This window comes from Schistocerca serialis, chromosome 3, assembly GCF_023864345.2.
Source record: "Schistocerca serialis cubense isolate TAMUIC-IGC-003099 chromosome 3, iqSchSeri2.2, whole genome shotgun sequence".
Taxonomy (NCBI): Eukaryota; Metazoa; Arthropoda; class Insecta; order Orthoptera; family Acrididae; genus Schistocerca; species Schistocerca serialis.
The window spans coordinates 930,324,012-930,396,100 of record NC_064640.1 but is presented as its reverse complement, the minus strand read 5'-3'; positions in this window follow the sequence as shown (position 1 = coordinate 930,396,100).

The window sequence follows — 72,089 nt, the reverse complement described above, 5'->3', positions numbered from 1 at the left end:
CACCGTTACGTTTCGTGGTTGACATTAGGGCTTACGACATTTCCGGTTTGCCTTGGACCGCATCTTGCACAAACGCGTAATTTTATAAGCGTAAGTGTTCCATTTTCAAAGTACACCAAATCACTGCGACAGATCATTCGTTTCGTTTCAGAATCTATTATTTCGTCACACAATATAGTTTGGTTTGTCAAATATAGTGATCATTCTTCTCCTTGGAGTGTACCCTGATGTTGTGACATGTTTAACAGAAAACGAACACATCAGTAGCAGCGGACGAGCAGTCTTCTTGCGCCCAGCTATAACATCGAAACAGAGCTGACGCGCAGCCTCATGACCATTAAAAATTGAACATTTTGCTTTGTACACAAATTTAGGTCATACCTATCATCCCGTGTACCGTGTAGCAGAACAGCAACAGCAACATGTCTGTAGTCAACTGCTCGTCCAATTACCACTGTGATTCTGTCGAAACATTTCTCAGTCGAAGGAAACTGTTCGAGACTGATAACAGTCATGTTATGATAAGTAGCTGCTTAACGATGTAAATAGTCTTCTTACTTATGTGACGACGTAGTATGGACAGAACTTCAAACGACTGCAGAAGGCAGATGGCCACATGGTGGACATGAAGGTACAAGGTCCGTATTTGTGAGGAATGAGGTTCAAATCCCGATCAGTCCTTCTTCACATATGTTTCTAATAGTTTCCCTCAATCGCACCATGGAAATACCGGGGAATCTCCATGTAAAGTTGGGGAAACTGCACTTCACTTTTTGTGTTGTTGATATTTATTTCTCGGTTCTATATCGCATTACAGAACCCAGCAGATACATATATTCATTACACAGTCCAATGGTTTACCTCAACAAATCAGGGAGTACTACCGTATGGTTAATTACAACAGATAAATCCAGTTCAGGTTCACGTAACACTGCTTAACACGTTCGCGGTTTTAACCAGCCTTAGTCAATGAGTCACATTCTGCCTTAAGCCAAAAGCAAATAAATATTCGCTACGCCAAAATCCACGAGCATACCTCTGAAGTGCTCGATATAGCGTGACAGTAGTCATTGCTTTCGATCCAACGATGACAAAATTGCTGCTCAGCTATAACTCAGGCAAAGACGGCAATCTATCGGTCTTACAAAGCAGAATGAGTATCGTCTATCAGTCCAAGATTTCCGTATTTCTGACGCGATGAAAATTGCGTGAACTCCTCATGTATGTCTAAAGTCAAGACATTCATTACGTTCATTAATGCAAATAGAAGACACACTTGACCGATTTACTAACGAATGCATTCGTGAAGATAGTGTTCATCCTTTTATGATGATTATATTCTCTTTGGAGTATTGACCTTTCAACATGATAATGTGCGTTGAAACATGATTGAAAGGTGCAGCAAACGAGTGAAATTATACGATCACGACTTGAACAACACTATGTGATAAAAAAATGAGGCATCCAGAGGACATGGTTGGATGATAGTATAATTTCGTACACGCCACGACATAGGCGTGTAAGTAACTGAGTAGAGGTGTGGTTCGTGTCTAGGGTTGTTACCAAATGTAGTAGGGGGTATAAGGAGGGTGAATAACGTCAAATTGTGACTGATCACTGTGAAGGACACGGAGGTGTCCCGTACACTTGTGAGACAGCGTTATCAGCAAAGTTGGAAATGGGCGTGATTGTGAGTCTCTATTTCGCCGCCTGGTCGAACCGTGCAATATACACATCTCTGGCATACGTACGTCACAGTGGCCTGATGTTGAAGAGCAAGGAAACATGAAGTCAGGCCCACTCTGCGTCAAGATTCCAATCGACAACGTCTGACCACCATACGGTAGGATTGTCGTATTGTGCACCAAGCACATCATAACCCTTCCACATCCGCGCCTCTCATCCGAGTACGAATAATGGACTCCCTGCAACATTCTGTCATCGCGAACCAATGTTCGGAGATTAGCAGCAGCAAGACTAGCGAATTACTGTTGGGTTGGGTTGTTTGGGGGAAGAGACCAAATGGCGAGGTCATCGGTCTCATCGGATTAGGGAAGGACGGGGAAGGAAGGCGGCCGTGCCCTTTCAAAGGAACCATCCAGGCATTTGCCTGGAGCGATTTAGGGAAATCACGAAAACCTAAATCAGGATGGCCCGACGCGGAATTGAACCGTCGTCCGCCCAAATGCGAGTCCAGTGTGCTAACCATTGCGCCACCTCGCTCGGTACGAATTACTGTCCCGTGCGCAGTAGCCGTTAACACCAAAACACTAACGGCAGTGTTCGGATGATACAGTGTCCGGGAAGAATGGACTGTTGATGAATGTCGTCACCTTGTTTTCAGCGATGAGCCGTAGTTCTGTACTACTACGGATAACTGTCCTCTGCGAGTATGGCGGCGAGCTGGAGAGGGGTCCAATTCCGCCTATGTTTTGGAGAGGCACAACAGTGACCACGGTGTTGCGAGCCAACGGATATGACTTCAGCTCAAAGCTGGTAGTAATTGAGGGATGTCTGACGGTACAATGGTACGTCACGGACATCCTGCGTCCTCCCATGCGACAGTACAGCGTCAATAAGAAAACGCTCGTCCTTACGTGACACGTGTTTTTATGACCTGTCTGAATGATGTTGAGGTACTGCTGTGGCCAGCAAGATCTTCTGTCCCCAATACAACATGTGTGGGACCAGCTTCGACGTCAACTTCACTCCAGTGCCAGTATCCTGGATATTAAGTACCAATTACTACACTAGTGGGCCAACTTGCCTCAGAAGAGGATAAAACAGTTTAATGACAGGGTGCAACGTCATAGTGACAAGTGGGGTCATAATGTCAAGTTCTTCGTAAATGTGTCTCTGTTTTGTAATCACTGAAATCACATTATATACCCTCTCAATCCGTGAAATTTCATTTACGAGGGTGAGTGAAATGAAAACGTTAAATATTTTTTAAATATTATTTATTGTGCAGAAGTGGTACAAAGCTGTATCACTTTTCAACATAATCTCCCCCACGCTCAATGCAAGTCCTCTAGCGCTTATAAAGTGCATAAATTCCTGTAGAAAAGAGTTCTTTTGGTAGTCTGCGCAACCACTCATGCACCGCGTGGCGTACCTCCTCATCAGAATGGAACTTCTTTCCTCCTATTGCGTCTCTGAGTGGTCCAAACATATGGAAATCACTTGGGGCAAGGTCTGGCGAGTATGTTGAATGCGGAAGACACTCAAAATGCAGGTCTGTGATTGTTGAACTGTTGTACGGGCAGTGTGGGCCTTGCATTGTCATGTTGCAAAAGTACACCTGCTGACAGCAATTCACGTCGCTTTGATTTGATTTGCAGACAGCAGATGATTTTTTAGATCTGTGTATGATGCACTGGTGACAGTGTCCCTCTAGGCATGCACTGCTCCAAAATGACTCCTTTTTCGTCCCAAAAGAGTGTCAGCATAACTTTCCCTGTTGATGGTTCTCTTCGAAACTTCTTTGGTTTTGGTGATGAGGAATGGGGCCATTCCTTGCTCGCTCTCTTCGTTTCCGGTTGGTGGCGGCGAACCCAGGTTTCGTACCCAGTAACTATTCTTGCAAGGAAGCCATCACCTTCTCGTTCAAAGCGCCGAAGAAGTTCTTCACAAGCGTCAACACGTCATTCTCTCATTTCAGGAGACAGCTGCCGTGGCACCTGTCTTGCAGACACTTTATGAAACAGGAGCACATCATGCACAATGTGATACAAATGGCTCTGAGCACTATGGGACTTAACAGCTGAGGTCATCAGTCCCCTAGAATTTAGAACTACTTAAACCTAACTAACCTAAGGACATCACACACATCCATGCCCGAGGCAGGATTCGAACCTGCAACCGTAGTCCAGACTGAAGCGCCTAGAACCGCTCGGCCACTCCGGCCGGCCCATAATATGGTGTGCTGACCCATGACTAATCTGTAAACATGCTGCAATGTCATTCAGTGTCACTCGGCGGTTTTCCTTCACTATGGCTTCAACTGCTGCAATGTTCTGTGGTGTCACAACTTGTTGTGCCTGACCTGGACGATGAGCATCTTCCACTGAAGTTACACCATTTGCAAACTTCCTACTCCATTCGTAGACTTGCTGCTGTGACAAACATGCATCACCGTACTGAACCTTCATTCGTCGATGAATTTAAATAGGTTTCACACCTTCACTACGTAAAAACCGAATAACAGAACGCTGTTCTTCCCTGATGCAAGTCGCAAGTGAGGTGGCCATCTTTATACTGATACTGCGACGGTATGTGTGCATCTGCACTATGCTGCCACCTACAGACCATTCTGCACGCTGTTTGTAGCACGCTTACCAGCTTACAGGATAACGGCGCGAAATTTTAATTTGTTATTACAAATTTAAGATTTTCGTTTGACTCACCATCGTAATTTCCTCCTGCCTTTCTGGGTGTTCAGTTTTTTGCCAGGAAGTGTACGACGATGGACCTCAAAATTCTCATGTTGATAACCCAAAAGAGCATCCGTATTTTGACTTCTCGTTACGTCTCCGCTATATGAGTTCTGCTTCAACAGTTGCATGAAGTAATAGAGACGACATAGTGTGAGATATCTGTGAAGATTTCTGAGCACCTGAATCAGTCACTTCTGTCGAGCCTGGGCGATGTTCGTGTGGCAGACGGTGTCCGGTAAATTGCACCCAGTGAAATTTGCACCCAGCGAAATATGTTCGCAGAAAAGTTCGAGGAAGGGTCCATTAATCCCCCGATCCCAACTCCGCGACTTCCCTGGCAGGTAGAGGAGCCGAGGGCCCGCCTCGGCCCGCACTAATCCGTCAGTGGAGCAGGTAGGGGCCCCGGTAAGGCGCCGGCGACCACATATCACACACTAGACGTGTCGCCGGGCCAGTCGGGCTCTGAATGGACGCCCTTACGTGGTGTGCTGATGAAGAGCATCGGAGATGCTCGAACAAGAACTGTGATTTCAAACTTTTTACAATCGGAAGTGATTATTTTTTTATTATTACTTTCAATCTGATCGAACAGAATTTCTTTTTTTTACTTGCGGCAAGATTTTGAGAAAACACAATGGAAAACATTGAAACCGAAATACAAATACGGATTTTAAAAATCGTGTCTCTTCTACTCGACAAAGCATACTTTAAAATACAATATGCTATTTACTCGTGGGCCAACATACGGCATATGTGCCGTGTCTAAGATGCGTTGTCACTCTAACGGAAAGGTCAATTTGCATGTATAAGGATGAATCAGAACCTCACCAACAAAGTTTCGAAGGTTGTCCAAGGATATTTTCCGAGAATTTTGGTATAGGGGACCCGTGGTCTCCTGTGTTTTCCAGAAGTGTTAGTTATATGTTAACAGTGCTACAGAACAGTATGGTAAGATTTATTGATAAAAAATTGGTCAATATGCATTTCGTCTATGGGTTCACTCAATGCAATAGAAAAACAACACGAACTAGGTATAATGAGCTCTTCCCGCAGCTACGGCAACCCCATAACAGTAGGTTTGTATCTATACGTAGACGCCCACTAATAGTCGGCCGGAGTGGCCGAGCGGTTCTAGGCGCTACAGTCTGGAACCGCGCCACCGCTTGGTCGCAGATTCGAATCCTGCCTCGGGCATGGATGTGTGTGATGTTCTTAGGTTAGTTAGGTTTAAGTAGTTCTAAGTTCTAGGGGACTGATGACCTCAGAAATTAAGTCCCATAGTGCTCAGAGTCATTTGATTTTTTGAACCAAGGCCCACTAATAGCCGCATCTTTTGATGTTATTAAGTTTTGGTGATTGCATATTACAGGTTCTTTTCATTATTGTAAAACTATTTTAACAGAAACAGACATAATTTTGGTAGCAATGTCAATTAAGTCATAATTACATTATTACTTTGTAACGAACCATGGGTGGGTCTAACAAAATACTCAGAAAACATCTCTGAACAAAAATTGAAATGTTGTCGGTGAAGTCCTGGTTCAACCTATACAGGTGACACGAGTTGCACGTGCCTCTTCTCCCATTCATAGCGCTAGGAGTGTCCGACCTCTAAATGTAACTTAAAGACATGAAAACAATAATAATAACTGTACAACTACGTCCACACTGTGCAAACAACTAAAAGCCCATGGCATAGGGGACTTCCCATCGTACCACTTATTAAGGTTCAAATGGTTCAAAGCACTATGGGACTTAACATCTGAGGTCATCAGTCCCCTAGACGTACTACTACTTAAACCTAACTAACCTAAGGACATCACACACATCCATGCCGGAGGCAGGATTCGAACCTGCGACCGTAGACTGAAGCGCCTAGAACCGCTCAGCCCCAGCGGCCGGCACTTATTAAGGTTTCTTATCGTCCCATTCACGTATGGCGCATGGAATGAACGGTTGCTTAAACGCCTCAGTGTGCTCTGTAATAAGTCTCAACCGTCCTCGATATCCATACGGGACTGATACGTCGGGGGCTGTAGTATTCCTAGATCCATCACTTACAACTTGTTCTTGAAACTTATTAACTAGGCTTTCTCAGGATAAATTGCATCTCGTTGAATATGCTTTGGTTGTCCTATTTGGTTCAAATGGCTCTGAGCACTATGGGACTCAACTGCTGAGGTCATTAGTCCCCTAGAACTTAGAACTAGTTAAACCTAACTAACCTAAGGACATCACAAACATCCATGCCCGAGGCAGGATTCGAACCTGCGACCGTAGCGGTCTTGCGGTTCCAGACTGCAGCGCCTTTAACCGCACGGCCACTTCGGCCGGCTGTCCTATTTGGTACCAGCCCCAGACGCTTCAGCAGAATTCTAGGACGCGTCACATGAATGCTTTGTATGCAATCTCATTTGCATACTGATTGCATTTCCCTAGTATCCTACCATTGTATCGAAGTCTGTCCCTGTTTTACCGACGTCGGAGTCTATGTGATCGTTCCATTTCATATTCCTCCGAAGCGTTTCATCCAGCTATTCTTATGAGCTGACCGATTCTAATTGTGATTCGTTCTTATAGTAGCCACAGGACGACACGTTGTTTTCGTCCTGCGAAGTGAACAATTTTACAGTTTTGAACATTTAAAGCAAGTTGTCAATACTTTCACCAGTTTTAAGTCTTATCAAGACCCAACCGAATCTTTGTGCAGTTTCTTTTCAGATAGTATCTCATTATAGATAACAACATCATCTGTGAAAAGTCTCAGGTACTAAAATTTTGGCCGAAAGATCGTCGTCGTCGTCGTCGGCTGATACTCGTATCCGAGTTTTCATTTCTCTCCTGAGATTTCCTTTGTCACGGTTCAGGCGTGGAAGTGTCGTTGATGGCTTAGCAATCCAATCCTAGCGTGGAACAGGCGGCCACAGACATTACAGCCGATGGAAGGTGGAGGACGTGGCTGAGCCTGGAGGAGTTTACGTCTCTGGCGTTTGTCATTCTCCATTCTTCGACGCTCCAGCTCAAAGTTTTGAAGAGCATTTGAGGTAACTGAGCGCCAGCGACTTCGGTCTTCTGCTATTGTGGACCAGTTACTCGGATCGATGTTCAAATTTTTCAGATTTTTCTTGTACTGATCCTTATAACGTTTGAGAGGGGCACCTCGTGGCCTTTTACCTGTGCTCACTTCGCTGTACAGCATTTGGTGTGCAAGTCTGTCATTTTTCATCCGCTAGACATTTCCGACCCATCTGAGATGATGCCCAATGATAAGAGCTTCCATGCTATGCATTTTTGCTTTCTCTAGAACAGCCGTGTTGGATATGAAGTCATCCCATTTCAGGTTCATTATATATCTTAGCTTCTGTTGGTTGAAGCGTTCTAGTTTCTTCAGATCGCAGCGATATAACGTCCAGGTTTCGCAACCATATAGCAGGGTGGAAATGACTACAGCTTTGTACACCATCATTACTGTAACAAATTAACAATAGGGGCCCCAGCACATTTGCATGGAGCATATTCGAAATTATTTCTACGTCTGTAGGTGACTCTCCACTCTTCATCCAAGATAATTCGCTTCATCCTAAAAAAATCTCAAAACTCATCCCCGTCACAAATTTCACTTGATAAGCTATACGATCGTACTCTTGATAGTAACCGTAGATGTGGTACGGAGTCAAATGTTTTTCAGAAGTGGGGAAATAATCCATGTACCCGACAACCTTGATACATGGTTTTCAGAAGGACATATAAAAAAGCTATGTGTTCGGTGTCACGATTTCGATGTTTTCGGAATCCATGCTGTTTGGCATGGAGGAGATCCACATTATGTTTGAAGTCAGAACACACTCTTAGTGAGGAAAAAGTAACGACACATCACAAAGAAATTATCCGAATGGGATGGAAATCAGTTGATGTGACGTAGATGTACAGAGAAACAAATGATGATAGTTTCAGAAAAATTTGATGATTTATTCAAGAGAAAGAGCTTTACAACTTGTACAAGTCAATAGCGCGTTGGTCCACCTCTGGCCCTTATGCAAGCAGTTATTCGGCTTGGCATTGATTGAAAGAGTAGCTGCGTGTCCTCCTCAGGGATATCGTGCCAAATTCTGTCCAATTGGCGAGTTACATCGTCAGAAACCCGTACTGGTTGGAGCGTCCTGCCCATAATGCTGCAAACGTTCTTATCTTGGAGACATCCGGCGATCTTGCTGGCCAATGTGGGATTTGGCAAGCACGAAAATAAGCAGAAGAAACTCTCGCCGTGTGCACGCGGACATTATGTTGCTGAAATGTAACTCCAAGATGGCGGCCGGGAATCTAATTGACTCGAGTAGAGTTGTCTTTACTGATGAGTCCTGCTTCGAAATGAGCTCCGATGCCCAGCGAAGACGTGTCTGGAGACGCCCCATGCAGCGGTGCGATACCAACTTGACTGTCGCCCACAACCAGGAGTGATGATCTGGGGTGTCATTTCTTTTAACAGCAGGAGTCCTTTGGTTGTCGTCTGCAGCAGCCTTACAGCATAGCGGAACGTCGACGATATTCTATGCCGTATGTTGTTGTCCTCCATGGGAAGCCATCCTGGGCTTACAGTTCAGCAAGATGTTACCCGCCCGGATGTGGCGAGAGTTTCTACTGCTTGTCTTCATGCTTGCCAGACTCTACCTTAGTCAGTAAAGTTGTCGGGTCTCTTCTCATTTGAGAACGTTTGTAGAAATATGGGCACGGCCCTGTAACCAGCTCGGCATTTTGACGATCTAACGCACCAGTGGGACAGAATTTGGTATGATATCACTCAGGAGACATCCAACAACTCTGTGTGTCAATGCCAAGTCGAATAACTGCTTGCATAAGGGCCAAAAGAAGACGAACGCGTTATTCGCTTGCTACATTTTTGAATAAATCATCCAGTTTTTCTGAAACTGTAATCATTTTTTTTTGTCTGTATACCGTGACGTCCGTTGTGTTGCTGTATTGTAAGGCGCCACTTATACCGTTTGTATATGTATACGTGTATGTCGTCATTGTCGACTCGTCTTTCCCTCGTCGATATCAGAGCATGAGAAATGTTCATGTTAGTGTTTACCTATTTGCTGTCGACAACACACAGCTACACGGCCACGGTATCACCTGATTCCGGAGTAGCTAGCTTAATATAGTATAAAGATAGTGGGTTTCGATACTGCGTTCTTTAAGTGTGATATTATTCTTCACTTAACCTTTGAGACTTTAAGAACCAGCTACTCTTAATCAGGCCCAAAACTCGACTTGTAGCGAGAGCACTTGCGATCACTCTGTCACAATATTAATAATACGTAAGGCTCTACATCACTATAAGAAAAATCACTGTTCATGAAATAACAAAATATACGAAAACTGCTTTAAAATGTTTATTTCACGCCCACAAATCATCCACACCTCGATGTAGAGTGTAAACGTGTGCATGAAAAATAGTGCACTGTTTCTGCTGATAACCACGTATGAGCTTTTGGGTTGCTAGGCTACTTCGATCAACAGGATTTATATTTGATTTTGAAAATGATCTTTCTATCCAAATTTACGTCCTCCACGATGGCTCATGAAATATTCTACTCTTTCGCGATAATTAAGAATTCACGTAAATTGTATTTTCGCGAGTTTAAAGCAAACTATCGACGGCGCGAAAGCTGTCTTGGTACCGTGACACACTCGCGACACTTACTAGCCTGTCACGAAATTGACCTGCATACATCTACAGCCAATTTCAAGGTCATAATTCGCCCTACACGATTTTGTGCAATTGAACTTCGTCCAGTCAATTATTCCTGGAATTGTAATCTTTGATCTCGACACTGACCGTCCATAAACGCACAATTAACACTCTTTAATTTATCTCATTCGGCGAGATCCGTAATTTCTCACCTGAAGATAGCGATTTCTTTCAATATTTCTTTGCGTCTTTATTTCACGTCATTCTTCAATTATTTCTGGTCGTTAACCAAGATAAACGTACAGTAAAAATACTTTTTAATACCCTACTATAGGTTCTCTTGCCAAGTTTCAGTATTTACATTGTTACATATTTCATTGTTTCTTGGTTTTCAAATTAGTACAAATAGGTATTTATTAACAGGTATTTTTACTTTGTCTTCTGACAATATAACGAAAAAAGTTCATTTATTCTCATTAGTTTTTTTTTTCGTTGTCGTGGTCAATTGCATTTCCCACTTAAACATAGAGTACTTATTGTCATTAGACGGTTGTCTTGGTTTGCTTCCTCTTATTATTCCAGTACTTTATACATGCTATTCCGGAATCAGGTGATACCGTGGCCGTGTAATAATGTGTTGTCGACAGCAAACAGGTCAACACTAACATAAACATTTCTCATGCTCTGATATCGACGAGGGAAAGAAGAGACGACATACACGTATACATATACAAACGGAATACGTGGCGCCTTACAATACAACAACACAACGGACGTCACGGTATATCTGTACATGTACGTCACGTCTACCGGCTTCCGTCCAATTCGGATCATTTCTTCATGGTGCTTCGTAATTTTTTTTTTTTAGGACATATATTCTAAGATTCTAAGACAAATGGATTTAAAGGATTTTGGACGTAGTTGGTTCACTTCTGATACGCTTCTTGTATATGGGTGTGACCTGCGCTTTCTTCCAACCATTGGGCACCGTTTTTTGCTCAAGGGATCTATGACAGCTTATGATTAAATTGGTGCTAACAGAGACGGATATCAGGTATAGAATATGATATGGATTTCATCGGGTGCTGGAACTTTGTTAAATTTTAGCGGTTTCAGCTGTTTCTCAATACCAATGTCACTAATATCTGTATCACTTCTCCTTGCAGTGGTGCAAGAGTTATGAAGGAGCAATACTCCTTGGTGATTCTGCATCACTGCCGTTATGCTAAGTGGAACATATATGATAATTATAAAATTGTATACTATGTACGACACACTAATGAAACAGAGTATACATCACAACTTACGTAACAAAAGAACAAAAACATTTGAAGGCGAAAAAACGATTTTTCATATTAGGACAGATAATGCATTGTAGTGCTACCGACGACAGTGCTACTAAAGGGGAATTATTAAATCCGGTTTTCCAAAATCTCTTTACCAAAGAAAAGGAAGTAAATAGTCCAGTCTTCGAATCAAGAACTGCTGCCCACATGAGCAACATAGAAGTATACATCATCAGTGTAGTGAAACAACTCAAACCACTTAATAAACGAAGGTCTTCTGGTCCAGAATGCGTACCAGTTGGGTTCCTCTCACAATATGCTGATGTATAGCTCCATATCTGGCGATCATATACACCCGATCGCTCGACTTAAGATCCGTACCAAAAAACGGAAAACTTGCAGAGGTTACACCAACACTCAAGAAAAGAAATGGGAGTAGTCCGCTTAGTTACAAACCCATGCCACGGATTTTGGAACACAATTATACTGTGTTCGAACATTATGAATTACCTCCAAGAAAACGAACAATTGACACGTGGTCAGCACGGATTCAGTACAACTGTTCTTGTGAAACACAAGATACATGATTTACATGAAATATTGGCATGGTGCGAAAAGTGAAAAACGTTGCCATAAATTAAGTGAAGTGTGATGTCATATACACGAGCGCTAAAAGCAATCCGTTAAATTTCGGTTAGACGAGAAATCGCACGAATCGAAAGGCTGTCAGTTCAACTAAGTATCTAGGAGTAATAGTTACGAATAACTTGAATTGGAATGAACACATAGATAACGTTATAGGGAAGACAAACCATAGACTGCGTTTCATTTTCAGAACAGAAAATGCAACAGGTCTATTTAAGAGACTGCCTACATTACGGTTGTCAGTTCTCCGAAAGAGCACTGCTATTTGGTATGGGTTCCTTACCAGATAGGATTGAGGGAGGACATTGAAAAAGCTCAAAGAAGGGAGGCTCGTTTTGTCTTATCGCGAACTAGAGGAGAGATTGTCACGGATATGATACCTGAGCTGTGATGGCAGTCATCGAAACAAAAGCATTCTTCGTTGCGGTGAGATCTTTTCACAAAATATCAGTCGCCCGTATCCTCCCACAACTGCGAAAATCTTTTGTTGAAGCCCACCTACATAGGGAGGAATGATCATCGTAATTAAATAAAAGAAATCAGCATTCGTACGGAAATACTAAGATGTTCGTCTTCTCCGCGCTCTTTTCGAGAGTGGGACGGTAGAGAAATACTGTGAAGGTGGTTAGATAAACTCTCTGCCAGACACTTAAATGTGAATTACAGAGCAGACATGTCGATGTAGATGTAGGTATGCATAATAAAAGAAGGAAAAGAAGGATATAAACTATAAAACAAATAGAACCATTGTGATATTCTTCTTTGTCAGAGAATATCGCAGAGCATTATGTAGACAATTTGTCTCGCTCTTGCTGTTCAACCGGCAGTAGGATACTTTGTTCACTTTCGTGATTTGTATGGCGGCGTCGACGCGGCTAGGTCAGGGCCACGCAGCACCCCACTGCGACCCGAGGGAGCTGTCGAGCGAGTACTGGGGTTCAGGTAGGCTGTGACCAAGTGAGCAGGTAGTTTCCTGGCGAACTGGTTGCAAATTTCACACATTTGTGGTTGTGTGCAATTTTCAGTGGGTTGCAAGTTCGAAACCAGCAAATGATAGTAATAATGTGACTCAGCAATCAGTTTAAGTACTTTCAACACTGAAACCACAGTTTAATTACACGTACTCATACCTTAGTATTCCTAACTCTCTTCTTGAATGGCTACAACGAGTTTTTCACCATTAACATTAGCATGTGTCCCTTTTTGCAGAGTACTAGAAACGACACTAGTATGAAGTCTTTTCAAATGACTTTCAGCACTATGGGACGTAACTTCTAAGGTCATCAGTCCCCTAGAACTTAGGACTACTTAAACCTAACTAAACTAAAGACATCATACACATCCATGCCCGAGGCATGATTCGAACCTGCGACCGTAGGGGTCGCGTGATTCCAGACTGTACCGCCTAGAGCCGATCGGCCACCCTGGCCAGCCAAGTCTTTTCAATTTAAATATATTTTGATAACTAATCGCTTTTAATCTAAATTTCTTCCAGTAATACTCCTATCACTAAGAACAACAGTACCAAATAATCAGCGTTGTACAGCGTGAGGCAAAAGTCTTGATACATCATTGTAAAAGACGGACTGTGTGAGATTGGCGATCCTTTACAAAAGCTGGAAATTTAGCGTGGAGTTCAATGCGAGACGCCTATAATAGTTTCCGCAACGAATCTTTGCCTCGAAACCTGGCAGAAAATCCAAAGGGATTCTGGTCGTATGTGAAGTATGTTAGCGGCAAAAAACAATCAATGCCTTGTCTGCGCGATAACAACGGAGATACTATCGAAGCCAGTGTTGCCAAAGCACAGCCTTCCGAAATGCCTTCACAAAAGAAGATGAAGGAAATATTCCAGAATTCGAATCGAGAACAGCTGCCAACATGAGTAACGTAGAAGTAAATATCGTCGGAGTGGTGAAGCAACTCAAATCACTTAATACAAGCAAGCCTTCTGGGCCAGACTGTATACCAATTAGGTTCCTTTCCGAGTACGCTGATGCATTAGCTCCATACTTAACAATCATATACAACCGTTCGCTCGACGAAAGATCCGTACCCAAAGACTGGAAAGTTGCACAGGTCACACCAATATTCAAGAAAGGTAGCAGGAGTAATCCACTAAATTACAGGCCCATATCGTTAACGCCTATATGCAGCAGGATTTTAGAACATATATTGTGTTCGAACATTATGAATTACCTCGTATGAAACGGTCTATCGACACACAGTCAACATGAGTTTAGAAAACATCGTTCCTGTGAAACACAACTAGCTCTTTATTCACATGAAGTGCTGAGTGCTATTGACAAGGGATTTCAGATCGATTTCATATTCCTGGATTTCCGGCAGGCTTTTGACACTGTACCACACAAGCGGCTCGTAGTATAATTGCGTGCTAATGGAATATCGTGTCAGTTATGTGACTGGATTTGCGATTTCCTCTCAGAGAGGTCACAGTTCGTAGTAATTGACGGGAAGTCATCGAGTAAAACAGAAGTAATTTCAGGCGTTCCCCAAGGTAGTGTTATAGGCCCTTTGCTGTTCCTTATTTATATAAACGATTTGGGAGACAATCTGAGCAACCGTCTTCGATTGTTTGCAGCTGACGCTGTCGTTTATCGACTAATACAGTCACCAGAAGATCAAAACAAACTGCAAAATGATTTATAAAAAATATCTGAATGGCGCGAAAAGTGGCAGTTGACCCTAAATAACGAAAAGTGTGAGGCCATCCACATGAGCGCTAAAAAGAACTCGTTGAAATTCGGATACACGATAAATCAGTCTAATCTAAAAGCCGTAAATTCATTTAAATACCTAGGTATTACAATTACGAACAACTTAAATTGGAAGAAACACATAGAAAATGTTGTGGGGAAGGATAACCAAACACTGCGTTTTATTGGCAGGGCACTTAGAAAATGTAACATACCGCCTACACTAAGCTTGTCCGTCCGCTTTTAGAATACTGCTGCGCGGTGCGGGATCCTTACCAGATAGGACTGATGGAGTACACCGAAAAAGTTCAAAGAAAGGCAGCACGTTTTGTATTACCGCGAAATATGGGAGAGAGTGTCACAGAAATGATACAGGATTTGGGCTGGAAATCATTAAAAGAAAGGCGTTTTTCGTTGCGACGGAATCTTCTCACGAAATTCCAATCACCAACTTTCTCCTCCGAATGCGAAAATATTTTGTTGACACCGACCTACACAGGGAGGAACGATCACCACGATAAAATAAGAGAAATAAGAGCTAGTTCGGAAAGATATAGGTGTTCGTTCTTTCCGCGCGCTATACGAGATTGGAATAATAGAGAATTGTGAAGGTGATTCCATGAACCCTCTGCCAGGCACTTAAATGTGATTTGCAGAGTATCCATGTAGATGTAGATGTAGAATCATAATGGGGTATCTGTAGGTGGTGGCGCAACTTATAGGAGCGACAGAGGCGGCCATCTTGAAGTCCGCCATCTTGAATTTGGGTTACGCGTTTCAAATGCTAAGTGGCTCATATTGAACATCATTTTAACTGCCCCTTCCCAGGAATACGCATGTGAAATCTTTTTTAAGATATCTTAATTTGTGTAGGAATTAGACCTGTTGAAGTCTGAAATTGCATGGAGGTTATCAGTCAGCATTCAATCCTGCGTGTTTGCACACACACCAATTGCACCTGTACAAGTTACAGTTGCAACCCCATCTCTAGGAGGATGACCCTGATTGACGACTGCAATTTGCAGAATGGGCTCTAAATCAGTGTAATAGGAATCCAAACTTCACATGACACGTGTTGTTAAGTGACAATGCTAATTCTTATGTGCGAGGAGAAGTCAACAAACAGAATCATCATTACTGGTCAGATGCAAACTCCTCGTGGGTGGATCATTTAAAGGTGCTGGTGGTGAAAAAGTGGTGGTTTGGTGAGGGATTTGGAACACAAGAATCGTGGAGCCGATGTTTATTGACGGAACCTTGAAGGGGTGGTATCTTAACATGCTCTGTGATTATGTGCTTTCAGTGCTGTTGAATCCTCAGCATGATTTCGCAGCCTTCTTCCAACAAGACGATGCATCTCCACACGATGCTACTGAAGGCAGACAGTTTCAAAAATGGTTCAAATGGCTCTGAGCACTATGGGACTTAGCTTCTAAGGTCATCAGACCCCTGGAACTTAGAACTACTTAAACCTAACTAACCTAAGGACATCACACACATCCATGCCCGAGGCAGGATTCGAACCTGCGACCGTAGCGGTCGCGCGGTTCCGGACTGTAGCGCCTAGAACCGCTCGTCCACCACGGCCGGCCAACCAGTTTGGAAGTCACTGGATAGGTAGGAGGTGTCCTATCGAATCGCCACCACGGTCTCCTGGCCTTACAACTCTTTTATCTGTCGGGACATCTGAAATCAATTGTGTTTGAGGTAAAAATCAATAATATAGCCCATATTTGCTGGCGTATTGAGCAGGTGTGTGCCACTGTTGACCCAGAGATCCTGCGGCGTGTGCAGCAGGATTGGCATAAAAGACTCCGATTGTGTGTCTAGAGCAGTGGTCATATTAAGCATATGCTGTAACGCCGAATCTGAAAAGTGTCCCAGACTTAAACAGGTCATAACTCCTACACAAATAAACATATCTTAACACAGATTTCGCATGTGTATTCCTGAGAAAGAGGCAGTTCAAAATGATCTGCCATCTGACCACCTTCCCATTTGAAACAAATAAAACAAAACAAAGATGGAAGATTTCAAGATGGTCGCCCCTGTCGTCATAGTTTCTCTAAGTTGCGCCCCCATCTACAGACATCCCATACCAGGCGCCATAATGACACCGCTCAACATTTATAGGGATGTATCCAGACTTTTGCCTAACCTGATGTAATATCTTTCAGTATCCATTACAGAAAAAGGGAAGTGAGCCATGGCACATAGAAATGAACAGTGCTTTCGCAGTACTGTATACTGGAAGTCGTTGAAGGTGTTAAAAACATGAAACGCCGGCAGCGTGACACACAAAGTACTGAGCTGCTAAACAAGTCTCACACTTGCAGAACTGGGAACATGAAACTCTCGCGATTTTTTGTGAAGATGAAAACGAAGAAAGAGTAGAGATCATCGTCCCATCGAGGGTGAGGTCATTAGGACCGACGAAACACAAGCCCAAAATTCTCAAGAATGGAAAAGCAAGTAGCCGCGTCCTTTCAAAGAAGGCATTCCGTCATTTTTCTTAAGCGATTTAGGGAACCACAGAAAATTTAAATCAAGATGACCGTATGGAGACTTGAAAAGCCAGCTTCATAAACGAGCTTTCAGAAATGCAGCATTGATGAGTATATGGAAGAGTAATTTGACATTTCAAGAACCACAATTTGGAATTACAGGAATGAAAGTCAGAATTCAAGATACTCCTAGTTGTTGACAACGACTGTGTAATAAGATTAATAACATCTCTAGAGAAACCAATAGTAAAGTACGTCGTCGATAAAGTCATCGTCGTCTCACGTTATGGTATTAGGCATCTACGAGTGCTTGTTCCCTCTTCACAAAGCATACGTTCATCAAGTTTTATTTTAGATAACATGCTAAAGTTTCTGTTAACAAGCTATAATAATGATCCGGTGGATAACGATGGAAGTTTTGTAAGGTTATTCGCGCATGATGCTGCTGTCTATAGGAAGTTTGCAACGCCCGAAGATAGTAGTTAATTAAAGGACAATGCAACGCCTGACAGTAGGCCTTGAACGTAAATAACACTAACGTGTATCTCACAAATAGGAGAAGATATAAGTTATTGTCCGGTTACATTACTGCCAATGAAACACTCTAAACATTAAAAAATGCAAAATACCTGGGCCTAACCGTCTGGAGGGACCTCAAGTGGAATGACCTGAAAAAAACAAATTGTAGGAGTAACAGATACAGGCTGAGTTTAAATGGGAGAATATTACAGAAATGTAATTTATCCACGAAGGAAATGGTTTACAAAACACCTACTCAATCGATTCCTGAATATTGTTCATCAGTCTGCGATTGTTACGAGGTTATATTTAATAGCGGATATATAGAAGATCCTACGAAGGTGGCACGGTTTGTCACAGTTTCGAAGCTACTGTCAGAGTTTTACGTAGATTCTCAACACAAGCAGGTACTACAAGTCAGGCGTTCTGCATGACGGAGAGGATTACTGTTTAAATTATACGTACGTCATGACTGGATTTAGGCAAAATATTATTTTCTCCCACACGCGTCTCGCGAACTGACGATGATGACCAAATCAAAGAAATTATAGCTCATGTGGAGGTTTACTGACGATCATTCTTCCCTCGCGCCATTGGCAGGCTGAACAGAGATGAGATGAAAGGATATGATGGGAGAGGCAAACACTAACTCTGCAACGCATAAAAGATGGAGGAAGGGTCCACTAATCCCCAACCTGAAATCCGCAACTTATCCTTCACGGAGAAGACAGCAGCCATTCACCTTGTCTATAAAGTACAATACCTATGTAGAATTGTGGACAGTTGGGAATGTGAGTCTCACGGGAAGCGTCAAGGGATAAGTCCCTGCAGTCGCGCTATTCATCTGTGCCCTCGGTGGCTCAGATGGATAGTGTCTGCCATGTAAGCAGGTGATCCCGGGTTCGAGTCCCGGTCGGGGCACACATATTCAGCTGTCCACATCGAGGTATATCAACAACACCTGTTGGCAGCTGAGGTTGTCAGTTAGTCATCATTTATTTCAGGGAAAAGCTGCACGGTCATCAACAGTAACTGTTCTTTCGAGAACAAGTTACTGTCTTCGTATCTATAGTATATATTCCGGCATAAGAGCCTCTGGGGTTTGGAGAAACCTTTATGAATCCGCTCACCTTAAAATTTACGTGTTTGTGAGTAACTTCAGGAAAGTGCAATGTGACCTCTACATTCGCTTAAACAGTGTCGGTTGACAAGGAAACCAGAGAGATACGAGAACAAAATTGTGCAAGAGCAAAATGTTGAAATCCACATATTGCACTTATGGAACTGAGTCTTGTCCCTGATTCTAAATGTTATCGAAAGCTTAAAAATGTCTCCAGAATAAAAGTACTTATAACTGAGGATCGTTATTATTATATGCTTCCTTTTCCACACACATTAAAAAAAGTTTTGCATCACCTCAGTTCCGGAACCTGTACAGAAAATTGGAATAGAGATCAACATAAACATCATTTCCGCTCTTTTTATTGCTCATGAAAATCACACATTGCATGTTATACAACCACACAGCGAGACCTTCAAAGGTGGTGGTCCAGATTGCTGTATACACCGGTACCTCTAATACCCAGTAGCACGTCCTCTTGCATTGATGCATGCCTGTATTCGTCGTGGCATACTATCCACAAGTTCATCATGGCACTGTTGGTCCCACTTCTCAACAGCGATTCGGCGTAGGTGCCTCAGAGTGGTTGGTGGGTCACATCGTCCATAAACAGCCCTTTTCAGTCTGTCCCAGGCATGTGCGACGGCGTTCATGTCTGGAGAACATGCTGGCCACTATGTCGAGAGATGTCGTTAACCTGAAGGAAGTCACTGACAAGATGTGCAAGATGGGGGCGCGAATTGTCGTCCATGCAGACGAATGCCTCGCCAATATGCTGCCGATATGGTTGCACTACTGGTCGCAGAATGGCATTTACGTATCGTACTGCCATTACGGAGCCTTCCATCACCACCAGCGGCGTACGTCGGCCCCACATAATGCCACCCCTAAACGGCAGGGAACCTCTACTTTGCTGCACTCGCTGGACAATGTGTCCAAGGCTTTCACCCGGACCGAGTTGCCTCCAAACACTTCTCCAACGATTGTCTGCTTGAAGGCATATGCGACAATCATCAGTGAAGAGAACGTGATGCCTATCCTGAGCGGTCTGTTCGACATGTTGTTGTTCCCATCTGTACCGCGATGCATACTGTCGTGGTTGCAAAGATGGAACTCGCCTTGGACGTCGGGAGTGAAGTTGCGCATCATGTAGCCTATTTCGCACAGTTTGAGTCGTAACACGACGTCCTGTGGCTGCACGAAGAGCATTATTCAACGTGGTGGCGTTGCTGTCAGGGTTCCTCCGAGCCATAATCCGTAAGGAGCGCTCATTCACTGCAGTTGTAGCCCTTGGCGGCCTGAGCAAGGCATGTCATCGACAGTTCCTGTCTCTCTGTATCTCCTACACGTCCGAACAACATCGCTTTGGTTCACTCCTAGACGCCTGGACACTTCCCTTGTTGAGAGCCCTTCCTGGCACAAAGTAATGTGATCGAACTGCGGTATTTACCGTCTAGGCATGGTTGAACTACATACAACACGAACCGTATACCTTCTTCCTGGTGGAATGCCTGGAACTGATCGGCTGTCGGATCCCCTCCGTCTAATAGGCGCTGCTCATGCATGGTTGTTTACATCTTTGGGCAGGCTTAGTGACATCTCTGAATAGTCAAAGGGACTGTGTCTGTGATACAATATCCACAGTCAACGTCTATTTTCGGGAGTTCTGGGAACTGGTGTGATGCAAAACGTTTTTTGATGCGTATATAAACACTTATGCGTTACCTTTCAATCAGTTAACGTGTTCACGATCATAATCTTTTTTAAATAATGATTATAAAAGCATAATACTAGTCTTTAGCTCAATATTGTTACACTGCTATGATATGGCTTAATGGCGTGTTGCAAGGAATGTCCAAGAGAAATCGCTGCCAGTTATGGAGTTCGTATTCTCGCTGTAAGGACATTATCCTACAACTTGAGTACTTTGGATGCCGAGAACGGTAAAAGTCGAGGAATTCGTGTGAGTCACACAAAATTAGACACACAAAATTAGGCAGCTTATACCGAGCTACAACATGTTTCCGGATTCACCTAGGTATGTCCCCGTATAAGTGTTTGTATGAGTCAGTTCAAAGATAGGAGAAAGGCAAAGGCATACCTCTCCAACAGTACCGTACCTAGTAACGCACTGTGGTGTTCAAACCAGTCTTCGGATTGATGACGGATGTACTAGGGAGTGTAGATGTTCACTGTATGCAGTGTAGGGTTGGGTTGCTTGGGAGAAGAGACCAAACAGAGAGGTCATCGGTCTCATCGGATAAGGGAAGGATGGGGGAGGAAGTCGGCCGTGCCCTTTTTTAAAGGAACCATCCCGGCATTTGCCTGGAGTGATTTAGGGAAATCACGGAAAACCTAAATCAGGATGGCCGGACGCGGGATTGAACCGTCGTCCAAAATGAGAGTCCAGTGTGCTAGCCACTGCGCCGCCTCGCTCGGTGTAGTGTAGGAGCACATAAGGAACGGCTGGTAATGATCTACTCCCTCCAAACAGCTCACTAACCACAGATAAATTCATTTATGGGCGTCACTCATTTTGTGCCGTAGTAGGTGGAGAGATATTTGGGCATTTGCAACGCAGACCCACTTCCAGTGTGCCTAGAAAGCTGTACGCACTGAAGTTGTGCGCCCGGGCTCCCGCCGTTTGCCCTCCATGATGCGACAGTCGTGAAATATGTGTCTATTTGCATCTATATTGTGAAGAGGACTGCGTGTGTGCGCTCTTTGTCCACCTGGACTCGCAGACCGGAAAGAGCGCCGAGCCCGTCGGTGAAAGGGGCGTGGGAAGGTGTGGGTTTGGGGGCGGGCAGGTGGCGACACGCTGGCCCGCGCCCCAGGGGGCCTCCGGGGTGTCCGCAGGTAGGTTGCGCTCCCGTCAACGGCCGACGGCCGCTCCGGACACCAATCCGTCTCGCGCCCCCTCGCTGCTTTCTTCCTCCTGTTCTGCCGCAAGGCAACAAGCCGCGCTCCACAAGTAGTCCTCGCAGCCACAGTTCCTTCGGAGGGGCAAAGATTTGACTAAACAAGCCTTCTGAAATATCTTGACACAGCTACAACATTTCCTGAATTGCCGAAACGAATTACCGCACGATCCTCCAATTTATCAATGGGCTGAATCATTTTATTTTGGCTCCTTCTGCAACGGTATCGTTAAGCGGTGATTTCAGTGTCCACCAGGACTGAAGACAAGTATCTGTAAACATACACACAAACGAAATACAAGGAATTACCCAATTTATTATTTTCCGAGGTTATATGGTCCATGTACTACTACCTCGCCGAGATAGGGTGGCTAGCCTTTTCAGCAGCTGCAGGGGCAGTGATCTGGATGATTGACGGACCTAGACTTGTTACACTAGCCGATATGATCTTGATATCTTCGAATTGCTAACGGCCGAAAACAAGGAAAAACTGCAGCCTTATGATGATGGCATCTTTCTGGGTAAAATATTTCGAAGATAAAATAGTTCCTCATACTTGTCTCCAGCAGAAACAAGCTTTTCACTGGGCAAAGAGGGGAACGTTAGATACCTTAATCTGGTAAATAAGTCAGAGATTTTGACAAGGGAAATGGACAGTTTGAAGTTAAAGATAGTGGGGGTTACTGAAGTGCAACGGTAGAAAGAACAGTGGAGTACTTGGTTATAAATACAAAATCAAGAATTACTAATTATAATTAATAAATAATAATAAAATAGAAATGTGGGTAAGCTAGTATGAGCAGCGTAGTACAAGCATTACCGTAGCCATGATAGGCACGAAGCCTACAACAACAACAACAATGGTACATGTATGTATATCTACTAGTTCCGGAGATGACGGAGAGATTGAAACAATGTCTGTTGAGACATTCATTGTGATTCATTGTGATTGGGGACTAGAGGTCGATAGTAGTAAAAGCAAGAGAATGAAACGTAATAGGAGAACGTGGACTGAGGGAAAAGAATGAAAGAGCAACAAAACAAATTATTCAGATAGTTAAAGGAGAGGAAAACTTAATTGTGATCATAGACGAGAGGTCGATAGTAGGAAAATGAAGAAACGAAACATAGTGGGAGAACATGGTCTGAGGAAAAGGAATGAAAGAGGAATTAAGGGAACTATTCAGATAATTAAAGGAGACTCAAAACTAATTGTGAAGTGGGAATGGAAGTCGAAGTAGGAAAAGGAGAGAGATTGAAAAATAATATGGAAGCATTGACTGACGGAAAGAAACGAAAGAGGACGACGCCTGATAGAATTTAGTACTGTTCTAAATTTCATTATTGCATATACCACTGGCACTAGTATGTATCCATCAAGTAAAAATTTTTCCTCCTCATTCATTGGTATGAATGTTTATCACTCCATATCTCAGGGTAGACTTAGAAATAAATAACAAATTCAGTAGTTTTATTTGTTACTACTCCTAAAGAATGCAGACGAACATTTACTTCATTGTTCTGATGGAAAAAATTAATTTATCCCTTAGAGGGTTAGAACTGAAGAAACTGTAGGGATGAAAAAAGTTAAGGAGAGGGAACCTGTATAAACTGAAGGAATCTAAATTTGCTGAGAATTTCAAAGCGAACATTAAGTTGCGATTGCCTGAAAGAGGGGAAAGCAATACAGCACAAGACGAATGGGTATCTTCGACGGATGAAATATCCAAGGCAGCAGAGGATGAATAGGCAAAAAGATAAGGACCAGCAGAAATATTTGGCTAACACCAGAAAACTGAATTTAACTGACAAAAAAATAAATATAAATGCATGCGATTGAGCTGTTGAAAGGAATTAGAGACGGCGAAAGATAGCTGCTGTACGTATATCAAGAGCTCAGATGGCAAACGAATGCAAAGCAAAGACCCAAAAGCAGGAAGATGAAAGGAATGTATAGAATTATATACAAGAGAAATGAAATTGAATACATTAATATAGGAAGGTAAAGGCAGTTAATAAAAATGAGATGAGTGATTTGATAGTGTCAGAAAGTTTTCAAAAATGGTTCAAATGGCTCTGAGCAGTATGCGACTTAACTGCTGAGGTCATCAGTCGCCTGTAACTTAGAACTAATTAAACCTAACCAACCTAAGGACATCACACACATCCATACCCGAGGCAGGATTCGAACCTGCGACCGTAGCGGTCACGCGGTTCCAAACTGAAGCGCTAGAACCGCAAGGCCACACCGGCAGGCTCCGAAAGTTTTCATTGGGTACTCAATGACCTAAGACAAAATCACGTCCTCATAGGTATTGGGATCCTTGGAAGAGTCAGCCATGAAGAAACTATTCCACCTAGTGTGAAAGATATATGAGACGGGGGAAATGCCATCAGAACCCAAGAATTATGCAATAATTCCTATTCCGAAGACGGCAAATGCAAAATAATGACATGAAATATTTACAGAAGAACCGAAAAACTGGTAGAGGCCGACGTCGGGAAAGATCAGTTTAGATTCAAGAGAAATGTAAGAGCACGCAAGGCAGTGCTGGCCCTCTGGTTACAGGGAAGTAGACATATGTTTTCAGAATCTGTAGATTTGGTGAAAGCTCTTGACAATGTGACTAGACTACACTCTTTGAGATTCTCAAGGTAACAAGAATAAATATCTACATCATCTACTTCGTACACTGCAGGCCACCCAACGGTATGTGGCGGAGTGTACTTTAGGTACCACTGTCTGATTCCTTCAACGCTGTTCCACTCGCGAATAGTGCGTGGGAAGAATGATTGTCGGTAAGCCTCTGTATTGGCTCTAATTTCTCGAATTTTATCCTCGTGGTCAATACGCGAGATGTATGTGGGGGTAAGTAATATGTTGCCTGACTCCTCCTGAAAAGTGCTGTCCCGAAATTTCAATAGTAAATCTCTCCGTGATGCACAACGCCTCTCTTGTAACGTTTGCCCGTGGAGTTTGTTTAGCATCTCCTTAACGTTCTCTCGCCAGCTAAACGATCCCGTGACGAAATGCGCCGCTCTTCGTTGGCTCTTCGTTGGTTCGTCTCTATCTCTTCTATCAGTTGTACCTGATAGGAATCCCAGATAGATGAACAATACTCAAGAATCGGGAGAACAAGCGCCTTATAAGCCACTTCTGTCGTGGATGAGTTACGTTTCTTAAGATTCTTCCGATGAATCTGAGTCTGGTGTTTGCTTTTCCCACTATGTCTTTTATATGGTCATTCCACTTAATGTCGCTCTGGATAGTTACGCCTAGATATTTTACGGGAGACGTTATTTCCAGCTGTCTGTCATCAACAGCGTAACTGTACAGTAGTGAATTAAAATGCAAGAATCGAATGGTTATTTGCAACTTCAACAGAAACCGGACTGCAGTTATAAGAGACTGCCAAATGAAAACGAGACAGATGGAAAAGAAAAGTCAGTAAACTGTTCATTACTTCAAAAATAATCGCCGTAACTATTAATACATGTATCGTTGATGTGACTGAATCTCTATATTGCTCAAGCTGCGAGGCAAACGAAGGAGAAATTTCGAACCGGAATTAAAGTTCGGGGAGAAGAAATAAAACATTTGAGGTTTTACGGTCAGGGACAGCAAAGTGCTTAAAAGAGTAGTTGAACTGAATGGATAACGTCTTTAGAAAAGTTTGTTATATGAATATCACCAAAAGTAAAACTGGAGTAATGGAATATAGTCAACTTAAATGACGCGATGCTGAAGGAATTATATCAGGAAATGAGACACTAAAACCGGTAGATGAATTTTGCTATTCTGACACCGCACTAATGATTGCCGAAATAGGGCTGTTATAATATGTAGAACTGCAATGGCAAGGAATGCGTATCTGAAAAAGAGAAATTTGTTGACGTCGAATATGAACTGAAATGTTAGGAAGTCTTTTCTGAAGGTATTTTTCTGGAGTGCAGTCTTGTAGGGAAACGAAAGGCGAACGATAAAAAGTTCAATAAAGAAGAGAATAGAAGATATTGAAATGTGGCGCTACTGAATATTTCTGAAGATTACATGGGTAAATCGAATAACTAGTGAGAAAGAACTCAGTCAAACTGAGAAGAAAAGAAATTTATGGCACAACCTGAGCAAAAGAAGGGATCGATTGATAGGGTACATCGTGATGCATCAATAAATAGAAACTTTAGTAATGGAGGGAAGCGTAGTAGGTAAGAATTGTGTGGGTGGGAAGAGAAAGGATTGACTATACTAAGTACTCTCTGATGTACACTCCTGGAAATGGAAAAAAGAACACATTGACACCGGTGTGTCAGACCCACCATACTTGCTCCGGACACTGCGAGAGGGCTGTACAAGCAATGATCACACGCACGGCACAGCGGACACACCAGGAACCGTGATGTTGGCCGTCGAATGGCGCTAGCTGCGCAGCATTTGTGCACCACCGCTGTCAGTGTCAGCCAGTTTGCCGTGGCATACGGAGCTCCATCGCAGTCTTTAACACTGGTAGCATGCCGTGACAGCGTGGACGTGAACCGTATGTGCAGTTGACGGACTTTGAGCGAGGGCGTATAGTGGGCATGCGGGAGGCCGGGTGGACGTACCGCCGAATTGCTCAACACGTGGGGCGTGAGGTCTCCACAGTACATCGATGTTGTCGCCAGTGGTCGGCGGAAGGTGCACGTGCCCGTCGACCTGGGACCGGACCGCAGCGACGCACGGATGCACACCAAGACCGTAGGATCCTACGCAGTGCCGTAGGGGACCGCACCGCCACTTCCCAGCAAATTAGGGACACTGTTGCTCCTGGGGTATCGGCGAGGACCATTCGCAACCGTCTCCATGAAGCTGGGCTACGGTCCCGCACACCGTTAGGCCGTCTTCCGCTCACGCCCCAACATCGTGCAGCCCGCCTCCAGTGGTTTCGCGACAGGCGTGAATGGAGGGACGAATGGAGACGTGTCGTCTTCAGCGATGAGAGTCGCTTCTGCCTTGGTGCCAATGATGGTCGTATGCGTGTTTGGCGCCGTGCAGGTGAGCGCCACAATCAGGACTGCATACGACCGAGGCACACAGGGCCAACACCCGGCATCATGGTGTGGGGAGCGATCTCCTACACTGGCCGTACACCACTGGTGATCGTCGAGGGGACACTGAATAGTGCACGGTACATCCAAACCGTCATCGAACCCATCGTTCTACCATTCCTAGACCGGCAAGGGAACTTGCTGTTCCAACAGGACAATGCACGTCCGCATGTATCCCGTGCCACCCAACGTGCTCTAGAAGGTGTAAGTCAACTACCCTGGCCAGCAAGATCTCTGGATCTGTCCCCCATTGAGCATGTTTGGGACTGGATGAAGCGTCGTCTCACGCGGTCTGCACGTCCAGCACGAACGCTGGTCCAACTGAGGCGCCAGGTGGAAATGGCATAGCAAGCCGTTCCACAGGACTACATCCAGCATCTCTACGATCGTCTCCATGGGAGAATAGCAGCCTGCATTGCTGCGAAAGATGGATATACACTGTACTAGTGCCGACATTGTGCATGCTCTGTTGCCTGTGTCTATGTGCCTGTGGTTCTGTCAGTGTGGTCATGTGATGTATCTGACCCCAGGAATGTGTCAATAAAGTTTCCCCTTCCTGGGACAATGAATTCACGGTGTTCTTATTTCAATTTCCAGGAGTGTATATAAGTTGCGGTAGTAGATGAAGATTCTTCCACAGGCAAACTAGTGTGGAAAGCTACATCAAGCCAATCCTACGAGTGAAGACAACAACAAATAAAACCTTAAGACTAACTCACATGTGTAAAATAAATGGCAGTAAGCGAACGTTTTCGGGATACTGGAAACTGCACCTTATCCTACAAAACAGACTATACACAAAACTCCATTGCATCACTTACCTGAACACTACACAGTTATATTGAATCCAAATTAAGTCCTACTAACTGAGGTCATTGAACATATACAAAGAAGAGAGGAGCCAATAGTCAAAGGGTTGTCTGACTGGACATGGAGTGTAACAGAAATGTTGAAGAACCTTAACTCTGAGGCGCTCAAAGATAGAAGCCGCACATCCTGCAAGAATCTATTTATAAAACTTCAAGAACTGTCTTTCAACGCGGAAACTGAATATTCTTCATCCCCCATACATATGATGCTGATAGAATTAAGCAAATAACAGCTGTGGCAGAGGCGTGAAAGCAGTCGTGGTCTCGTGACTTCATCCGCGTATTGTACGGAAGAAACCTTCATATAAATGCTACAATTGAAATTTCCTTCCGTCTCTTTCCAGACCAAGGGCCGTTATACTGCAACGCTTCTCTAAAACCTCGTCATCATTCCATTATGTGCGCCTCATCAGTACGAAAGCGTCCATCTACCAATATAAAAAGAATATATCAGACGAAGAAACGGGAAATTGTCTTCAAATGTGGCTAAACTGATATGCAAAACACCTAGAAATTACAAGCTCTTCCCGTCTAACAGGTCAACAGCTTTTAATCCAGCGTGGGCTTTCTGTTCAGACAGGCTTGGGTGTTTCACAAAATTTTCACAGATCACAAGAGCGCTTTCGGATGGGGCTGACTGTTACCGTGGTTCAAGCTCCTCAATATCATTGTCATAGAAGGAATATAGTAAATTTCTGGTCAGATTCAAAATAGCAAGAAGGCACGACCAAAAGCCACTGATACAGAAAATAAATCCTTGAGGACGTTATCTCACAATCACTTACTGAAAGTAAATACAACATCAGAATGTAAAACAATTTTATGTGACAACAGACACAAAGGTGATGAACGCAGCTAGCCACAAATACTTTTAAAAACCTTTATTTCAATGCCGCAGCTGGTTTCGAGCTGTCATGCACATCTTTAGGTGGCTAACGTTTCTAGTTACGTCGTTGTTTTCGTCAGCAGCATGTCGTCTGCTCCTGCAGTATATTACAAACTTTTTTTTACACATTTCGTACATATTCTTACACTTACGGTAAAAGTGTGGGGAGTGCCACATTCAGCTACTCTTCTTCTTGTACTCAGCAGTGATATCTACTGTTCCGAAGTAACATCAAGCGCCGGCACGTCGGCCTGGAACGTAACATCAGAGAAGGCTCTGAGACGACGTCAACCAATAGAACGCTGACTTAGACGACACAACGACAGGAGTGGCACATATACTAAGAGAATATAAGCGCCGCTCCAGCTAGCCGAACTAGAAGAACCGCACTAGAAGACGAGTGATCTAATTCCTTGCATGGAAATTGTATACTTCGAAGGACATTGATTATTTGCATGTCGCCAGTTGTTTGCGACACCTGTTAGTGAAAAACGCAAATTTAAGTATTGTCAATTCAATCTACTGTAATAAATTCCATTAATAAGATTTCCTTGAACGTTGTCTAGGTATCCGAGAAAATAGCTTCCTAGGTACCCTATATTTGACGAGTGGGCCGGACACCACATCTACTACGATTAAAAAGAAAAAATACTTAATAAAGCTGCACACAACTCGTAACAGGAGTGCAGAAGAACGAACTAGTTGCCCCAGCTCTGGAACGCTTTCCTTCCTGCTCAGAAGTCAGTATCTTCATCGAAACTTCCTAGTACGATTAAAACAATGCGCCGGACTGGGTCTAGAAGGTGGAACATTTGCCTTTCGCGGGCAAGTTATCAACACAGTGGGTTATCGTAGCTAGACTTACGACCAGTATTCACAGCTTAATTTCCGTCAGTATCTCTCTCCTGCCTTTCAAACTTACAGACGTTCTCCTACATACCTTGAGGCACTAGCACTCCCGGAAGAAACGTTGTTGCATGGAAGGGCCGTATCCACAGCCTAGGAGATTGTTTCCAGAATGAATTTTCACTCTGCAGCAGAGTGTGCGCTTATTTTAAATTTCTTGTAAGATTAAATCTGCCTGACCAGGAAAGGTAAGGGTTTCGGGTTCGAGTCCCAGTGCAACCACAGCTTTAATCCATCGGTAGGATCGTGAAAAATTTGGAGGCTCCTGTATCACCAATTAACTTTTCCTTAAATGAATAGGAATAAATTTTTCTTACCTATCAGTTCCCTTATCAGTGCAAGTACGAATATGTTTCACTTGAAATCCTAACAAACATCAATAGGAGGCCGCGAGCGGTATGACCTAAATCTGAACAGCGGGACGCTCGTTTTCTGCGTTTCGTACTTGCTGAGTGGCCTTGAGCGGCGTTCTGCTGTCACAGTGAGGGCCAGTCAGCATCCCTGCGTCGCTGATCTCAAATGAATCGTTGCGCATTTTCGTTACTCTTACAGCGGCTTCGTCCTTCAGTCTAACGACCCTCTGCTAGAAATTATTTTTAAATCTTTCTAACGAGGTTGTTTTTACTTAAATGCGTTCTTTGCTCATTAGGAACCTGCTTCCCCGTGTCATAACGCAAAGATAAGTTATTGAATAAATGAGAACAGTTTGCTCAGTATATAATGACGTACAACAAAATAATGAAATTCCTAATTTATTAACGTTTTTTATTTACTTTTTATTGCGAATATAAGGACTCAGTGATTTTACTTTGCAAAGAATTCTCCAGCGCGTAGTTACCATAACAACGTTATCAGTCTTACTGTGAAATCAACGAAGAATTTGAACGTTATGAATTACGAGCTGCATAAAACGTACGTTTTATTTAAAAATCTTTCAGAGTTTTCACATGAAAAACTTACTTTTCAGCATGCATCTTAGTTTCTTACTCAGTTCATTGTGTATCCGAAGCTCTCTGTGTGCCCTGGCAGTTTGCAACTTAAAATGAGGTATGCACTACATAAACAAAGACAAATTTTTATGAGTATTTTCGTTATTAAATCTTATCATCTTCTGCTTGTTTGGAAAATACGATCATATGGAATAAGAAAAGAAATTTTTGATCGGATTGAGCATTTCTTGGTAAGGAGGACTCAATTGATGTCTTGAATGGAGAGTAACCGATAGATGTGGCAAGTAACTTCAAGTGAGCCCCAGAGAAGCGTGTTAAGACCCGTCCTCTTCATGTTAACTAATGACCTGGCATACGATATGAATAGTAACTGCAGGCTTTATGCAAATGATACAGATATCCATAAAGACGTTGTATTTGAGAAAAAGATGCACAAATATTCAGTCTGAACTTGATAAGATTTCAATGTGATGCAAATACTGGCAACTTGTTAAGAGCGCTCAGTAATGTACAATTGTGCGCTTCAGAAAACGAAAAAAAGGAATATCCTATGAATAAATAATCAATGAGACACAACTGGGTCAACTAAGACATATACCTGGGTGTAACAGTTTGCAGGGATATGAAATGGAATAATCACATGGGCTCAATCGTAGGTAAGGCGGGTGACAGACTTCGGTTCATTGCTAGGTACTCGGAAAATGGTTTCAGTCTAGAAACGAGAGTGCTTACAAAAGATTCGTGCAACCCATCCTGGAATACCTCTCATGCGTGTTCGATTCTTACTACGTAATACTAATAAGGAAGTTTGAAAGTGTACAAGGAAGACCGGCACGTTGAGGTGCGAGTGACACACGCATTGTCTCTCTACCGGCGTCGTAACTTCTTTATTTAAGTAAGTGTGTCTGTACTTAAATTGCTGAATGACTGAGACCCCCAATATCCTAGCGCAACGCAATCTGACTGCTCAAAAAAGGATAACCTGACTTCAAATAATTAATTCAAAAGAATGGTCCTGACTAAAAAGAAATCCTAACAATAACCTTTACATTTCATTAAGCACTTACCTCAGACAAATCTTCATTACGCGAACTACTGCAATGCAGCGAGCGTCAATACTGCCAGCTAAATAAAAGATTCGAACTACTAAATCCAAGAACTACTAATAGGCATGTGGTTAGCAAAGGAAAGATTTTGTTGCAAACTAAATAATGTATTTTTTACCTTAATAATGTGACATCCAGATCAGACACGAATATAAATTGTCATTGACATCTAGTACAAAGTTATATAACTATGGTTCAAATGGCTCTGAGCACTATGGGACTCAACATCTTAGGTCATAAGTCCCATAGAACTTAGAACTACTTACACCTAACTAACCTAAGGACATCACACACACCCATGCCCGACGCAGGATTCGAACCTGCGACCGTAGCAGTCCCGCGGTTCCGGACTGCAGCGCCAGAACCGCTAGACCACCGCGGCCGGCTATATAACTATGAATAATATCCAGTCGAACACTTCAGACCTCTAACCTCCATCTGTGCTAACTTCTTACATTTAACATCCATCACTGCTGGCTGTTCACCTCCAACTGCCAAACAGTACTGGCGATTAACTTCCAACAACGAGTCCAACCAGCCACAGAGTCTCTTACAAAGTGCAGTCAGAGATCCAATGCAAAGCACAGCGCTGCCAACACAGAAGCAGCCCACTCACAAGATCGACGACATTATTATTCTGAATTGTTAGGGTCCTAGAGTATCATAGACCTGTTATCAAAACTAGAGTTGGTAGTCACATGGCAAACTATTCACAGATTTCTAGTCACCAGAAGTGATGATTGTAAATAATACGTGTACCAAATTTGGTTGAAATCGTCCAAGGGATTTAGGACAAACACTTTACCTGCGGCTTTGATCGCGTACGCAAATGTATAATATATTCCACATACCTTTAACATATGTCAGACGTATTTGTACACATATTTAAACTGCGCCTCTAGCGATCTTCGACCCGCACTTTCATTTTCACGGAGCTCGATGTTAATGACGTCGTTATCTCCTGCGCTATTAGCTGTGCAACGATATAACCTTGTAGATAAACGCAGTGGCACATGTAACTGCTGTTTTGGCTAATGTGTTGTGACTAGACTTAGCATTAAAAGAGAAATAAATGGAAATGTCATTCACGCTGGCAGCTGATACCGGCGGAGGTTCGAATCCTCCCTCGGGCGTGGGTGTGTGTGTTTGTCCTTAGGATAATTTAGGTTAAGTAGTGTGTAAGCTTAGGGACTGATGACCTTAGCAGTTAAGTACTATAAGATTTCACACACACATTCACGCTGAGGTAGTTTTTCACGTATCACAGGTTCCAAATTACACTGAGGTAACAAAAGTCATGCGATATTTCCCAACATCGTGACGAACCTTCTTTCGCCCAGCAGCGTACAGTAACTCGACGTGGCACTGACGCAAGTCGTTGGAAGTCCCTTGGAGAAATATTGGGAAATGGTGCCTTCATAGCCGCCCATAACTGTGAAGGTGTTGCCGGTACATTATTTTGTGCACGATATGTCCTGTCGATTATGTCCCATAAATGTTCGATGGAATTCGTGTTGGGCGATCTGGATGGCCAAATCATGGGCTCTAATTGTCAAGAGTGTTCTTCATACTAATCGCGAACAGTTGTGGCCTGGTGACATCGTTGTTCGGGAACATGAAGTCCGTGAATGGCTGTAAATGGTCTCCAAGTAGCTGAACATAATCATTTCCAGTCAATGAAATGAACTGTTTGACCACAGGACCCCATCCATTCCGTGTAAACACAGCCCACACCATTATGGAGCCACCACGAGCTTGCACAGTGCCTTGTTGACAATTGGGTCTACGGTTTCCTCGGGTCTGCGGCATACTCGAACCCGACCATCAGCTCTTACCAACTAAAAGCGGGTCTCATCTGACGAGGATACGGTTTTCCAGTCGTCTAGGGTCCAACCGATATCGTCACGAGCCCAAGAGAGGCGCTGCAGGCTATGGCACTCACGTCGCTCGTCTGGTGCCATAGCCCATTAACGCCAAACTTCATCACATTGTCCTAAGGGATACGTTATACGTACGTCCCTCGTTGATCTACGTTGTTATTTCACGCATTGTTGCTGGTCTCTTAACCCTGACAATTTTACTCAAATGGCACAGCTCTCGGTCATTACGTGAAGGCCGTCATCCACTTCGTTGTCCGTGGTGAGAGGTAATGAATGAAATTTGGTATTCTCGGCACACTCTTTACACTGTGGATCGATGAATATTGATTTCCCTAACGATTTCGGAAATGGAATGTCCCAAGCGCCTATCTCCAACTACCATTCCGCGTTCAAAGTGTGTCTGGTCATAATCACACTGATAACCTTTTTACATGAATCATCTGAGTAAGCCGGCCGGTGTGGCCAAGAGGTTCTAGGTGCTTCAGCCCGGAACCGCGCGACCGCTACGGTCGCAGGTTCGAATCCTGCCGCGGACATGGATGTGTGTGATGTCCTTAGGTTAGTTAGGTTTAAGTAGTTCTAAGTTCTAGGGGACTGATGACCTCAGATGTTAAGCCCAATAGTGCTCAGAGCCACTTGAACCATTTCATCTGAGTACAAATAACAGCTCTGCCTATGGGCTGCACTTTTATACCTTGTGTACACAATACTACCGCCATCTGTATATCCGTATATCGCTATCCCATGATCTCTGACACGTCAATGTATGAGTCAAATTTTTTACAAGTCACCAAGTGCTCTCATTCTGAAATACTGGATGAAGAAAGTAGGCCGGCCGTTGTGGCCGAGCGGTTCTAGGTGCTTCAGCCCGGAACCGGGCGACCGCTACGGTCGCAGGTTCGAATCCTGCCGCGGGCATGGATGTGTGTGATGTCCTTAGGTTAGTTAGGTTTAAGTAGTTCTAAGTTCTAGGGGACTAATGACCTCAGATGTTAAGTCCCATAGTGCTCAGAGCCATTTGAACCATTTGAAGAAAGTAAACTGCTTTTTCATCCCCACCCCAACTCCTTTTATACGTAGCTGGTTCTTACAGACACAGCGATTCTTCCCAGACAGCAAAAATATATGTTCCAATCTAAGTTGAAACCGATCCAGTGGTTTTGGTGAACATGTCGAACATACAGACACACTGTACATACGTGTACATGTACATGCATTTTTATAATTTGTACGGATACTCTTCAGTGTTTTGTGTAGATGCATATGGTAGCAGACGTAGTTTGTTAATAAAACTGTATCTGCTATAAAGACCATGAAGTTGTCTTGTTAAGAGGGTTACTGCGATGTTACTCGGGCTTCCGATTTGCACGGCTGTCGTTTGCCACGACTCACCCTCTGTTCCAAATAGTCTCAGACATTTTGCGGGGAATTAAGATCGACTGATTTAGCGGGACGTTTGCTCTACGATAAAATGCCTTATTGTTCGTCAAATCAGGCGTGTGTTCGTGCTGTCCTTAGAACATGGCAGTTGAGATGTTGGAAGTCTTTGTAACATACTCATCGTTAACATGTTTTAGGCATATAGTCGACTCTGATACATCACAAATAGAGAGACTTCATTCGCAGCGTGGTCACGACCACGTCCAATCACGGTACCTCATTTCTGCCTTTATGTCAAGTCTTCAAATCGATCCATCTTATTGAGCTGAATCTATGCAACCGACTGGCCCATGCACACCACTTTACTGCCACGACTCACACTGAGGAGTCGAAGAAACTGATAGACTTGCCTATTATCGTGTAGGGCTCCCGCGTGCACACAGAAGTGCACCAACACGATGTAGCATGGACTCGACTAATGTCTGAAGTAATGCTGGACGCAATTAACGCCATGAATCCTGCAGGGCTGTCCATAAATCTGTAAGAGTACGAGGGGCTGGAGATCTCTTCTGAACAGCACGTTGCAAGGCATCCTAGATATGCTCAATAATGTTCGTGTCTGAGATGTTTGGTGGCGAGCGGAAGTGTTTAAATTCAGAAGAGTATTCCTAGAGCCACTCGGTAACTATTCTGGACGTGTGAGGTGTCGAATTGTCCTGCTGGAATTGCCCAAGTGCGTGGGAATGCACACTGGACAAAAATGGATGCAAGTGATCAGACAGAATGCTTACAACGTGTCACCCGACACAGTCGTATCTAAACGTTTCAGGGGTCCCATGTTACTCCAACTGCACTCGCCCCATACCGTTACAGAGCCTCTACAAGCTTGAACAGTCCTCTGCTGACATGCAGGGTCCATGGGTTCACGAGGTTGTCTCCATACCAGTACACGTCCATCCGCTGAATATAATATTAAACGACACTCGCCCGACCAGGCAATATGTTTCAAATCATCAACAGTCCAATGTCGGTGTTGAGGCGTAAAGATTTATGTCGTGCAGTCTTCAAGAGTGGGCCTTCGGCTCCGAAATCCCATATCGATGATGTTCCGTTGAACGATTCGCACGCAAACACTTGTTGACGGCCCAGCATTCAAATCTGCAGCAATTTGCGGAAGGGTTGCACTTCTGTCATGTTGAACGATTCTCTTCAGTCATCGTTGGTCCAGTTCTTGCAGAATCTTTTTCCGGTCGCAGTGACGTCGGAGATTTAATGTTTTACCGGATTCCTGATATTCACGGTACACTCGTGAATTGGTCGTACGGGAAAATCCCCACTTTATCATTACCTCAGAGCTGCTGTGTCCCATCGCTCGTGCGCCGACTATAACACCACGTTCAAACTCACTTTAATCTTGATAATCTGTCATTGTAGCAACAGTAACCGATCTAACAACTGCCCAAGACACTTGTCTTATAGAGGGTGGTACATTTATCATGACCGGGCCAAATATCTCTCGAAATAAACGTCGAACGAAAAAACTACAAAGAACGAAACTTGTCTAGCTTTAAGGGGGAAGCCAGATGGCACTATGGTTGGCCCGCTAGATGGCGCTGCCATAGGTCAAACGGATATCAACTACATTTTTTAAGATAAGAACCCTCATTTTTTATTACATATTCGGGTAGTACGTAAAGAAATATGAATGTTTTAGTTGGACCACTTTTTCGATTTTTAAAAAATAAGAACCCTCATTTTTTTGTGACATATTCGTGTAGTACGTAAAGAAATATGAATGTTTTAGTTGGACCACTTTTTTCTGTTTCTGATAGATGGCGCTGTAATAGTCACAAACATATGGCTCACACTTTTAGACGAACAGTTGGTACAGGTAGGTTTTTTAAATTAAAATACAGAACGTAGGTACGTTTGAACATTTTATTCCGGTTGCTCCAATGTGATACATGCACCTTTGTGAACTTATCATTTCTGAGAACGTATGCTGTTACAGCGTGATTTCCTGTAAATACCACATTAATGCAATAAATACTCAAAAGCATGTTAGTCAACCTCAATGCATTTGGCAATACGTGTAACGACATTCCTCTCAACAGCGAATAGTTCGCCTTCCGTAATGTTCGCACATGCATTGACAATGCGCTGACGCATGTTGTCAGGCGTTGTCGGTGGATCACGATAGCAAATATCCTTCAACTTTCCCGACAGAAAGAAATCCGGGGACATCAGTTCAGGTGAACGTGCGGGCCACGGTATGGTGCTTCGACGACCAACCCACCTGTCATGAAATATGCTATTCAGTACCGCTTCAACCGCACGCGAGCTATGTGCCGGACATCCATCACGTTGGAAGTACATCGCAATTCTGTCATTCAGTGAAACATCTTCTAGTAACATCGGTAGAACATTACGTAGGAAATCAGCATAGATTGCACCATTTAGACTGCTATCGATAAAATGGGGGCCAATTATCCTTCCTCCCATAATGCCGCACCATACATTAACCCGCCAAGGTCACTGATGTTCCACTTGTCGCAGCCATCGTGGATTTTCCGTTGCCCAATAGTGCATATTATGCCGGTTTACGTTACCGCTGTTGGTGAATGGCGCTTCGTAGCTAAATAGAACGCGTGCAAAAAATTTGTCATCGTCCCGTAATTTCTCTTGTGCCCAGTGGCAGAACTGTACACGACGTTCAAAGTCGTCGCCATGCAATTCCTGGTGCGTAGAAATATGGTACGGGCGCAATCGATGTTGATGTAGCATTCTCAGCACCGATGTTTTTGAGATTCCAGATTCTCGCGAAATTTGTCTGTTACTGATGTGCGGATTAGCCGCGACAGCAGCTATAACACCTACTTGGGCATCATCATTTGTTGCAGGTCGTGGCTGACGTTTCACAAGTGGCTGAACACTTCCTGTTTCCTTAAATAACGTAACTATCCTGCGAACGGTCTGGACACTTGGATGATGTCGTCCAGGATACAGAGCAGCATACATAGCACACGCCCATTGGGCATTTTGATCACAATAACCGTACGTCAACACGATATCGACCTATTCCGCGATTGGTAAACGGTCCATTTTAACACGGGTAATGTATCACGAAGCAAATACCGTGCGCACTGGCGGAATGTTACGTGATACCACGTACTTATACGTTTGTGACTATTACAGCGCCATCTATCAGGAAGCGAAAAAAGTGGTCCAACTAAAACATTCGTACTACACAAATATGTAATAAAAAATGGGGGTTCCTATTAAAAAAAAATGCAGTTGATATCCGTTTGACCTGTGGCAGCATCATCTAGCGGGCCAACCATTGCGCCATCTGGTTTCCCCCTTCAAGCTAGACGAGTTTCGTTCTTTGTAGTTCTTTCGTTATTTCGTGAGATATTTGGCCCAATCACTGTCAATGGACCACCCTGTATAGGCGTTACCGACCGTAGCGGCGTGTTTACGTATCTCTGTATTTGAATACGCGTGCCTATACCAGTTTCTTTGGCGCTGCAGTGTATTTCAGATGCTACGTAACGGCACGGTACTAGTTTTATACCACCTACGAGGCTCCAGAGCTACCTCCGTGCTCTTTTCAGAGGGAAATTAGTATTTCGCCCACTAAGATTGTTTCTTAAACGAAGTGCCATGATATTAGTCGCATTCACTTGGCGCGTGCTGGTGCTTCTTGTGGTTACCGACACAACGGCTGGCAGCGGGGTTGAGTGTAGCGCCAAGTCGAGAGTCGGCAGGAAGCGCGCGGGTGTCGGCGTCACGCTGCGTGCGCGCTCGCGGGGCGCAACGCGACGGCGCCTGCCGGCTCCGCTTACAGCCGGCCTGCATCCTGGCCTCTCCCGTGACAGACGCCCGCCGCCGTCCCTGCGCTCCCGACACTCACACCGCTACCCACTTGGGCTGCACCAAAAGCGACGTCAACTGCTCAAATAAACCATCCTTAGTGATTTTTCTTACAAGTGCTTTAGGCCGCAGCCCGAAACATGTATCGTTGCCTAACGTTTCGTCTCGTAATGCTAAACACATCTGCAGAGAATGAGAATTTCACTCTGCAGCGGAGTGTGCGCTGATGTGAAACTTCCTGGGAAATTAAAACTGTGTGCCGGACCGAGACTCGAACTTGGGACCTTTGTCTTTCGTGGGCAAGTACTCTACCAATATGGCAGGAAGTTTCATATCAGCGCACACTCCGCTGCAGAGTGAAAATCTCATCCTGGAAACATCCCCCAGGCTGTGGCTAAGCCGTGTCTCCGCAATATCCTTTCTTTCAGGAGTGCTAGTTCTGCAAGGTTCGCAGGAGAGCTTCTGTAGAGTTTGGAAGGTAGGAGACGACATACTGGTGGCAGAAGCAAAGCTGTGGGGATGGGGCCTGAGTCGTGCTTGGGTAGCTCAGTTGGTAGAGCACTGCCCCGCGAAAGGCAAAGGTCCCGAATTCGAGTCTCAGTCCGGCACACAGTTTTAATCTGCCAGGAAGTTTCACATCTGCAGAGGCTACAAAGACTCAGAGAGTAGCTACAAAGTCGTGTCATGTATTAATTACGTAACTACGGCGCTAACAGTTCACGAGTAAGTGAGGAATTCTGTAACAGATCGTGTTTATTTTATAAGTAGTAGCAATTGAGAGAGTTCCGTTGTACATCCGTGAAGAAGAACCTTGGGTCGGCCTCTGTGGCCGAGCGCTTCTAGGCGCTTCAGTCCGGAACCACGCTGCTGCTGCGGTCACAGGTTCGGATCCTGTCTTGGGCATGGATGTGTCTGCTATCCTTAGGTTAGTTAAAGTAATTCTAAGTGAAAGGGACTGATGACCTCAGATGTTGAGTCCCATAGTGCTTAGAGCCATTTGAACCATTTGGAGAACCTTGATTTTGACTGCTCGCGAATTCTGATGGTTACAAAATTACGATGGTACGGGCAGGGACTGAAAGCACTGGAATTTACGTGTCTTCACAGCAATATCAACTCGACTGCATTCAGAAGGTTTATTCGTAACAAATACTAATACGTTATGGCTTCCGGGATGACACCAGATTTCATTTAGTAAACTGCAGAATTAAAATGTTCGTTTTAAGGTGCGACTGTCAGTTACGTACAATTAAAAAAAGGTTTTGCACAATCTGCGTATGTTCGAAATGTGTGATCTCAGATTCACTGCGTGCAGGAAATATCAATCTAAACGACAAGTCACTGAAACATATCGCAGTTTATTTTTATTTCAGCTTCGCTTTTTGGAGGGCTAGACGACCATCGTCTAATGTTATGAAGCATGTACACGTTGTGTGTTCGCCATTTGAGTTGACTGCGTCACACTCTTTTAGTGGCCACACGCGTCTTTTCCTGACCCTTTTAGTTCACATACTCTATATATACAGTGACCTCGAGAGGTTTTTATATTCGAAAACATCCTTGACTGTCTGACTGGGCTCATTAAGGTTACCTGGGCTCGATTCTCGGCACTACCAAGAATTTTTCCTTGGTGAAGGGACTGTAGAGGGCTGCACTGAGCCTCATGAGACCAACTGAGGTGCGTCTTGACTTGGAAGTAACGGTTCCGAGGTCTCGGGACCTGACAATAGCCGGTAGAGTTCTGTGTTTACGTCATGCTTCTCTATGTCGCATGCGAATAACGCTACTGGCAGAGGATGACATGGCGTCCGGTCGGCACTGAATGGACCGGCTAGGCCTGCAGATGGAGCTTTAACTGTTTAGCTCGTTAACTTGATATGTGAATATTTTGGGTTGAACTTTGGTTGGTTGGTTGGTTGATTCCGGGGGAGGTAACTAAATAGCGAGGTCATCGGTCCCGTCTGATTAGGGAAGGATGGGGAAAGATGTCGGCGGTGCCCTTTCAAAGGAACCATCTCGGCATTAGCGTGGAGCGATTTAAGGTAATCACAGTAAACCTAAATCAGGATGGCCGGACGCGGGTTTGAACAATCGTTCTCCCGAAGAGGAGTCCAGCGTGCTAACCACTGCGCCACCTGCTCGGTGTTGAGCTTTGCTGTGTACGTTAAGTGTAGGTGATGTTACATGTGTTACATGTGCTTGCGAACACTGAATGGCAGTGCCACAGTTTATCGAGAAGTCGTACATACCATACATTCATGTCTTAATAAATAACTAAAATTTACCAATTATTGAAGTTTAGTCCTCAGAAATGCGTAGTGGAAGTAAATTGTAACTAGTTTCAATAGCTTCTAATTTCTGTTGATATTTAACTCAACCAATCACAGTTTATATCCCTTCTACCTTTTATTTATTCGGTTTCTGACCAAGTGTTTTCACTGAAGTAATATATATTGAGGTGAAAAAAGTCATGCGATACCTCCTAATATCACGACGGACCTCCTTTTGCCTAGCATGGTGCAGCCACTCGACGTGGCACGGACACAACAAGTCGGTGGAGTCCCCCGCACGAATATTGAGTCATGCTGCCTTTATAACCGTCCATAAATGCGAAAATATTGCCTTTGCGTAACTCTGGATACGAACTGACCTCTCGATTATGTCAGATAAATATCCGATTGGATTCATGTCGGGAAATCTGGATGACAAATCATTCGCGCAAATTGTCCAAAATGTTCTTCAAACCTATCGCAAACAGTTTTGAGGCCAGGTGACGTAGTGCGCTGTCATTTGAAAAATTCCATCGTTGTTCGGGAACATGAAATCCATGAATGGCTGCAAATAGTCTCCAAGTATCGGAACATAATTATTTCCTTTCCTTGATCCGTTCAGTTGGACCAGAGGACTCAATCCATTCTATGTCCACAGCCCACACTATTATGGAGCCACCACTACCAGCTTGCACAGTACGTTGTTGACAATATGGGTCTGTGCCTTCTTGGGGTCTGCGCTACACTCGAACCCTATCATGAGCTCTTGCCTGCTCTCCTTTTGTGACTTCCTCACTGTGAGGATGTTCTGTTGGAAGTTTGTGGCCGTTTGGCCTTTACTCCCCTGGGAATCTTGTCGAATCTTCTTTCTGTACTGGTAGGTATTTCTGGACTGGCAAGGAGTGCCGATGACCTATTTCCTGTACTTGTCGGTATGACGATTTTTCTTCTTCTTCTTGGCTGTTGCTGAGGGCTCTTCCTCGGTTGGAATACCGTGCATAAGGATACCTGCTTTATCATATTCTCCGTTGACCAGAGAGATGATGCTGCAGCGCATTTGCAACTGTGTGAAGATAGGGTAGGAATCAATTAGATTGAATTCCTCCCTAGAAAGACCAATAAGGCCTTCTGGATACCCATGTGGGTGATGAGGGAGTTGGGGTTTAGGATGGTTAGGTGGAACGAAGGGATAAGGGTTGTCGTGGTGGGGAAATGTACCATCGCGAAGCGAGCCAGCAATCTTCTTTGTTACAGCGCTTGCGCTGTACATGTCTGGAAGCGGGAGGAATGGGACTTCTTCCCACTCTTCTTCTTGCGCTGCTGCTTCGGTGTCCGTCTTGGGCTGTGTTGCCTCCCCTTCGGCAGGCAAGTCGGTCTGCGTGGCCACCGTCGCGAAATCCTCCCGTGGAGGAGTCGCCTGGGTGGCGGTGTCGACTGTTGTGGCGGAAGCTGCTTTGGCTGAGCGAAGCTCCTGCGTCAGCTCAGCAATCTGACGCCGAGCCTCGCCCAGTTCCGCCAGCATGGCCGCCCTCTCTTCCGCCATGGCGGATTTGAAGGCGGACATGGCTTCTTCTACGGCGTCGTTAAGGCGCCTGGTGACGACGTCTTCTGTGCAAGCGACCACCTCTTCGTGTGTGGTGGTCACTTGCTTCTGCGCCTTCTTCTCCGGCCCGCGCCAGTTTCTTCTGTAGGCGCAGGAACGGGCGTTGGCCACGTGTGCGCCGCCGCAGTTGGCGCAGGTGCAGGGGGCGTCCTTCTGCTTCTTGCAGTCACGTGTGTCGTGTGCTTAAGCACACTTCAAGCACGCGACTGCTCCGCTGCAGTGCTTGGCGACGTGGCCAAGCTTTTGGCAGCGAAAGCACTGCGCTGCAGTCTTCTTCTTCTTCTTCCCGGACGTTCCTGCTAGCGTGAGCAGCAACTCCGCCAAGGCAGCAGCTTTGCGTCCCCTTCCGCGTCCCGACATCTCGAGTAACAACAGCGACAATCAGCTTATGCGTTACACACCACAGCGTGAGCGGGGCGTGCATGATCTCTTACCAACTGAAGCCGGAACTCGCCTAGCCAGGCCGCGATTTTCCAGTAGCCTAGGGTCCAAGCGATGTGGTCACGAGCCCAGGACAGGCGCTGCAGGCGATGTCGTGCTGTTAGCAAAGGCACGCTTGTCGGTCATCTGCTGCCGTAGACCATTTCGCCGCGCTGTCTTAACGCATACTTTCGTCGTACATCCCACATTGATTTCTGGGCTTCTTTTCGCAGTGTTGCTTGTCTGTTAGCAGTGACAATTCTACGCAAACGCTGCACCTTTTCGATCGTTAATTGAGGCCGTCATCCACTGCGTTGTCCGTGGTGAGAGGTAATGCCTGAAATTTGGTATCCTCGGTACAATCTTGACACTGTGGATCTCCGAAATGGAATGTCCCATGCCACTAGCTCGAGCTACCAATTTGCGTTCAAAGACTGTTAATTCCCGTCGTGCGGCGATAATCGCGTCGGAAACTTTTTCACACGAATCACCTGAGTACAAATGGCAGCACCGCCAATGCACTGCCCTTTTTTAACTCGTGTACCGGTACCACCACAGTCTGTATATGTGCATATCGCTACTCCTTGACTTTTGTCATCTTAGTGCATAAATACATCTTTATTAAAATGATCTATTCCGATCTTATTCCCGTTAATTTTTATTGTGTTTCTTCACTATCGATTGATCATAAAATGAAATAATGAAATTATAGCTATAACCGATGCTAAAATAGTGCAATACATATCTAAGATAAAACAAATTATAAATAATAACACACGAAAAACAGTGACTGAGTCACCCATTAGACAACTTAAAAAAGCATTCTTTATTGTTGAATATAGGTGAATGTTCCTTTCAAGAACAGAGATGTAACAACATGTACTTGACTTTTTTATGTAAAGTTAATTCTCTATTCCACACGATAAACAATAATACGCAATAAGTTACAGTACGTTAAACCAGAACGATCAACAGAAATACGTAGTTCTAACTGCACTAGTGCCGGCCCAAACCTCAGAACCAAAAGAAAGAAGCAAAATGCATATAGTTTATTTCATGGCGTCTAGACTCTTGTCCTGCGTCCGCTCGTTGACTCGTTATCTCTCTCTCTCTCTCTCTCTCTCTCTCTCTCTATATATATATATATATATATATATATATATATATATATATATATATGACGAAGTTTGACGGCGAATTGAGAAATCCACACTACATCATTGAAGGAATGTACTTTTGCGTAAGAGATACATTTATTTCGGTGTAATCTCCTTGTTAGTCAATGCACTTTCTCGAGCACCTTTTCCAGTCAGTAGACTCCAATAGAGGAATGTGTTTCACGGAAGTCTGCAAAAATGTTCGTCTAAGTCTGCAGTAAAACGTTTCCCATTCACGCATTTTTTAAGTTGTGGAAACTGAAGCAACTAAGAGGGTGCCAAATCTCATGATTGCTCCAACATAAGTATTATTTTATTTTCCTGTTGATATGACTTTCTCATGCAGTTGTTCCAGAAGTCTTACGATTCATGATATGAGAACCACTTTATCATGCGAGAAAACACTAGTAGTAATCTGTCCTGCAAATAAAATTGTGCGCACTTCGTTTTCGCACTGTCCCTTCAATTTCCCCCCCCCCCCCCCCCCCCCTCTCGTTTTTGTGGAGCCTCTCTTAACCGACCACCGGTATTCTTGCTGTTTCTTCTCTGACGTGGAATGGCGGAGCCACGACTCATCCACAAAAACAAACTAGCGCACAAAGCTAAATTGGGCTCCGTTTTAAATGGTCCAACCGTTGCTGAGAAATTGGCTACCTGCACACATGTTTCACAATGCTTTCTCATTATTAATTATGCACATAAAATATACCATTTTCGTTCTTCAGATATGCCTGTGTCATTAGCTCTCTCGTCAATGTTTGTACTTGACGCTTGTCTGACACCTTCCCGTGCACATTTCAAGCATAAATTTTATAGCATGTCTGTCATGAGATCGTTTTCGAGAGAATTATGTTCCTGACTGAATTGAGTCACTCATTATTTAACTATTGAAAATAAAGTAGCTAATACTTTACGAAAATTCAACAAATTCGGACCAATTGTCTTTGAAGATAAATCTCCAGGAAAGGATTTTTGAGAGAACTGTATTCGAAATTATCCGCTTGAACGAAGCAAAACAAAATTTTTTCTTAAAATGAGTAGTACAAAAGAAACAGTTATGTACATCAAGACGACTTGTGTTACTTCATTGTACCACACATAGCAGTAGAATAAAATCAATCTTTCATTGATTTTAAATTCATCTTTGTATCAGGTTGAGAACTGTTTTTGCCTGGTACGCCCTTGCCTTCACGTGACCTGCGAAGTGCTTGCCGCAGCCAGGGCGCAACCAGGCCAACGAGATATTTCCCGTAGGCTCTGGACGCAACCATAGTGTTATAGGAATTGAGCTAACAGCAGCAGTAAGTAAGTGCTGTGAACATTTCAGAGTTTCGTTCACACATGTTTTCCTTAGCTTTCTTGATCTTTTTAAAGGATTATCAAAGGGCTCATATATTAGACACCTCCGCGTAAATTAGGTATACGGTAAGGAGCTGGTATTGTCCATTCTTTGTTTTTGCGTTTTACCACCGTGTCTCCGTATCTTTTTAACCGCATCGGAGGACTCGTCTTAAATAATGGTGGAAAATATAATTATACGATCCAATAACTGTAGCCCCTGCCCACATGTACCTGTATTACACTATGCGCGCATTTGAACAAAACATACGATCAATCAAATTTTAGATGTCAGTTGGTCCTAACTATTTTATTCTTTCCACATTCATCTCAATATGTAAGAGTATGTCATCACTGTTTCTATAACTATGGTTCAAATGGCTCTGAGCACTATGGGACTCAACTGCTGAGGTCATTAGTCCCCTAGAACTTAGAACTAGTTAAACCTAACTAACCTAAGGACATCACAAACATCCATGCCCGAGGCAGGATTCGAACCTGCGACCGTAGCGGTCTTGCGGTTCCAGACTGCAGTGCCTTTAACCGCACGGCCACTTCGGCCGGCGTTTCTATAACTAAATGGTTCAAATGGCTCTGAGCACTATGGGACTCAACTGCTGTGGTCATCAGTCCCCTAGAACTTAGAACTACTTAAACCTAACTAACCTAAGGACATCACATACATCCATGCCCGAGGCAGGATTCGAACCTGCTACCGTAGCAGTCGCGCGGTTCCGGACTGAGCGCCTAGAACCGCTAGACCACCGCGGCCGGCCTTCTATAACTATTTCACACATTTTATATATCTGAACTAAAACATTTAGTGAAATATTAAATATTCCAGTATATTACTGTATACTGTACAATAGCCTCGGAAAAAAAGGTGATGTTTCTCGCTCTAAATCCTTTGGCAACCTCTGTATTGTCAGTTTGTGACTAAGAAAATGTTATCGCTTATATCTTGAAGTGAGAGATCAGCACTAGACTGTTTGAATTGTCACGACTCAGTCAAGATAGAATATACAAAATTCTCCTACTTTCGTAACTTATATCCCATGTTACTTGGGGCTGGCCCTCCTAATCTTATTACGACATTCTGAACGTATCTGCGTCATTTCAGCTCGCAGTCCCATTGTTTTCAGCACGTTTATCAGTGTCCCAATCCGCATATTTAGTCGGCGTCCGATGCCCCTTTTCGGTCTTTTATGTAAAGTGCTGTTCTTGTTATATGGTTATCATTACGGTGGATGACATGCTGGTACCAGCAAGTGCTCTTCCCATTACTTTTTCTGATGTTAGTTTCATAGCCATAAGTCGAGTCCTTCTATTAAAGAAAACCAAAATGTCGAATATTAATTTGAATGTTTGGACATTTTGAATAAAATCAACTGAACGCCAAGTGTTCACGCTGGAGGAAAGTGCTTCTGCCACGGTGCATTTCCCAGAATCCCCAGAAGCTTATGATGTGTAAGTAACCAAATTGGTGAACTGTAAACTGAATGTGAAATTTGTGCCCAGGAAAGATCGAGGAAAGTTCAGCGAATGCCTTTGTCGTAACTCCGGAAGTTTCCCAGCAGGTAGAAGAGCCGAAGGCTATTACGTGTTATACTAATGAACACGCCTCCAGATGTTCGAACACGGATTGTAATGCCAATATTTTTACGGTCAAAGATAATAATAACTTATTTTATTTTCTGTCGAATGAAATCACAAAATTCGTATTTATGAACAGATCGTCAGAAACTACAACACAAAACATAAATCCAAATTACGAATATGTAATTTAAAAATCGTTTCTGTTTTACTTGTCAAAGCATACTTTAAAATAATATAAAATAAAATATGGTCCATACCCATGGATCAGCATATAGCATATGTAATGTACACAAGTTTCTTTATTTTCTCTTCTGCCCGCAACATGGTAGATATCTTGCAATGACAGAATAAGAAAATGGTAATGTACCAGAATGCTGCTATAATTATTAATCGCTAGACGTTTTACATTAGAAATAGGACTATTTCGGCATTATCGCCATCTTCAGCCCATAGACAATTACGATACATAAAAAAATGAAAAACGAATAATAATCATACAGCATCCCTGGATTAGCTGTCAATTACAGCTGTCAAAATCACGACAGTATATACAAGCGCTAAAAGACCGAGCTTAAATTTACGAACAACAGCAATTAATGGAGATAATTAAGTTAAATATTTAAAAATTCAGCTGCACTTGGAAATACCCTATGCAGCAGTAAGACAGCGATAGCTCCACGATGCAGTGTGGAAGTAAGTACTAGCACGCAGTAAAACAAAACTGTTATTATCGATAATGTTACAACTTTTAACAAAGCATACTTGGCAGTAGATAGTCTGAAGATGGTGATAATACCGATGCAGACCTAATGCTAATGTAAAACGTCTAGCAGTTAACAATTATAGCAACATTCGGTGCATTATGGCTTTTTTGTTATGTCGTTACAAGTTTCTTTGTCAAGCTAACTAAAAGTCGAGGAATACGCACTTATATACACGTTATAAACTGTTCATAGCTCCTCCTTTCACTGATAGCGGTTAATGAGCGCGACATCGGTAGGTAATTTCAAAACCTGAAACCAAATTGTATTTTTTTTGTTTTTTTTTTGTTTTTTTTTTTTTTTTTTTTACAGTTTAGCATATCATTATCATTATTGTCAAGTGGAAGCTACATTGTTACTACAAGATCGTGTATTAACTAAGATACACACTGAAGAGTCAAAGAAACTGACACACTTGTCCAATATCGTGTAGGGCCACAGCGAGCACGCGGAAGCGTCGCAGCACGACGTGACATGGACTCGACTAATGTCTGAAGTAGTACTGGAGGGAACTGACACCATGAATCCGTGACATGAATGGATGCAGGTGATCAAACAGGATGCTTACGTACGTGTCACCTGTCAGACTCGTATATAGAGGTATCAGGGGTCCCATATCACTCCAACTGCACACACCCCACTCCATTACAGAGCCTCCATCAACTTGAACAGTCCCCTGCTGTCATGCAGGGGCCATGGATTCATGAGGTTGTCTCCGTACAAGTACACGCCCCTCCGCTAGATACAATCTGAAATGAGACTCGTCCAACCAGGTAACATGTTTCCAGTCATCAACAGTCCCATGTCGGTGTTGACGGGCCCAGACGAGGCGTAATGCTTTGTGTCGTGCAGTCATCAATGGTACCTCCTTTACTACTTTAAGTGTCTCATTTCCTAATCTAATTCCCTCAGCATCACCCAACGTAATTCGACTACATTCCATTATCCTCGTTTTGCTTTTGTTGATGTTCATCTTATATCCTACTTTCAAGGCACTGTCCATTCCGTTCAACTGTTCTTCCAAGTCCTTTACTGTCTCTGACAGAATTAAAATGTCATCGGCGAACCTCAAAGTTTTTATTTCTTCCCCATGGATTTTAATACCTACTCCGAATTTTTCTTTTGTTTCCTTTACTGCTTGCTCAGTATACGGATTGAATAACATCGGTGAGAGGCTACAACCCTGTCTCACTCCCTTCCCAACCACTGCTTCCCTTTCATGCCCCTCGCCTCTTATAACTGCCATCTGGTTTCTGTACAAATTGTAAATCGTCTTTCGCTCGCTGTATTTTACCCCTGCCACCTTCAGAATTTGAAAGAGAGTATTCTAGTCAAAATTGTCAAAAACTTTCTCTAAGTCTACAAATGCTGGAAACGTAGGTTTGCCTTTTCTTATTCTAGCTTCTAAGAAAAGTCGTGGGGTCAGTATTGCCACACGTGTTCCAATATTTCTACGGAATCCAAACTGATCTTCCCTGAGGTCGGCTTCTACCAGCTTTTCTATTCGTCTGTAAGGAATTCGCGTTAGTATTTTGCAGCCGTGACTTATTAAACTGATAGTTCGGTGATTTTCACATTTGTCAACACCTGCTTTCTTTGGGATTTTGTATATTATATTCTTCTTGAAGTCTGAAGGTATTTCGTCTGTCTCATACATCTTGCTCACTAGATGGTAGAGTTTTATTAGGCCATGGCTCTCCCAAGGCTGTCAGTAGTTCTAATGGAATGTTGTCTACTCCCGGGGGCTTGTTTCGACTTAGGTCTTTCAGTACTCTGTCAAACTCTTCATGCAGTATCAACCACGTTCAAATGGCAATGCAGTCGCACTGCATACGATTTGGTGTTATATTTCAAATCTCCTTGCAACACAGGATGCAAGAAAACAACTTTTCGGTGTTACTTATTTTTGGTGCGCTGAAGACAATATAATATTTGTCTGATACGAACTGGCAGCATACGGAGAAGCACAGACAGTTTCATAGCTTTTCCCACACAGGTTTCAATGCAACTGTGACTTATTTAGTTTCATAATCGAAAAAAGCCTTTAAATCGAAAAATCACTGCAGGCGTTCCGCTTGATGTAACCAACGTACTTTTTCAGTAATATGTGTAGACAAAGCTTCTATACCCGTGGTTCAGTTCCATCTAAAACTGTTGCAGTTTGCAACACCATAGCTCTAATGCTCTACTAATCTATTTTGCCTTTTGTTTTATTTAATGTTACATCGTTGAGCTTCTGTAAATGTGTTCGATTGAGTAGATAACAGAAAATTGTATACTCCTTTCTTTGTTAAAACTTTGATGTCATGATTTGATTCTATGCAATGTACTATATCTGTCATTTAAATTCTTTGTCCCATTTGGAGGGAACCAAACTTACTACATATAATTGTAATTTCTGTGTGAATAATTTTTTGTAGAAATGTCAATATGTGCAAAATGTTCTGTTTTATTTAATGTGTTTGGCTGCTGTTGTTTAAACTGCTGATCTTCACTAAGGGTTCTTAGTTAGATTGTATGTTAAAGGTGTAGTGGTTCCCCTCGAGAACGGAACTATGTAGCGCTCGCAAATTGTGGTTGGCCTAGACAGAAAAGGTGGAACCAAGAGTCGGTCGGGGTCGAGCTACCAAACTGTGCACCGCCATGTAAAACTTGTATATTGTGCCGGTTCCGAGAGAGGCTTTTTCTGCCACTTTCCAATGCCTCGGATGGATGGATAAATAGCTGGAACGATTCTGGAATTGATATCTATCATCGCCACCAAGAAATGACAGAGTCCAGCAATTCTACCTGCAATTCCAGCTACCAACATGCAATCGCCACCACATTGCGCAATCACTATAATGGAGCACTATAATAATGTACAGTGAAGGATCAGCTCATTGGATGTTTTAGTGCGCACAAATATAAGGTAACTTATAACTGAATTTATGTACCTACCTTGATTTTTTCCTTATCATAACACCTCTCACGTTCCTCTCCGTTTGAACTAAAGTGATTACCGAGTGTCCCTACTGAAAGAACATTAAAGACCAGTGTTTTGCTAATTAATGCCTCTTGAACATAGTAAAAAGAAAGTTAAAGTTAATGTGGCAAAAAAGTGAGTTAAAGTAAATGATGCTTACTGAAAATAATTTTTCTACTTAAACTGCTTATTAAAGTGTTGTTGCCAAATTCAGCATTAAAAGTTCTTAAGACTGAGGCTTATAAAGTTTTGCTTAGTAAATGATCACATTGCTGCCTGTTGTAAGTCGCAGAAGATGAGTCAGTATCTTGCAAATTTGTCAACATTGCGCCTCACTGCAGCAAAAGTTGTGAATTGCAGTTGTGAAAAGTTATATTTGCTTGCTAAGTACTTGTTTCTTTCGGGTATAAAAAGTGCACATTAATAGTGTAATATAATAAGATCCGCTGGTTATGCTTTATCACTATTTATGAAAACAATAATTTCTTCATTCAAACACAGTGATAAGTAACCTGTCAGTGAATTCCAATTAACTTTCATTTTAAATAGTAAAGTATTTAACTGAGAGAGACTTAACCTGTGACCAGTTCATAATTTTGCAGTGAACAACGTATATAATTGTGATTCTTGAGTTTCTCCCGGCGTATTTTATAATCAAAAGCGTACGGATCTCCCTGCCGGCACGTTCACAGGGGGCCGGCCTTGGTGGACGAGCGGTTCTAGGCGCTACAGTCTGGAACCGCGCGACCGCTACGGTCGCAGGTTCGAATGCAGCCTCGGGAATGGATGTGTGTGACGTCCTTAGGTTAGTTAGGTTTAAGTAGTTTTAAGTTCTAGGGGACTGATGACCTCAGTAGTTAAGTCCCATAGTGCTCAGAGCCATTTGAGCCATTTGAACGTTCGCAGGAGCTCAGTCCGTCAGTTCACCTGATGATGGCGACATGTATGATCGCCGAAATATTGTGCCCGTTGGACACTGTAGACCGGCAGTACACCCGTTGATATTTTGATTAACATTTATAATTCTATGTCAATTAGGAAAGTGTTTGAAAAATAATACTTAACCTATGACCAATTTATGATCCTACAGTGATCATTAATAGTAATGTTATAAAGACCACTCAGCTTGATAAGCCCTGAAAGTAATAGTTTGTATTGTTATCTGTTATATTTATACAAATATTTTGTTCTGCTCTGTTAGCTTCCAGTCTTAACCGTGAACGTATGCAGGTGTCAGATTTCGTTGCACTCGCGTGTGGCAAAATATAGGTTGTGTTTGTCCGTTAAGGTTACTCAAACTTAATTTCTTGAACAAGAATGCCAATCATCCTCTTGCCTAATTAGGCTGGCGACCGTTTTCCTTTTTCTTTGAACAGTGTAGATAGGTAAAAATATTGTTTGCACTGTTCAAATATTTTCGAATTCAGACCATCATTTCCGATAAGCCACCCCCGTTAGGTACAACACGGTCAAAATAACAAAATTCCTCTCAGAGGGTAACACTGCTCTGTTGTTTTATACCATAATTGTTTCAACTAGATAGTTTTATTTCACGACCTGCCTCCTAGTTTAAGGTTATGGTATAACAGTAGGAGACGGTAGTGTTATAAGTTGACAGTGGAATAATGAGTGCGGCTTCAGTAGATGTACTGTTCATACCACCAATTTCACCACGTGCTTCATGCCTGCAAAATTTAGCACAAAGTCATCTTGATGTTCAGAACAATGAATCATTTTTGCTCTTTCAGCGTCAGCTAAATCTTTAAATTATTTCTGCATGGAGCTGTAATGTCGTACCACAACAAATTTGTGGTACCTGTTGATAATGCGACAGTAAATCGCATAACAGATATTGGTAATTCTATCATTCCCATCCATTTTAAAGGCTAGTGACGATAGATCGCTAGATTGACTCTTTTGATGCAAACAGTCACTCGACCTGTGAATGCCTCTCATACAACGAGCAAATAGTGAAGGATAAACAACTCTGACACAACAGTTCTATCGAACAGAAAAAAAGTCGTGACGACCGTAAACTGCCGCACCGCAGTGCTAAATAAAATGTCGCGCTGTACCCAACACTTCCAAAGAGTACCAGGAAAAGCCGAGATGGGCCGCCCCCCGGCCTGCATGCAGCTCGGACATCTTGCTCGTGTGCAGTCTCGCACGCCCCTGACGTACGTAATAAAAAAGAAACAAAATTTTTAAAGTGACAATCCATAACATGAGTTTTCATATTACGAGACTATGCATCGTAAAAGAAAGAAACGCATGATTTAAGCGTTAAAACAACTAGAAGCAGTGGTATAGGCAAGTGTAAGAGGGAATGTCATAGGACGTTATGTCGGCCACTGGTGGTGCCCTTCTTCTGGCGGCAGGTTGTCTACGTTCCATGGTGTCGATATGACTAGGACATGGTGGCACAACATGTCACTGCAGTAATATGGAGTGTTTCCGGTGGACGAGGACTCTTAGAGTACAGGTAGGCTTTGGCGTGATGAGTAGGTATGTAACCTCCCCCTCACTTATCGATCTTAATGACAGTGAAAAATTAAACCGCGTGCACCTAATGGAAATTTGGGAAAAGCAATCGTCAACGAAGTTAATTTGTCGGTAAAGAGGGAGGAAAGGGTTACATCTAAATGAAAGGAAAAATGCAAATGAAATTGGTGGAAATTAATTTTGAAAAGGGATAAAGTTAATAAAGAAAGTAAATGTGCGGTCGTTACGTTAACAATTAATTGGCGTTAATTAGATGTTTGAGATCTGGTGAAAATTACGGTCGCCAGTCCCATGGACAACTACTATAATAACTGAAAATGAAAGATTAATGCACATATATTTAGCACTAAAAGCGTGTCAACTGAAGGTTGATGCCGGCCGAAGTGACCGTGCGGTCTAAGGCGCTGCAGTCTGGAACCGCAAGACCGCTACGGTCGCAGGTTCGAATCCTGCCTCGGGCATGGATGTTTGTGATCTCCTTAGGATAGTTAGGTTTAACTAGTTCTAAGTTCTAGGGGACTATTGACCTCAGCAGTTGAGTCCCATAGTGCTCAAAGCCATTTGAACCAATTTTGAAGGTTGACACGTGTTGTGTGAAAACGGAATGTTTGTCAGAAGTAATAAATTTCGCTTCACTCTGACTTAATTTAGCAAAAGAATTAATAAAACCGGAAAATTGAAAGTTAATTTAGTGACTGAAATTAATAGTGAACTTTGTTTCTGAAGCACTACGAAATTCAATAAAATAAGGTTAGTCTTGGGCTACCTCAACAGTCATTTCAAAAGCTACTTGAATCTACGCAATTTAGAAATAAGAACTCTAACTTTGAACTTGAATTAAATTATTCTGAACAATTAACAATAGTAAAATTTAGTACGTACGAAGCTGGGCTGCAGTCACAGGTAAGTTAAAATATGGTAACAAAACTCGCACTCTTAATTTGTGCTTGTGTAATCTAAATATTGCAGCCAGCTATGAATACTTTAACTGAACTTTGAAATAAAAGCAGTGAAATGGAATGATATTACTTTAATACTGGAGTCTGAATTTCAATGACACTCAGGTTCATTTAGGAAAAGGAAGGGGCCCTGCTTGGTAATGCAATTGGGACAATGAGCAACAAAGGTTCATGCTAAGTTGCTGTAATTTTAGTTATGAAAAATGGAACATTTTGAAAAGCTGAGGTCTGCCATACAGTTCTAAAACTTTACGTGCTTCCAGTCTTCCTTGTTGGTTGATTGAAGGTTTGAAGCCGTCGATCGAGAAGGTGGCGACAGTCACTCATTGTCGGCCGTCGCTGTTGCAGAAGCTGGATGTTGGCGCGCCTCCTTCTCGACACGGTCACCAGGCGAAACGGCCTCTTGATGTGCGCCAGCTAATGCTTCTCGTCCGCGACACCGTGTCAGAAACTATCATAGCAAGTCGAGCGCAAGTATATGCCGCCAAACCCCGAAAGCGCGGCAACTCGCGTGAGTGTAACACAACACACCTGCTCCACCGCCCTACTCCAGCCAGACTCTCTCTGCCCGCGCTCCATGCGGCAGACTTAACACTACCAAAGATCCTAAACACTTTGGTTCTCCACACGACCTATCGATGTAATCGTTCGATAGCATAGTTTTCCCTTGGCCAGACTCAGCGTAAAAATACAAATAATATTTACAAAACAAACCAATCATACATAAATTCATATATATATATATATATATATATATATATATATATATATATATATATATATATATATGAGCTTCATGGATAAATACGCAGAGGCTGCTTTGGGTAGGAACTGCAGTCAGCTGTATTAGAATGTCACCAATCGATTTATTTTCGTATTTGTCGGCCTTGAGCTATTGCAGACTCATCTTGAGATGGTGTCTATCAAGAGGATAAGCTCAACTGCTGCTGATAGCTAGAGCTGCTGTGCTAGTCAAAGTAGTCGAATTTCGATAGAACCCAAAAAATACGCTTATTTTTTTCTGGTATTCCTACTACTTGTAACGCCGGAAAGGCATATCCTCCTATTTCCATCTATTGTACTATAAATTTTTTCCTTATTTTATTACCTGAAGATATGACATTTCGGTGTCTTTATATATTGTAATTGTTTTACAATTTGTATATATATATATATATATATATATATATATACAAATTGTAAAACAATTACAATATATAAAGACACCGAAATGTCATATCTTCAGGTAATAAAATAAGGAAAAAATTTATAGTACAATAGATGGAAATAGGAGGATATGCCTTTCCGGCATTACAAGTAGTAGGAATACCAGAAAAAAATAAGCGTATTTTTTGGGTTCTATCGAAATTCGACTACTTTGACTAGCACAGCAGCTCTAGCTATCAGCAGCAGTTGAGCTTATCCTCTTGATAGACACCATCTCAAGATGAGTCTGCAATAGCTCAAGGCCAACAAATACGAAAATAAATCGATTGGTGACATTCTAATACAGCTGACTGCAGTTCCTACCCAAAGCAGCCTCTGCGTATTTATCCATGAAGCTCATGGAGCATTTTCTAAAAATGAATTTCTGTTAAAGATTTTTGATGATGAAAAGGAGATATTGTTACTAATAATAATTGCCATAAAGATAATATAAAGTAAATGTTGGAGGATGCACAACGAAGGTCACGATTGTACAGAGTGCAAGAAACCTTAAAAAGAGAACAGAATCTCTTTCCTTAAAGAAAAAAAACTCGAAAACAAGTAGTTATGTCCAAGAACACTATTCCAAGAGCCCAGATATTGAATCGCGTTCGGTTTAACAAAAATCTGGTGCAGAAGGCGCTTTTAGTAACATTCACACCATAAATTTCCAAAAATTCTTGTGACATATAAAACTATAATCTTCATTGCGATAGGATCTTCAGCTGAGATGAATTTTTTTAATAATTTCGTGATTCCTTGAGTTTTCATTCTCTTTATTTGATGAATGATTGTACTATTTCACCCTTAGACCATTTTCAAATATCTAAAACGGAAGCTTGACACAATAGATGCATTACTCTCACGAATTAACACAGAAACACTTCGTATCCCAAGATGTTTACCTTTTTGGAAGATTTTTTAATGATATATTATGCAATGTACGTCCTTGCTCCTGCGACTGCGTGTAATTGTTACAAAATAAATTACAAGCAGTTTTATTCTATTTTACGAGCACATTACTTCTGAGCAGTTGTCGCAAAGCTCTTATGTAAATGGTCGACAATTGTAACGTACTTACACTAGGAATTTTTTTTATTATTTTACAGAAATTCTTAATTAAGCTATATATATCTTTGATTCCAATTATATTTATCATTCATCACTAGTGTAAATATGACTGTATGTAATGTAATTAAAACAGCTGGTAATTATTTATTCTGTTATGTGTGAGCACATCATTTTGAATAGTTGTTACAAAGATCTTATGTATTATTTATGTGTTTATTTACATGTCAAGTTCAGTAGGACCAAATTGAGGAGCAAATATCCAGGGACATGGAACGTGTCAGGACATGAAATTACAACATAAAATTAAAAACAGATGAAAATGAAATGTTTATGAACCCAAAAAATGTCAAACCATAAGTTTAAGTAAATTCAGTCAACAATAGAACAAGAATCAGCTTAATTTTTCAAGGAAATCCTCGACAGGATAGAAGGAATGACGCATGAGGAAACTCTTCAGTTTCGATTTGAAAGTGCGTGGATTACTGCTAAGATTTTTTAATTCGAGTGGTAGCTTTTTGAAAATGGATGCAGCAGTATACTGCACACATTTCTGCAAAAGAGTTAAGGAAGTCCTATCCAAATGCAGGTTTGATTTCTATCGAGAATCAAAAGTTGCTTCTTCCTGGGAATAAGCTAATATTGTTAACAAGAAATGATAGCAAGGAATATATATATTGAGAGGCCAGTGTCAAAATACTCAGACTCGCGCACAGGGGTCGACAAGAGCTTTGTGAACTTACACCTCTTATTGCCTGAACCACCCGTTTCTGAGCCAAAAATATCCTTTTAGAATCGGAAAAGTCACCCCAAAATATAATACCATACATCATAAGAGAATCAAATTAAGCAAAGTAGCCTAATTTTCGTGTCGAAAGATCACTCACTTCAGATACCATTCGAATAGTAGAAATGGCAGTATTAAGTCATTGAACACGATCCTAAATGTGGGCTTTCCACGACAGTTTAATATATATCTCTAAACGCCTTGAAATCTGAACTGTTCAGTTTCACTAATCATATGCCCAGTCTGTGAAATTAAAACGTCAAGTTATATTGAACTGTGTGTTAGAAACTGTAAAAATTGAGTCTTACTGTAATTTAGAGTTATTTTATTTTCTACAAGCCACGAACTTAGTTCACGAACTGCACTATTTGAAACTGAGCCAATGTTGGACACAACATCCTTTACTACCAAGCTAGTGTCATCAGCAAACAGACATATTTTAGAGTTACTCATAATACTAGAGGGCATATCATTTATATAAATAAGGAACAGGAGTGACCCAAACACTGATCCCTGGGGCACCCCTCACTTCACTTTACCCTACTCAGTCCCCACATCACAGCCGTTCTCAACATTGTCAATAATATCCTTTTGTTGTGTATTGCTAAAATAAGAGGTGAACCAACTGTGAGCTACTCCTCGTATTCCATAATGGTCCTACTTCTGGAGCAATATTTTGTGATCAACACAATCAAACGCCTTAGTTAAATCAAAAAATATGCCTAGCGTTCGAAACCTTTTGTTTAGCCCGTCCATTACCTCACAGAGAAAAGATAAAATAGCATTTTCAACTGTTAAACGACTTCTAAAGCCGAACTGTACATTTTATATCAAATCGTGTGATATAAAATGATCAATTGTCCTTACATACACAGCTTTTTCAATAACTTTAGCAAACATTGATGGCATAGGAATAGATCTAAAATTATCTACGTTATCCTTTTCTCTCTATTTATAAAGTGGCTTTACTACTTAACACATTAATCGTTCCTGAAACTGACCATTCCTAAGGGAAAAATTACAAATATGGCTAAATACAGGGCTAACTTGTGCAGCACAGTACTTTAATATTCTGCTAGGCACTCCATCATATCCATGAGAGCTCTTAATCTTCAGTGATTTAGTTACTGACTCAATCTTTGCCCTGTGTGTATCACAGAGAAGTATTTCAGACATCAATCTCAGAAAGGCATTTGCCAGGAAAGTCATATGATTCCCTGTAGAAAATGAATTTTTATTTAATTTACCATCAATGCTCACAAAATTATTGTTTAATACTATACATATATTTGATTTACCGCTAACAGAAATCTTTTTACTAATAACTGACTTTATATCGTTGACCTTCTGCTGCTGACCAGACACTTCCTTCACAACTGACCATGTGGTTTTAATTTTATCATGTGAATTTAGCTTTCTATTTGCATACCAAATATTCTTTGCCTTCCTAATAACATTTTTAAGCACCTTACAATACTGTTTGTAATGGGCTACTGTAGGTTGATTGTAATTACTTCTAACATTTTGATATAATTCCCACTTTGTTCTTCATGATATCCTTATCCCACTAGTCAGGCACCTGGGCTGCCTATTACTGCTAGTACCCTGTTCAGAATGTTGTAATGGAAAGCTACTCTCAAAGAGCATGAGAAATGTGTTAAGGAAAGCATTATATTTATCATCTATGTTATTGGCACTATAATTATCCTGCCACTCTTGTTCCTTGACAAGGTTTAAAAAACTCTCTATTGCTGTTGGATTAACTTTCCTACATAGTTTATTATTATATCTGACATTTGTTTGAGTAAAAAAGTCTTTTAGTGTTAAAATTTCTTCATCATGATTGGAAAGGCCATTCGCTTTTTTACTAACAGAGTGCCCATCCAGTAACGAAGAATGAATAAAAATATTGTCTGTGGCTGCACTACTGTTCCTCTGCACCCTAGTTAGAAAAACGCAGTCTGCATCATATCATATGAATTTAGGTGGTCTACCAACGTCCTTTTTCTTGCTCCATCATATACAAAATTTATGTTGAAGTCACCTCATATAACTAATTTTTGGTGCTTCCTACAAACTGAATCAAGAACCCTCGCCTGCTTGAGCAGAAATGCTTTGAAGTCAAAGTTAGGGGACCTATAAAAACACCAACAGTTAGAAGTTTAGTTTCACTAAATTCAACTGTCCTGCATAGCGTTCAAAGATGTGTTCAGTGCAGTGCCGTGATATGTCTATGGACTCAAATGGAGTACCGTTTTTTACATACATATAAAGTCGATCACAGTACTCTAAGGAAACAATACTGAAACTCGTGAAAATCGAATAAAACCTTTCAAGTCATTTACTTCAGTATAGAAAGGTGCCCATTATTCAAGAACTCAATTTTAAATAATTATCAGCAGCCAACAAAATGTTTAATTACTAATAAAGTTCAACTTATGTGAGGCCTAGAGGTTTTGTACTAGGCCTACTCCTTCTACTCTGTGGATGAATTTCATAGTAGAACTAACTGACATGTTTATGTTACCAATAATATCAAATAATGTGGGTATTAGTACAATCAAACTTTTGTACAAATTCAATGCAGTAGTGTGATCATCATAAGTTAGTGTTGTAAAATTATTTTCCTATTTGATGATGCATGGGTACAACAGCACTGTGATTAAAGATAGCTACTCAAACTGGTGGCACTAATGCCCACATTGAGCAACTGTTTAAGCATCAGGATCGGCATCATCTTAACACGGCCGTTAGGCGTGTTGACATGTGGCTGGAGAAGGCACTGATGGCAGAGGGCATGGCTCACATCACAGTGGTGCCAGTTGCATCTGTCGGTATATGGGGTTTCACTAAGCATGGCCTGCACCTCAATAGGTATGGGAGGGGGAGGCAAAGCTTGGAGGTGACAGTGTAATGGGCAGTGGCTGGATCATTCATGGAAAAATTCCTGTAGTAGTTGGTGTGAAAGCTGTGCCTTTTTTAGATTGAAGTCAGCTGACAGGTATCCCTGCTTAAAGAAAGCCCCTCTGACAAAGAAATCACCTTCAGAGGAGGTCAGGTATCCAAACAGAGAAGGAATTAGCATACTTCCTCAAAATATAAGAGGTATTAGAGATAAAGTTAGTGAACTGCTTATAGATGTTAACTCTGACATTATTGGTATACTGAAGCACCACTTAAATAATTTGACAGTCCAGAGGCTTCCTTCACCAGAATACATATTAGATGGCTGTTTTTCTAGGAGTTCTTTGTGGAGTGAGGGAGTGGCCATGTACATAAAACACAGTATTCTATTTGAGTCCGTAGACATATCACGATACTGCACTGAACAGATATTCAAATGTTGTGCAGCTGCAGTTGCATTTAGTGAAACTAAACTTCTAACTGTTGTAGTTTATAGGGTCCCCTACTCTGACTTCAGAGCATTCACTTTATAGGAAGTATCAACACTTATTTAGATGTGGTGACTTCAAAATTAATTTTGTATGTGATTGTAATAGAAAAAGAATACTAGAAGATCTCCTAAATTCATATGATCTGATGCAGACTGTGTTTCTTCCAACGAGGGTGCAAATAAACAGAAGTACAGTCATAAACAATGTTTTTACTCATTCATCATTACTAGATGGGCATTCTGTTAATGAAAGTGTGAATGGCCTTTCAGACCACAATGCACAAATTTTAGCACTAAAAGGTTTCTGTACGCAAATAAATGTTATATATAATTGCAAACTCTGTAGAAACCTAAACAAACGGCAATAGAGAGTTTTTTAAACCTTGTCAAGGAACAAGAGTGGCAGGATGTTTATACTGCCATTAACATAGATGATAAATATAATGCTTTCCTTAACACATTTCTCATGCTCTTTGAGAGTTGCTTTCCATTACAACATTCTAAACAGGGTACTAGCAGTAATAGATAGCCAAGGTGGCTGACTAGTGGGATAAGGATATCATGTAGAACAAAGTAGGAATTACATCAAAATGTTGGAAGTACTCACAATCAAGCAACGATAGCCCATTACGTAACAGTATTGTAAGGTGCTTAAAGTGTTATTAGGAAGGCAAAGAGTATATGGTACGCAAATAGAAAAGCTAATTCACAGGATAAAATTAAATCCATATGGTCAGTTGTGAAGGAAGTGTCTGATCAGCAGCACAACGTCAGTTCTTGGTAAAAATATTTCTGTTACTCATAAGCCATATATACGTACAGTATTTAACTATCATTTTCTGAGCATTTCTGATGAATTAAATAAAAACTTAGTTTCTACGTGAAATCATATAAGTCTCTTGAAGAAAGCCTTTCCGAGATTGATGTCTGAAATACTCTTCTGTGAAACTGACAAGGGGACGATTGAGTCCATAACTGAAGACTAAGGACGCTCATGGATATGATGGAGTGCCTAGCAGAATATCAGAGCAGTGTGCTGCACATGTTAGACCTGCACTAAGCCATATCTGTAATTTTTCCTTTAAGAATGGCCAGTTTCCTGACCGATTAAAGTGAAGCTGCTTCACAACAAGGACAAAGGGATAATATAGACAGTTTCAGACCTACTTCTATGCCATCAGTGCTTGCTAAATTTATTGAGAAGGCTGTGTATGTAAGCATAATCGATCATTTTATTTCACATAATTTGCTATAAAATGTAGAGGCCGGTTTCAGAAGTGGTTTAACCACTGAAAATGCTATATTCGCTTTTCTCTGTGAGGTACTGATTGGATTAAACAAAACGTTTCGAAAGCTAGGCAACTTTTCTGATTTAACTAAGGCGTTTGATTGTGTGGAGAAAGGTGTGCAGTATACTGCTGCATCCATTTTCAATATGCTACCACAAGAACTAAAAAATCTTAGTTGTGATCTACGCACTTTCAAATCGAAACTGAAAAGTTTCGTCATGGGTCACTCCTTTTATTCTGTCGAGAAGTTCCTTGAAAAATTAAGGTGATTCCTGGGTTATATTGTTGACTGCTTTTACATAAGCTTAAGACTAGTTTTTTTGGGTCATAAACAATTTATTTTATCTGTTATTACTTTTATTTTGTAATTTCATGTACTGGCACGTTCCATGACCCTGGAGATTTGCTCCTCGATTTGGTCCTACGGAACTAGACGAGTAAAATAAAAATTAGATCAGAGAATAGTACACAATTTGAATCCAACTAAAATATATCGGAAAGATGCGACTCAGTAACGAATTGAAGCAGAGCTGTGATGTATGCTATGGAAAGGTATAGGATTACATTACTACACAAACCCCTTAGTATTAATTCCAAGTATCAAGAAAAGGAAAAATGCAGCTGTATGAATTCACGATACCTACATCCGAAACATACATACCATCAACAATTACACATTCATTAACAATATTTATTTGAGAACATGATACGCCTTCAAGTAATACTGAGACAAAGTATTATAAAACATATCCAGACGTAATTAACATCACATTTTTGCTGGTCCTTCCCTCACAAATCTAAATAGAAAAGAATACGTTCTTACCTTTTTTAACCGAAACAATGGCGTGAAAGCAATGGTCAGTTTATGAATGAAACGTACCTCCATGTCTTCTGATACAATTCCTTACCTCTGAAGGTCCCTATGGTGTTTTACTCACTTTCATACTTAGGTTTCTCTCCATGATGCAGACTTTCTCAGACGTATGTGCTGTATTTACATTTTGTTGTAGATATAATGAATCAAATGTCACTAAATGACATATAGATTGCTACATAAGTTACAGAGCGCATATATGGAATTCTCAATTGACTCTACATCCGTTTACATTTCAGGAAACCGTAACAGACTGCTGCAGCTATCATGCACATTTAGTCACAAAAAGCAAACAGAAATCAGGTTGGAAAACAACACTGAATAACACATCAGTATATATGTGGAATCTCATTCCATTGCACTGCTGGATTTCTGGAACTTTTTTCTTCCTAAGGAAACCACATTTCGGAATCACGAGGGTTTATATATGGCATGAGTGACTGTATTTTTAATGGCATAGTTGTTAATAGTGGGAGGGAGCGCTACACACAACATAATTTTACTTAAATAGCACTGACAAATGTTTGGTAACTATGTTACAGATGTCTGATTGTATTGCTTTGCTGGATATGCTATATTTTCATTGTAAGCAGATTACATTTCAAAGTACGAATGGAGTCTCTATGAATGTATATGGCAAGGAGGACTCAAGCTTTAGTGTTATATTTGTCAATGGTGAGAGGGAGTACCATACACCGTATCACTGTACGTTCGGAAAATCTGTGACAGTATTTCACAAATGATTATTTTTTTGTATACTTTAAATTCCACATTTATTGCATGGAAAACCTGTTGGAGAAGGAATTCTATCTTACAATGAACATTCGTTGGTCTTAGAATGATCGAGTGACCACGTCGGGCTCAAATTCATTTGCATGGATTTTTAAGGGGGGGGGGGGCGGGCTGTAATCCGTCCACTGATAAATGACAGTGTAGGATGGGAGTGACATCAAATCCCATCAGTAGGTCACCTAGAGACTATGGCGGTACCGCTCGGATAGAGGTGTAAGACGCACTGAGATGACTGTTGTTGCTGCAGGAAACATTGACATTGATTTTGTCGGGCTTTTACTTGTCGATTAATTGGCTCTCGATGTATGATACATGGCTAAGAGTGTAAGTACTGTATTTGCTTCTGAATAAATGATTAGCACTACGCATATGCTTACTACCCATGTGGATATACTCTGCTCTGTGGATTACGATAGCATGGTCGATCCACTATCGAAAAGCATGTGGGGGCAAAAAGTTGAGCAGTGCTGTAATTAAGTCCCAAATCTTCCCGTGTTCTTCCAGTAGCTCTGAATTATGCGAGGAGGGTGAAAATGTTGCACTAATGTAAATGATTCGAAGGATATTGTATTGTAAACTCTATGATACTATTACATTCGTATTAAGGGGTATGCTCTGTTTGAAAAACTGGTGATGTATTTGTCATGAAACGTCAACGAAGACTCCGATACCATTATGCTATCGCACATCTCGTATAATGAGACAAAGTAGATTATGACACGTACAGGAACATATTTATAGACAATCATTCGATATCGATGAACTGCAAATGTTTCAGATTTTCTTTGTGCAGTCCTCGTCTAGTAAAGGTGCAGAAGTAAGGCTTCCTTGACCATTAAAAAACCTATATCTGTCTTAGTGATCATAGAGAAGATTGGGTTGTAAACAAAGGCATACAGATGTGACTCTTCAAGCTTTCCCGGTGGAAGTGTTGTAAATAGTCTTCACGGGTTTGCCGCCGGATCACGTTGTGCAAATTCCACAAATTCCGATATAGTGGAATTACAATATTGTGGAATTTGCACAACGTGATCCGGCGGCAAACCCGTGAAGACTTTTTACAAAAGGCATACAGACAATAATTTTTACTCAATGATTACGCATGTGACTGGAAAAGAAACGAAGAAATAGATAATACTGCTAAGACATAGTGGAATACGTATTTAGATGTAGATTCCTGTCTGCAGCGGGTATGCGACACGGGAAGCTCTAGCGATTTCCAGAGGACTGAGGATCGGTGGGCGTTGGAGCTGAATGTAGATAAACGTAGCTATTGAATCTAAAACAGCCGAAGAGACCTGCTACTATTCTGTTACATCATTGAGTACAAATTAATAGAAGCAATAACAGTCGTAAAAAATACCTGGACGTAAGCAACCGCATGTTGGAGCATTTCTCCCTGAACGTTAGTGTGCTATTTTTTCTCGTTGTGATAACTCTCTGCATAGCCAGTGATGGGTAGAGGGCTGGACAGCCTTCTGGCTAATGAATCAGCAGCTGTCGCAACGTGAAAGGATTTCTAGAGAATTAGCAACGGTCTATGGTTTGGCTGGGGGTATATATCACTGTAACTCGAAGACTGAAAGATTCGTGAGAATACGCGGGGTAAGCGATACTCTGACAAAATAAGGCTGTGAGGTGATCTCTTTACTGTTTCTTCTAATCGTAGTGAGCAAACATATTACTCCCTCCCACGTAAGTCTCGTGAAGTGAACACAATGAGAAAATTAGCAGCTGCACCTCAGTTGATCAACGAACAGGTCTCGGAGATACGGTAATACGGTTATATAAATATCTTAGAAACGACATAAATGGTAAGTACAGGGCAGCCACGGCGATATGGCTGCAGGAAGGAAATACTATGTGGTATTTTTCTCGTTGTGATAGCTCACTACCTAGTCAGTGACAAGTGACAGGTCAGGGACTAGACAGCCTTCTAACTAATGGAATAGCGCTGTCGCAACGTGATGGGATTTCGAGAGAATTTGCAGGGGTCTTTAGCTTGGCAGGGGACATCTCTTACTTGTCAAAATCAGGTGGATTCACATGCTATATATCAAAGACGGGAAGATTCGTGAGAATATGGCGGATGAGCGATACTCTGACAAAAGGAGACTTGAGAGGTGATCTCTATACCGCTTCTTCTAAGTGTTGTAGGCAAACATATTACCGCCTGTCACATACGTCTCCCGAAGTGACTTCAATGAGAAAATTAGAGGGTAATACGACGAGAGACAATGAGCAGTGGGAATTCTGTCTTTTGTTTTCTTGATAAATAAGAGACAACATTTTTCTATGAGTTTTTTGTGCATGTAAATGGATAGACTGACATCTTAATAGGTGGACTAGATTTACATATTCATTTATATGTACACTTCGCAAGCCACCGTGCGGTGTGTGGCGGATTGTGTCCTTTACCACCACTACTAATTCCCTTTCCTATTCCACTTGCAAACAGAGCGTGGGGAATAATTATTATCTATATGCCACCGCATGAACGCTAATTTCTTTGTGGTCCTTGCGTGAAATGTATGTTGGTGGCAGTGGAATCGTTCTGCAGTCGGCTTCAAAAGTCGGTTCTCCAAATTCTCTCAATAGTTTCCAGAATGAGACTCTCAGTCTGCAGCGGAGTGTGCGCTGATATGAAACTTTCTGGCAGATTAAAACTGAGTGCCAGACCGAGACTCCAACTCGGGGCCGTTGCCTTTCGCGGGCAAGTGCTCTACCCGAGTTCGAGTCTCGGTCCGGCACACAGTTTTAATCTGCCAGGAGGTTTCTGTCTCAATAGTGTTCCTCGAAAAGAACATCACCTTCCCACCAGGGATTCCCAGTAAAGTTACATGGCGAGCGTAATCCGACTGCAGGAAAAAAAATTACTCACTATGCAAAGGGACTCTCATGAACCAATTTAATGAATTCGTCAGTCGATTTCATATCAAGGCTGTGCCTTCGGGTGATTGGACGCGAGGGCGAGAATGCCATGAATATGATTCGTGAGTTGGAGCGGTAATCAGGCGTTTTTTCGTTGTGGTGATATCTTTTAACGAAATGTCAGTCTCCAAACTGTGAGGGGAGATATGGCCATCATAATAAAATCAGCTGTAGTACCGAAACTATAATGTGATACATAGTATTAAAATGATATTTACAACTCCTCTGTGCTGCTACGTGGCTACCTTAACAGATTTCGTAGCTGACGAGGCATTTAATTATCTTGAGAGAGTTCGAAAATGAGAAATCATCCTGTGACAGAAGTAGAACATGCTCTTAGCACGCAGTCACGAGCCAAATGTGAGTTTAATATTCTAGTCCTGTGATGCAGGACGGAGCAGATATTGAGCTTGTAAGAACGGATTTTTTAACAGATAAGGGAATACATAGAGGAAATATAGCATATGCCCTACTGTTGTACAGGATTTCACAACAAGAACGACACTTCAGAGATGTGAAAACGTATAAATGCCCCAATTTCTTCTGTTTTCGAAAAGGGGGGAATCTACATTTCGCATCAAAAATTCGAGATGTATGGATACAACATCCCCCTCTAGCGTTCGGTAAAGTGGATTTTCTAAAGTTGAGAGTCTATGCCGGGTGTGGAATTGCAGTTAGAGCTGTATGCTAGGAGTTAACGACACCAGTCCGCAGCCAGTGGCAGGCCTGTTCACGAGGGGTTGGCCGACCAGAATCCGCGGCTTAGCCTCTCACGACCGGTAGGTAGGTAGCTACAGAGAAAGGCTCCATCCAGCTAGTCGGATCTTCACATACACAGTGCACTCGGTAGATGGTCAGTTTTTCGTCTTTAGATGCCGTGTTCATGTAAGATAATAATCACCACACTTCTAAAAATATCGTACGATGTATTTCCTAAGTTTCTGTTCTGTTAACTGGGATTTGACTTCTGACTCATAAGTAGGTGCGAAGTGTGTTTCATTCCCCATTGCTGTTGCTACAGGACTCTCGTATATTGGGGCATCGACTTATAGCGGCACTGGGCCAGTGGGGAGCTGTCCTAATACACTCCTGGAAATTGAAATAAGAACACCGTGAATTCATTGTCCCAGGAAGGGGAAACTTTATTGACACATTCCTGGGGTCAGATACATCACATGATCACACTGACAGAACCACAGGCACATAGACACAGGCAACAGAGCATGCACAATGTCGGCACTAGTACAGTGTATATCCACCTTTCGCAGCAATGCAGGCTGCTATTCTCCCATGGAGACGATCGTAGAGATGCTGGATGTAGTCCTGTGGAACGGCTTGCCATGCCATTTCCACCTGGCGCCTCAGCTGGACCAGCGTTCGTGCTGGACGTGCAGACCGCGTGAGACGACGCTTCATCCAGTCCCAAACATGCTCAATGGGGGACAGATCCGGAGATCTTGCTGGCCAGGGTAGTTGACGTACACCTTCTAGAGCACGTTGGGTGGCACGGGATACATGCGGACGTTCATTGTCCTGTTGGAACAGCAAGTTCCCTTGCCGGTCTAGGAATGGTAGAACGATGGGTTCGATGACGGTTTGGATGTACCGTGCACTATTCAGTGTCCCCTCGACGATCACCAGTGGTGTACGGCCAGTGTAGGAGATCGCTCCCCACACCATGATGACGGATGTTGGCCCTGTGTGCCTCGGTCATATGCAGTTCTGATTGTGGCGCTCACCTGCACGGCGCCAAACACGCATACGACCATCATTGGCACCAAGGCAGAAGCGACTCTCATCGCTGAAGACTACACGTCTCCATTCGTCCCTCCATTCACGCCTGTCGCGACACCACTGGAGGCGGGCTGCACGATGTTGGGGCGTGAGCGGAAGACGGCCTAACGGTGTGCGGGACCGTAGCCCAGCTTCATGGAGACGGTTGCGAATGGTCCTCGCCGATACCCCAGGAGCAACAGTGTCCCTAATTTGCTGGGAAGTGGCGATGCGGTCCCCTACGGCACTGCGTAGGATCCTACGGTCTTGGCGTGCATCCGTGCGTCGCTGCGGTCCGGTCCCAGGTCGACGGGCACGTGCACCTTCCGCCGACCACTGGCGACAACATCGATGTACTGTGGAGACCTCACGCCCCACGTGTTGAGCAATTCGGCGGTACGTCCACCCGGCCTCCCGCATGCCCACTATACGCCCTCGCTCAAAGTCCGTCAACTGCACATACGGTTCACGTCCACGCTGTCGCGGCATGCTACCAGTGTTAAAGACAGCGATGGAGCTCCGTATGCCACGGCAAACTGGCTGACACTGACGGCGGCGGTGCACAAATGCTGCGCAGCTAGCGCCATTCGACGGGCAACACCGCGGTTCCTGGTGTGTCCGCTGTGCCGTGCATGTGATCATTGCTTGTACAGCCCTCTCGCAGTGTCCTGAGCAAGTATGGTGGGTCTGACACACCGGTGTCAATGTGTTCTTTTTTCCATTTCCAGGATTGTATTATGACCCATCCTTATGTCCCTCCCGGCACCTACTCACTTGTAGATCAGCAAGAAGCTACTCTTCTGCACTTCATTGATAGTTTGCTCTCCTATTATCATTATTACACTACTGGCCATTAAAATTGCTACACCATGAAGATGACGTGCTACAGACGCGAAATTTAACCGACAGGAAGAAGGTGCTGTGATATGCAAATGATTAGCTTTTCAGAGCATTCACACAAGGTTGGCGCCGGCGGCGACACCTACAACGTGCTAACATGAGAAAAGTTTCCAGCCGATTTCTCATACACAAACAGCAGTTGACCGGTGTTGCTTGGTGAAACGTTGTTGTGATGCCTCGTGTAAGGAGGAGAAATGCGTACCATCACGTATCCGACTTTGATACAGGTCGGATTGTAGCCTATCGCGACTGCGGTTTATCGTATCGCGACATTGCTGCTCGCGTTGGTCGATATCCAATGACTGTTAGCAGAATATGGAATCGGTGGGTTCAGGAGGGTAATACGGAACGCCGTGCTGGATCCCAATGACCTCGTATCACTAGCAGTCGAGATGACAGGCATCTTATCCGTTGGGCTGTAATGGATCGTGCAGCCACGTCTCGATCCCAGAGTCAACAGATGGGAACGTTTGCAAGAAAACAACCATCTGCACGAACAGTTCGACGACGTTTGCAGCAGAATGCACTATCAGCTCGGAGACCATGGCTGCCGTTACCCTTGACGCTGCATCACAGGCAGGAGCGCCTGCGATGGTGTACTCAACGACGAACCTGGCTGCACGAATGGCAAAACGTCATTTTTTCGGATGAATCCAGGTTCTGTTTACAGCATCATGATGGTCGCATCCGTGTTTGGCGACATCGCGGTGAACGCACATTGGAAGCGTGAATTCGTCATCGCCATACTGGCGTATTACCCGGCGTGATGGTATGGGGTGCCATTGGTTACACGTCTCGGTCACCTCTTGCTCACATTGACGGCACTTTGAACAGTGGACGTTACATTTCAGATGTGTTACGACCCGTGGCTGTACCCTTCATTCGATCCCTATGAAACCCTACATTTCAGCAGGATAATGCACGACCACATGTTGCAGGTCCTGTACGGGCCTTTCTGGATACAGGAAATGTTCGACTGCTGCCCTGGCCAGCACATTCTCCAGATCTCTCACCAATTGAAAACGTCTGGTCAATGGCGGCCGAGCAACTGGCTCGTCACAATACGCCAGTCACTACTCTTGATGAACTGTGGTAGGTATCGTGTTGAAGCTGCATGGGCAGCTGTACCTGTACACGCCATCCAAGCTCTGTTTGACTCAATGCCCAGGCGTATCAAGGCCGTTATTACGGCCAGAGGTGGTTGTTCTGGGTACTGATTTCTCAGAATCTATGCACCCAAATTGAGTGGAAATGTAATCACATGTCAGTTCTAGTATAACATATTTCTCCAATGAATACCCGTTTATCATCTGCATTTCTTCTTGGTGTAGCAGTTTTAATGGCCAGTAGTGTACCTATCCTTCCTACGTATGCACATAGGTGATAAAATAAAGATAGCACCCTATATCCTTCCGCACCAGCGATTTGCAAATTGAATTTTTATAAGTGTTGAATATATTATTATTACTATCACTATTATTATTATTATTTCCTCTGCAAAGCAGTCTAATTAACATTTGAATTTACCTCCAAAATTCGTATTTACAATGGAAATTTGAACTTCGTGCCGTTTCCTTATTTTCTCGCCGATTTTTTAATTTCCTGCAGAGTTTTTAATTTCGCACCAGTGAGGGGTAGAGGAGATGGCGGGGGATTTCCCAGAGAGAAAGTGAAAGTAGTAGTGGGAAGGGACCCTGCGACAGGCCGAGTATTTCCCAGAGGGGGAGAGGGTATTAATTTATCAATTTAATTAATTAGTCAATCAATTTGATATTAAATGTGGTGCAGAATCGGCTACGACGAGGGGTAGGAGAGGGTTCGCCATCTTGAGTAAATTAAAACTGCACCAGAACTCTCTTTAAGTCACTACTGCTGCGCTGTCTGGATCTTGCCTAGGTACCAGTGTAAAATAGACCGCCAAACTTTCTATACTGGTGACCATATGGTAGACAGTTTTCGTGACACTGCACGAACAATAGCACTACCCGAGGGATGCGTTCATCGTCGGTTACACCAACGGCAACCTCATCAATAACTCACCGGGATAGGACGTCTCCTTCTTCCAGGTGCCATCCCAAGATCACCCGTGTTTTCAAGTTTCATTGTATCTTCTTTAAGCCATTTAATGACCTCGGTCTTCTCCTCAGACTCTTCGGTCGGCGATATTCTCTCAATGCAGTACCGTAACTGCTGCCATTCACATATAACAGTTTCACTAACTGCACGGTCTCTCTTCTCGATAGCCACACCGCTCATTCATGTTGTAGCTTGTCTAATGACTGTATGGATGTCATGCAATCATACAAAAGTGTAAAACGCCAGATTTTCACTTGGTACCCACAACTGGAACTTATTTTTTTCCATCGTAAATCAGTTCCGCATTAACACATTAGTATACGAATCTACCGAGTTTCGCTGCCATATCATCTTTACAGCGCACAACTGCCCTCCGTGACCGACTGTACTTTAGATATAAATACCCAGTACAGCAGCTTTAACTCAGGACAGTTCCTAGAAAGAAACTTCTTCACATTCTGTCCTTAAGAAATTCTTGTCTAAATTTGCTACTGCCCAGAAACTATGAAAGGCAACAACTGTGTGACAGACATAGTCTTTCCCAAGAAAATATTTACTTAGTGCCGTTACAAATTAATTCCAGTACTGACTCCTTCCACTAGTAAACGCTATTTAGCACTATGATAGTGAACTGTGAAACGAAATTAGGTCGC